General features: G+C 38.1%; 1 protein-coding gene and 1 pseudogene across 1 annotated transcript; one reads left to right on the plus strand and one right to left on the minus strand.

Moving 5' to 3' along the window:
- Positions 1 to 21,265: 21,265 nt before the first annotated feature.
- On the minus strand, positions 21,266 to 47,522 carry LOC143886371 (putative methyltransferase PMT25). The gene is made up of 8 exons (XM_077390311.1): positions 45,787 to 47,522; positions 45,546 to 45,695; positions 25,056 to 25,326; positions 24,490 to 24,600; positions 24,236 to 24,410; positions 22,180 to 22,452; positions 21,795 to 21,989; positions 21,266 to 21,702 (listed from the first exon to the last, which is right to left on the minus strand). The coding sequence occupies exons 1-8, from the start codon at positions 47,194 to 47,196 to the stop codon at positions 21,486 to 21,488; spliced, it is 2,802 nt and encodes a 933-aa protein (XP_077246426.1). The 5' UTR covers positions 47,197 to 47,522; the 3' UTR covers positions 21,266 to 21,485.
- Positions 33,385 to 34,125, plus strand: LOC143886372 (large ribosomal subunit protein eL20 pseudogene; annotated as a pseudogene).
- Positions 47,523 to 72,089: the final 24,567 nt, after the last annotated feature.

A 72,089-nucleotide genomic window follows, 5' to 3' on the forward strand; every position in this document is an offset into this window, starting at 1 on the left:
TAAGTTATAAGGGCAAAGTGAGCCAGAGAACTTATGTCACCACCTCATACCTTACTTTGTAAAGGAAATTACATTAAGCTTGTAAAAAATAAATGTAATGTTACCAGCAGAGTTTCAAGCAGCGTAACTGCGCTTGTTTGGAAGGAGGCCTCGGTTTTGCCCAGATTTTGGCAGAACAATGGCGCTATTTAGAGAAATAGGGCTTTGGGTTCTACGAAATTCTGCAGCGCAACGGCACTGTGTTGACAAAAGGGGCTCCGGAGTTGTAGTGAAGTCGGCGGAGTAATGGAGCTATGTGGCTGAAAGAACTCTGAAATTGTAGATATTTCAGCAGAACAATGGCGCTACTATTGAAAAGTAGCTCGTAGTTATGCGAAATTCGGCAGAACAACAGCGTAAAAGTAAGGATGTTGCTCCGAAACATCGGAATTTCGACAGAACGCTGACGCCCAGTGTGAGCTACCTAGAGTTTCTCTACTTTCTCTCTTCTAGAACAGGTAGACTTGGGTTTTTTCTGAATTTTGGCAGGGGTTAGGGATACCAGAAAAAAGAGGGTGAAAATATCACCATAGGGGGTGAAAACCAAAAAAAGGGGGAGAGGGGGTGAAAGTTATATCTTTTACACTTGCACCCTCCCCCCCTCATTAATAGGGTTGAGGGGTAAAAAATTTGTGTTTTCAACCCAATTTTGCCATAGGCGAAATCCAATTTCGCCCTGGACGAAATTGGGTGATGTCATCTGGTCTTATCCAGATGACATCAGCCTCGGTTGGCGTGATATTTCATCTTTTTCCCCGATTCCCGAGAAATGTGATTTTTCATCTTTTATTGGTTTAGTTTCGAATGTTCGTAACTTTCCCGATTGTATTCCGATTCGCACGAGGTCAGATATCTTGGATTCCTTCTTCTAGGGGCTTTCCAATGAACCTAATATCGTACGCTTTCGGGAGACAAAGTGTCCTTTGAGTGAAAACATAAGTTTCTGACCCAAAGTTAGCTTACCGATTGAAATGCCATGTGTGAACAGGCTTACCGGTTTATGCCATAAAAGGCGGGTGTTGTGTAAAACAGGCTTTTGGTTTGCCGAAGAAGGCGGGTGCTGTGTTAAAACAAGCTTTCCGGTTGTTAAAACGGCTTTCAGAAATCACTTTCTTCTGAAAACATCCTAAAGAAAGACTAAGAGGAACCGAACATGTGCTCTGGGACTCGTCATAAGGTTCTTGCTCGCGACACCTGTCATTAGTACCGCCTTGACAAAATTGGATGTATACAGTATGCTGGGCTTATGCATTGTGATGAAGGCTTGAAGGTTCCTGTTGCCAAAGTGATCAAACAACCCTTGCAAGGTGGTCCCCAGCGCGACGAGAAATTCAGTACATCATCGTTTTAACGTCACCACAAGGGCAACGTGCAAAGAGGTGGTGCTTTCACATCAACTGGAGGCATAATCAGTGGCAATCCAGGTGATGAAATTCCAAATTCTGCCCATCCGTTCCAAGTGCAAGTCACTTCCGAGGGTAATAGTTATGCAAAATATGGTGTGTGCATGTGCTTGCCTAAAAGTAAATAGGTCAGCCTAGGTGCCTCTAGGGGGGTTTTCGCGCAATTGGCGGTAATTTTGAGCATTGGCTTTTGCAATCCCTGCAAAACAAGCATATGGTATTGGAAAGTAAATCTAACACTTGTTTTATTTCGCACGTTTAGGAGCGTCCGCAACTTGTGAAATGTTCGCAACTTGCGGATACCCCTAAAGGCTACTGGACTTTTAAGGATAACCCTAATAAAGAGGAAAAGGCCAAGTTATTTGGTTGAATTCTTCAAAATGCCAAGTTAGGTTTGTAAGCCCAAGGGTTCCCCATGGGTTCATTCAATCACCTTGTTTTGATGATTAACAAATGCAAATTAATTAGTCATTTATGGACTGATCATTTGCCTTGAGTGTTGTGCTTTAGACAGGTCCTACACAAGTCAAATCATTCTAGCACACACCTTGTTGGCCTATGCTTGAAGATGAACCAACCAATGGACAAAGGAGCTAGAGCATACTTGGACAAACCACACCTTGAAGGATGTACCAAGGAGAAGCTCAACAATCATCTCAAAGCATTGAACAAACAAAGGAAGATCAATGAAGGCCAAAGCTTGTAGATCAAAAACTTGCAAAGGAGCTTGAACCAAATGGTGGCATCATCCTTGGAAGGTGTCAAGCAAAGAAGCTCAACTTTGAAGATCCCAAAGCAATCTATGTACTCAAAGAGAAAATCAAGCAATGGCTACCTCAAGAGTTCATTCAAGAGAGTGGTAAAAATGGTAGATTGTATCACCTATCTCTCTTGTGTTTTCTCTTATCAAGGCACATCTTAAAACCCCTAAAAATATATTTTCCAAAGAGACTAACGCAGCATTTAAGGACTTAAATGGATAAGTAAACGGCCATGGTGGTGTACCAACATGTTGGGACCCATATGGCATTCAACACAACATTATACAAAACAGAGTTCCGAAGAAACAATCTGGACCAGCAACTAAATCCTATCAAAACTTATTTAATATATTTTCAAATATTTTTAAAAATATTTTTAACAGATAGCTCTCATTTTTCTCATATCTGTTGAGTATAAGAACGTCGAAATTCGACTAGAAAGGAAGGAGATATGAATTTTTCAAGTTGGAAGCAGATTGCTGGAAATGCACCGAGAATTTTTCTCGGAGCTCTGAGAAAACAACCAGGGACAAAAATATATATAGCCGTTGTGGCCCAACGGCTAGTTGACTGTTTGACCCTGTTTTGACTGTTTTGCCCCCCAAACGATCATATTGAGTTGGGACTTCATATATACCCATTCAAAGGGTCTAAAATACTTGATGAATATGTTCCAACCTTAACAAACCTTAGAAACTTACTTGCAACCATTTTTGGGTTAATTTCTCTCACCAATCCTTTGTGCCATGATTTGTGAAAATCATCGGAGATTGGTTTAGGCTTTGAATTGTAATTATTTTTTGAGAGAACCTTGTGAGAGCTTCATTGTGCATTGTTGCCTACTTAGAGGCAAAGCTATCTTCTTCTTCGGAAAGCGCTTAGATCTCGGCGGTGTAGGAGAGACAAGAAAGGTGGAAGGGCATCCGGGGTTAATTTCCTTGGGTGAAGGGCTTAGTTATTGGCCGTGTAGGAGAGACATTGTAAAGGTGGCAAGGGCATCCTCGTTTAATACCCTTGGGTTGTAAAAGCCTTAGAGCCGGGCATCGTGGAGATCTCAATAGTGGAAATCCTCAAGTGCGACCTTGAGAAGAGTGGAGTAGGCAGTTTGTCGAACCACTATAAATCCTTGTGTCACTTGTGTTGGTATTTTCCTTTCGCTCTCACCCTCTCACTCTATTATTTGTGCTTGCATTTTTTACATATTTAGAATTGAGTGAGTAGTTAGCTTTTTTGTTTTAATTGAGAAAGTATATCTTGCTAACTAGGCTATAAATCACCCAATTAAGTTTGCTAATCAAAAGGGTTTTTGAACTTATATAAATTTATAATATTGTTTAAGTTCAACTATTTTAAACTTAATGTAACAAGGGATAAGTCTTCGGTGAAATCTTAGGAAACGTTTTTAAAAGGCAAAGGTTTTATAAACATCATATTCACCCCCCTTCTAGGTTGCCAAACCGAGTCACTCATCGGATTTCAATTGGTATCAAAGCATGGGCTCTTAATTAAGACCCTAACCGGTAAAGAGTTAAACGCTCTAATTTTTTGCAACTTTAAAAGATGAGGTCTAGATTACCTATTTTGGATAGTTCGAATTATGGCTCATGGTTGATCCATATGAAGACATATTTGAAAGGTCTAGATAGAGATATGGTAAAGATAATAAAAAATTGCTTTATTTTAAATGCAAAATCAAAAGTTTTAAATGAATATAACAAGAAATTATCTTTACTAAATACAAAAGCCCTTATCTCTATATGTTGTTTCCTTCCACCCACAATTTATGAAAAAGTATCCTCATGTACAAATGCAAAAGAGGTTTTGTCTAAAATTGAAAAAGTTAATCAAAGTGCAATCCTATGCTTAACCGGAATACTCTCAAATGAGAATAATATTGAAAAAGTTGATTTCACCTTTGAAGAACTACAAAATGTATTTCAAGAATTGGATAAGAAACTTGAGGATCAATTAGCTAAAAATGCTAACTTGAAAAATAATTTAGCTAGTATTTACAAGGAGTTTAGGTCACTATAAATAAATCATGCACATCTTAGTGAAGAAAATGAAATGTTTAAAAATGATAATATCGAATTTGGTGAAACTATTGTATCACTAAGACAAGAAAACCAACTCATTAAAGAAGAAGTAGAAAAGATAAAAATGTTCTCATCTCTTGAATCACGTAACTCGAAAACGGAAATAAATGATTTGAAAATCAAGAATGAGAAATTAGTGTTGGGAAATCATTATTTACAAGAAAGTGCAAAACATAGTTGTCATTATAAATCTTCCTGTAAATCATCTTGTTGTTCATCACATCCATCTACCTACTCTTATAATTCTTGCGATTATTGTGGTAGAATCGAACATTACAAATCTAAATGCAAGTTTAGATTTATAAAAAGTACCAAGTTTGTTTGAGTTAGGAAAGACTCATATTATAGGACAAACTTGAGTGGAACCAACTTGGTTTGGGTTCCAAGACCCCCAACATGATCCATAACTTTTTTTATCTTAGATTTAGGGGTATGTGCTTCAATGAAAATCATTTGAAAATATTTGTATGGATAACATGTGTTTATACTTGTTTGAATGATTCAAAGCCTGTATGCTTAAATGTAGTTAATATAAGACTTTGATATAATGAGCCTAATTGAATATCATTTTGAGTTTCTTAGTCTAAGTGCCTACATACACTTAAAAATTAGCATGCACTTAGAATATGTCATTCATCCACAAAAGAAATCCACGATAGAGCTTTCAATGCGAAAACCATTAGTATGCATATAGAAAAATCAACTACACAGTTTTGCCTATGTGTTCAAATTGAATCTTAAAGTATATACTTACAATTTGAACCAAAAGAGAAAAAATCATAGGGTTAAAGCTTGATCTCAAATGAAAATTATTGGCATAATTTAGTACCTGTGCAAAAAGTGAAAAATAGCCAAAATATCATTCTTTCAACTCTATTTTGGAAAAATATGGCACTTTCTAGGATATTGGATACTTAACTTGTTTAAAATATCTTGTCTAGCAAAATTAAGGTATTAAATGGCATGTCTAAGAAACCCTTCTTAGATATCTTTTTGTGCCTAGGTGAATAAACATGTTTATTACTTAGCACCTAGTTGTCCTTCATAACCCATTGATGTGCTTAATGATCAAATGTGATAAGAAATCATAAATGGGTCAAAATCTTGTGTATTTCCAAAAGAGCCTTGATTGGATATCTTTTCATGACTTTGTTGAACCTTGAAATGTATAGGTATATTATATGTATTTTGTTCAAATTATCATGAAAATTCATTTTGGAATACATGTGTCCAAGGTAGTTTGTATCACTTGATAAATATATTCTAAGTCCTTGTATCATTCCCTAGAATCATAAATATACATAATATATAGGGAAGTTAAAAATAAATCTAGGTTCAAGGTATAACTTGAGTTAAATTAAAAATATCTTTTGAATCTAGAATCATATTTGGGCATTTACTCACTTGAGTAAAATTGCTGTTCAATGTGGTGGTTGTTTACAATGGTTTGTGTTTGGGAACGTGTGTCTCCCACACATTTTAGTTTTCAATGGGCTTATTAACTTTGTGCTTAATGCATTATCATTTTAGATGTGGTTTGTGGATGTAGGTAGAGGTTTGGACTATATTTCATTTGTTATGATTATTATGTTCAAACATTGTTGACTGTCCATGAAAGCTTAGATGATCATATCTTTCTCATGAAGTATACTCTCATTCATGAGCCATGGATATCTCACTTAGACATAGTACTATATGGTCCATCCCTCTATGTCTATGTTCTATAGAATAGAGCTCAAATTGGTTTATATTTACATATTCTATAGTTATAACCCCTTGTTTTGATAGTATCTACATGTGTGAGATGTCAAACCTTAATTAAAAGCTATTCAATCGGTGCTTATACCCTCTTGAGAGAACGGTACCATCATCTAATTAAAACATTTAACTTTGTGGCCTTGTGCCAATATCTCAAAAATGAATAGATATATGTTTGTGTGATCTCCCTATTTAGTTTATATGGTAAACACTTAAGGGAAGCAAAATTTGAAATAGTAAAATCAATATCACACTTAGGGGGAGCATGTGCTCTAAATTGCAATTTTTTTGTGCTATACTTGTTTATCATGTGGAGCTAGACTATGGCTATCACACTAATCATGATAAACTGACACTTAGAGAGTAAAGTGTTATTGTAGCACAAGGGTAGAGTTTAATAGGTTATCCTTTGGAAAATGTTTCCAAAAATTCCTTGGAGTCTATGTTAGGACTTCCCTTTGGATTCATGCATTGAATGGTCATTTTTCAAAGGGGGAGCTTAATAGGTTAAGATTTTGTCCTAAATGGCTTATCATATGATATTAAATGTGTATATCATTATGCATATGATAAGTACACTCATTTGGAGCATTGTTGCTCCATATGGTTTATGACTGAGCTTGTCTTGTGTTTTCAAGTGTAGTTGAAGACAAAAAAGCCCATAGCACAGGTGTTAGTGTCATATCCTTTAGGCTTTTGACTTATCTTGGATGTTAAAATATGCTATCATATGTTCCAAGAATAATTGTTAGTGGCCAAGTATGCAAAATATCATATTCTTCGGCCTATTGTGTAATGACATGCCTTAAATCATAGGTTCATATAAGGCCAATAACAAAAACAGAGGGGGAGAGCTAAATTGTGTTATTCTTAGGTTTATATGGATCATTGTGAGATGTTCACATTATCCATTCTATTATATCCCCACTAATTGTGCTAAAATTGCATATCTTTACAAAAAAGAAGAAGCTTAAATGAACAATCTTTTTAAACAAGAGCTAAAACTTGGACATTCTTCTAGATAGTCATTCATAGGAGTAAAATAAACTTGCTAAGCTTAGTTCCTATGAATTTGAGTGCTTATCATGGTTATTTCCACATTGGCTATCCATATATCCATGATAGAACTCATTGTCATGCCAAATGTTCATCTTTTATGCATGACTTATTAAGAGAATGTTTTTAACTTGTAAATCATCTATTCTTGCTTATCGTGATAGGTTTTACACTATATTCACACATCAACTCATGATAAGATTTTAATAGAAATTTCAAAAAAAAATGAGGCTTATCATGCTAAACTTTAAACTTGCTTGTTTTTCTTTCATGATAAGTAAAATATAAGCTTTAACTTGCTAATCTATTATTGTATTACTGGTCATAGGATAGATTAATATTAGTTTTATTCATATACTATGATATACCCTAAAAATTTGTGCTAAAATTGGAATGTCTCTTTGTTCTTTTAACATTAGCTTCATTTGTATTAGTTTATTTGTTTCCCAAGTTGTTATGCTCTTATCATGCCGTATATACTTTGATTTTACTTAATAAATCATGATAAGAAGTTAGGGGGAGTATCTAGTCTCACTGAGTATCTTTGATGCTTTATGTATTGTGCTTAAATTCTTCATCATTCCTTTTTGCTAATGCCAAAAGGGGGAGAATTTGTATAATTGATTAGATTAATTATCATATGCATTCTTGTATTATAACTTGTTAAATATAACTCATGCATATGTTGAGGGGAAGTAGTAATGATTAAATTGTCTATCTAATCCTCATAAGAGGTTCCTCCCACCTATCTAATCAATTTCGTTTGTCATCATCAAAAAGGGAGAGAATGTAAGCCCAAGGATTTCCCATGGGTTCATTCAATCACCTTGTTTTGATGATTAACAAACGCAAATTGATTAGTCATTTATGGACTGATCATTTGCCTTTAGTGTTGTGCTTTAGACAGGTCCTACACAAGTCAAATCATTCTAGCACACACCTTGTTGGCCTGTGCTTGAAGATGAACCAACTAATGGACAAAGGAGCTAGAGCATACTTGGACAAACCACACCTTGAAGGATGTACCAAGAAGAAGCTCAACAATCATCTCAAAGCATTGAACAAACAAAGGAAGATCAATGAAGGCCAAAGCTTGTAGATCAAAAACTTGCAAAGGAGCTTGAACCAAATGGTGGCATCATCCTTGGAAGGTGTCAAGCAAAGAAGCTCAACTTTGAAGATCCCAAAGCAACCTATGCACTCAAAGAGAAAATCAAGCAATGGCTACCTCAAGAGTTCATTCAAGAGAGTGGTAAAAATGGTAGATTGTATCACCTATCTCTCTTGTGTTTTCTCTTATCAAGGAACATCTTAAAACTCCTAAAAAATATATTTTCCAAAAATACTAACGTACCCTTTAAGGACTTAAATGGATAAGTAAATGGCCATAGTGGTGTACCAACATGTTGGGACCCATATGGCATTCAACACAACATTATTCAAAACAGAGTTCCAAAGAAACAACCTGGACCAGCAACTAAATCCTATCAAAACTTATTTAATATATTTTTAAATATTTTTAACAGATAGCTCTCATTTTTCTCATATCTGTAGAGTATAAGAACGTCGAAATTCGACTAGAAACGAAGGAGATATGAATTTTTCAAGTTGGAAGCAGATTGCTGGAAATGCAGCCTTGGAGCTCCGAGAAAACAACCAGGGACAAAAATATATATAGCCGTTGTGGCCCAACGGCTAGTTGACTGTTTGACCCTGTTTTGACTGTTTTGCCCTCCAAACAATCATATTGAGTTGGGACTTCATATATACCCATTCAAAGGGTCTAAAATACTTGATGAACATGTTCCAACCTTAACAAACCTTAGAAACTCACTTGCAACCATTTTTGGGTTAATTTCTCTCACCAATCCGTTGTGCCATGATTTGTGAAAATCATCGGAGATTGGTTTAGGCTTTGAATTGTAATTTTTGTTTTTAGAGAACCTTGTGGGAGCTTCATTGTACATTGTAACCTACTTAGAGGCAAAGCTATCTTCTTCTTTGGAAAATGCTTAGATCTCGGCGGTGTAGGAGAGACAAGAAAGGTGGAAGGGCATCCCGTGTTAATTTCCTTAGGTGAAGGGCTTAGTTCTCGGCCGTGTAGGAGAGACATTATAAAGGTAGCAAGGGCATCCTCTTCCGTTGGGTTGTAAAAGCCTCGGAGCCGGGTGTCGTGGAGGTCTCAATAGTGGAAATCCTCAAGTGCGACATTGAGAAGAGTGGAGTAGGCCGTTTGTCGAACCACTATAAATCCTTGTGTTACTTGTGTTGGTATTTCCCTTTCTCTCTCACCCTCTCACTCTATTATTTGTGCTTGCATTCTTTACATATTTAGAATTGAGTGAGTAGTTAGCATTTTGGTTTTAATTGAAAAAGTATATCTTGCTAACTAGGCTATAAATCACCCAATTAAGTTTGCTAATCAAAAGGGTTTTTAAACTTATATAAATTTATAATATTGTTTAACTTCAACTATTTTAAACTTAATTTAAAAAGGGATAAGTCTTGGGTGAAATCTTAGGAAAAGTTTTTAAAAGGCAAAGGTTTTATAAACGTCTTATTCACCCCCCCTCTAAGTTGCCAAACCGAGTCACTCCTCGGATTTCAAGGTTAGTATAGAGTTATAACCTTTTCGATTTTGATAAAAAGTCTGCTGAAAGAGATTATCGTGTTCAGTCTTTCCCCAGCAGAGTCGCCAGTCTATGGGAGCCGGTTTTTTCCCGACTCGGGACCGAGGTCCTAACTTCGCAAGAAAGGGAAACTCAGAGTCGTCACCTAGGTTAGGGCCTAGGACCCGTGCCTGTTCTTCCAAGAAAATGAGTAGTGGTACTCGAATTTCGTTGGAAGAACAGTAACCAAAGGGATTCTTTTGCTCTAGGCCTAGAACCTTATAATTTGTTCTGTTTGTTTAAGGCATGGTCCTTACAGATATCTGGGTAAGGGTTATGGTTACAAGTGGGGAAGGTGTTAGGCACCCTTCTTGCCCGGATGAATCCAGTCTCTTAACTTAGATTGACATTTTTCGAAGGATTTTGACCAGGATAACTTATATTTTTATCCTTTATTTAGGTTATGCTTAATTCCAGGATGGAAATTAAATGAATTTACGAAAAGACCAAAAATAAGCGGTAGTTATCCTAATCATGATTGTATGCTGTAGTATAAGTCCCGAAAGATCTCGCAACTGATCACGATCAAGTTAAGTTAAATTTAACGGAAAAGACGGCACGGAAGAAAGGTAGAGAGATTTATATTATAAACCCTAGGCAATAAGAGCCGGGGATTTATAATGTCACCACCTCATACCATACTATGTAAAGGACATTACAGAAACTAAAAGAATGGTAGAGGGATTTATATTATAAAATCTGGGTAATAAGAGTCGGGATCTTATAATGTCACCACCTCGTACCATACTTTGTAAAGAAAATTACATGAAGGAGGTAAATAAATGTAAATTTACCAGAATCAGAAGAGAAATAAGCAGAGTGGCTGCACTATTCTAAAAGAGAGGGTTCCGAAGTTGCGGAGATTTTGGCGGCGTAATGCGCAATTCGAAAAAGGGTTTCCGAAGTTGCCGAGAAATCGGCCGTGTAACGGCACTAGTTGGAAAGGAGGGGGCTCTGATGTTGCAGAGAAATCGACGGCGTAACGACGCTGTTTTGGAAAGGGGCTCCGAAATTGCCGAAATTTCGGTAGAACAACGGCGTTATTATAGAGAAATAGCTCGTATTTCTACGAAATTCGACAGAACAACGGCGTTATTTGAAGGATGTCACTCTGAACCTTCAGAATTTCGGCAAAATGCCGACGCCCGGTGTGAGCTACCTAAAGTATCTCTACTTTCTCTCTTCTAAAAAGCAAATAAACTATGGTTTTTTCTAATTTCAGAGGGGTGTTTGGGCAGGGAATACCAGAAAGGGGGTGAATAATCACAAAAAGAGAAGAGTGGGGGGGAGTAAAACTTCTTCTTTTTTACACTTACCCCCCGCCCTATTTATAGGTTTTGGGGGGTGGTAAAAAATGGTCATTTCGACCAAATTTCGCTGGGGACAAAATTGAATTTTGCCCCCATCAAAATTGTGATGTCATCTGGATGATGTCATCCAGATGACATCACATCTCGAAGGGCGCGATGTTTCGTCATTTTCCTGTCTCGAAAAATATAATTTTTCGTCTTTTATCGATGAGTTTCAAATTGAAATACAAGTGTAACAACCCAAGAGGGGGGTGAATTGGTCAATTAAAAATTTTGGGCTTAATTAAATAGATTATTAAAATTAATATACTAATTAAGCACTTGTTAATCTAACCCTTGTTCACATATTCAAGATAATGAAATCTAGGGTTTAGATATTACTTTAAGCATGCATTCACTAACCCTTGTTCGATTAATACATAAACACAAGTTAGGTTAGAGATTACCAATCACCATACGTGCAAGAGAAGAAGGAGAAGAGAAGCAACCACAAGGAACACACGATTTATAGTGGTTCGGTCTATCACAAGATCTACTCCACTCTTCCAAGTTTATCTCCTTGGGATCTCCACTAAAACTTAAGATTCTTGAACGGGAAAACATCAAAGCCGTACACCAACTCCTCCAACTCCAAAGGGGACACACCCTTTCTGCACGAAGCCTTGGCGAGGGGACACACCCTCTTAGAATGTCTTCACCTTTCTTAATGGGCCGAAGAGGAATACAATGAAGAAAATAAATAAAAAACTCTCAATACCTCTTTAGATAGGCGGATTACAAACTTTAATAGCTCACCAACATTCCAAGGAAAGATAAAATATAAAGCCTATGGAGTACCTCTTGATAGAATGTGCAAATGCAAGATCAAAGAGGTTTAGCTTTTGATATAAAGGTTTTAGCTCAACAAAATGGGATTTGATCTTTTCAAAAATGTTCAAAAGCTTGTAGAGATAGGTTTTAATCATGTATATATAGTGTAATTGAAAATATGACCGTTTGGGGTAAAACTATACATAACTGGCTTAAAAAAGTCAAGCTGAAAATGCCCCAACGACTAGTTTGCTCGACCGCGGCGGTCGACCGAGCCATCGCAGTCGCCCGCCCCTATCGGGCACCCATTTTTATTTTCAAATTTCTTACCGTCGAGGTCGACCGGCCCCATGGGGGGTCGTCCAGCGAGGTCAACCTTTTTGCTCAAAAAAATTGGCTCAAAAACCTATCTCGGTCGACTGACCCACGGCGGTCGCCTGCCCAAACCCATGACAGAATGGTTCTGTTTCAACAGAACTCATTCCGCGGTCGCCCGGCTTGACCCGGTCGACTGGCCAGCTATTTTTCTGCAAGTGCTGGAATTCCAGCAAGCTTGCCGTTGTCCCTCGGGAGACCCCCGGTCGACCGGCCCTAGTTGAAATTCCATTTTTACTATAAAGCTTAGGAGCTTTTAGGCCATGGTCTTTGGGCTTAAGTCCTAGGTTTTCAAACACATTTTTGGGTTTGTTGATGATTTTCAAAGATGTAAAATGTTAAGTATAAAAACCATTTGAAAACATTTTGAAAGTGCATTTAAACAATCAAGAGAACTCCAAATACATTCTAAAACATAAGAACCTTGAGTCTTCTTGGAATGTCTTAGCTCCTTTGCACTTTCTTGGACTTCTTCGGCTTGTGAGTGAACTTCTTGACCTTGTTTGGCTCTTGTGACTTGTCCTCTAATCTTCAATGCATGTTGCATGGTATATGAGGTGTCACCAATGGCATGTTCAACTCCAAGCTTCTTCTTGACACTTGCCTAGGGAACTTGTGGGATCTTCATGATGAGCTTCTTGAACATCTTCAAATGAGGATGTCTCCAATGTAGGTACAAGCTCTTGGTTCCTTTGCTCCTTGATCCACAAGCCATGTGTCGTGAAGAGTTGTGTAATGGCGATTATGACATAAAATTTCTGTATACAACACAACACCTCAAGGCAACACATTAGTCCATAAATTCTAATCAATTTCGTTTGCTAGCATAAAAAAAAGAAGATAAGGTGAATGATTGAACCCATGGGAACCCTTGGGCTTACATTCTTCCCCTTTTTATGATGTCAAACAAATTGATTAGGGAGGTAGGAGATATTAAACAAATAGATGAATAAGCATTAAATACTATAAACCATGAAGCAATGCTTCCCCTCATTATATGCACAAGTTTAAAATGATAATGTAAAGCATGTAGTGCATATACAATGTGGAGTACCTAATCAATTCCCAAAACTCTCTCCCTTTTGGCAACAGCAAAAAGGTAGGGATATACAAGTGAAAGTGCAAGTGGGGTGTCAAGATGAATGATAGATTATATAAGCTATATATATAGTATATGATATGACATTCAAGCTCATATGATGCTTATCAAAATGGAAAACAAAGTAAAATGCATGATAACCCTTCTTTTTTTTTGTTCTAGAGATTTGCAAATTAAGGACAAGTATGGGGGCAATAGATCATGTGAGCATATTATAATTATCTATATAAACATGAATGTATAACCATTTGGCTCTCCCCCTATGTGTTTACCATTGGCCCTAGGTGAAACCTGTGTGATAGGGCATAACAGGACACAATGATGGAAAAGGTGAATGATTTGAACACTTGGGCTCTATTATCAACATTTGATCATGTAAGTATCTACCTAAGCAAGGATATGTCAGATCTATGACACAACCATTTAGGTTCACAAGTTGCTTCAAGAAGGGGTTCTCTAGACACTGAGCAGAAAAGTCTCTTCCAAAGCATGGATATGCTCTGAAGTGTGATATAACTTTTGGAGATCACTTGTTGCTTGCCCTTAGAGATTTACTCATATGAAAATGTAAGCTCCCCCTGACTATGTGCATCAAAATATAAATTTGAATATCAAGCACATAAGCCCTTGATTTGAAATCACCTTACCCATTTTGCTCCATTCAAATGAGAATTATAATTTGAATAGGAATGGATGATTAATAGACTCAAGATATGACAATGAAGAGAGCATAGTCTAATAAGCACATGGATAAGGGAATGAAACCAATGAGGTACATATCCATGGCAACCAAAAGATCATGTATACATAGATAAGAACCATAAAGCTCAATATACATGATCAAATGAAGGAAGATTGATACCACATTTCAATTTAATACATCTTGAAATGATAAAAGTGGTATTTGAAAATATCTCGAAATAAGCAAAATTGAACTTTGCATTCTTCTATCCGGAACTCTTCTACTGATGAATATTTAAAAGAGCTTAGATCAATGCTTTACCTTTTCTTCCATGTAAGGGAGCATCATTTGACAAATCTTCCAGGATTGAGAGATTGGGTACTTGTTTTTAAATCCTTCTCCTTTATCAAAGGGTCATCCTTGAGAGGATGAGCATGAAGTGCACATGTCAGCCTTTAGATATGAATCTTCAATTTCTTTAGTCTCTGTTCATCCTTCACTGTGGAAGAATATAGAGATGGACAGAGAAAAGTTGAGTACATCTACCATCTTATTACATCAGGCACAATGGAAAGAGACAAGTACCATAGACAAGCTGCGAAGGACATGATTTGAGTGGAGTCCTCCGAAGCTAAAATCTTGGAAGGGATGATGGGACATGATAAGCTCAAAAGAAATTGTCATTAGCCTTTGGTAAAACATATAAGGCAAAGCATGACAATACACAATGGCTATAGATGTATGACTGTAAATCTATAGCCATTGGATCTTATCATGATGAAAGATGTTCTTAGCTTTAAGAGCACATGATAAGAGACTACTTCATAGGTTTTAAAAATGTTAAAAATCTTGTAGAGATAGGTTTTAATCATGTACATATAGTGTATTTGAAAATATGACCGTTTGGGGTAAAACTGTTAATAACTAGCTTGAAAAAGTCAAGCTGAAAATGCCCCAACGGCTAGTTTGCTCGACCGCGGCGGTCAACCGAACTATCGCGGTCGCCCGCCCCCATCGGGCCCCCATTTTTATTTTCAAATTTCTTACTGTCACGGTCGACCGACCCCATGGCGGTCGTCCGGCAAGGTCAACCTGTTTGCTCAAAAAATTTGGCTCAAAAACCTATCTCGGTCGACCGACCCACGGCGGTCGCCCACCCAAACCTATGATAGAATGACTCTGTTTCAACAGATCCCATTCCATGGTCGCCCGGCCTGACCTGGTCAACCGGCCCGCTATTTTTCCGCAAGTGCTGGAATTCTAACAAGCTTGTCGCGGTCGCCCGGGAGACCCCGGTCAACCGGCCCTACTTGAAATTCCATTTTTACTTTAAAGCTTAGGGGCTTTTGGGCCATGGTATTTGGGCTTAAGTCCTAGATTTTCAAACACATTTTTGGGTGTGTTGATGGTTTTCAAAGATGTAAAATGTTAAGTATAAAAATCATTTGAAAACCTTTTGAAAGTGCATTTAAACATAAAATCAAGATGACTCCAAATACATTCTAAAAAATAAGAACCTTGAGTCTTCTTGGAATGTCTTTGCTCCTTTGCACTTTCTTGGACTTCTTTGGCTTGTGAGTGAACTTCTTGACCTTGTTTGGCTCTTGTGACTTGTCCTCCAATCTTCAATGCATGTCGCATGGTACATGAGGTGTCACCAATGGAACTTGTAGGATCTTCTTGATAAGCTTCTTTACTTTAACATCTTCAAATGAGGATGTCTCCAATGTAGGTTCAAGCTCTTGGTTTCTTTGCTCCTTGATCCACAAGCCATATGTTGTGAAGAGTTGTGTAATAGCGATTATGATATGAAATTCGTGTATACAACACAAAACCTCAAGGCAACACATTAGTCCATAAATACTAATAAATTTGGTTTGCTAGCATCAAAACAAGAAGGTAAGGTGAATGATTGAACCCATGGCAACCCTTGGGCTTACACGAATGTCCGTAACTCCTCCGATGGAATTATGAATCACAAGCGGTCAGATTCATTGGATTTCTCATTCTGGAAAGTTTCTAATTAACCTAATATCGCTTGCTTTTCGGAAAATGAAGTGTCCTTTGGGTAAAAACGAAATTTTCTTACCCAAAGTTTAACTTACCAATTGGAGTGTCATGTGAAAACGGGTTTACCGATTTATGCCGTAAAAGGCAGGTGATGTGTGAAAACCTGCTTTCGGTTGTCGAAAAGGCAAGTGCTGTGTAAAAATAGGCTTTTCTGTTGTAAAAACGGCTTTCAAAAATTATTTCTTCAGTAAATACCCTAAAGAGAGATTGAGAGAAACTGAACTAGTGCTCTGAGACTCGTCATAAGGTTCTTCCTCGCGACACCTATCATTAGTACCGCCTTGACAAAATTGGGTGTCTACAAGGGCCTACCTGCATTAGCCCAAGGTTAAACTTGCATTTAGTTAGGAGCATATATGAAGTCTTAAAATCTACAATCAACTTCAACTTAACTAATCATTCTCAATAAACCTTAATCACTAGTCCAGTCTAGTTGATCGAGTCTAGTTTAATGGTTCTAGGCACAATAGGCATCGTAGCTTAGAATAGTGTCACCGAACTACGTTGATCTTGATTTCAAAAGAGGCTTGGATACGTAAGCAGCTTGGATAGCCATCCAGGTCCAAATCAGCCCTATGCACATTTTTTAGAGTTCTTTTAGAGTTTTAAGGTTTGTGGTCTATTGCTTATTATTATCTCTTGTATAAGTAAGTGATAGTGTGTTTTCTTCTTTATTTTGATTGCTTACTTCCTAGTTACATCTCTTTATAGTTTTGATCACATGCTTAGTTGTAGCATATTTGTCATTACTGCTTTGATCACATGTTTAACTGTAGCACATTATCTCTTTATTGCTTTGGTTACATGTCATTTATATGCTTAGCTGTAGCTCTTTACTGTTTACTTGCTCATCTCATCTTCATTATCTGCGTAGTTGTAGCTCTTTATTGCTTACCTACTTATTATCTCTTTCTTATCTGTTTAGTTGTAGCTTTTTATTCCCATCACATGATTTTTGCTTAAAATTCTTCAAAAATAATAAAAATGGCTAGTGGGGTGCCTAACACCTTGCCCACTCATAACCAGGCACAGATCTTTTCTTCTCTGGTTATCCGTTGCACAGAGCACTTTATGGGTTCCATGCCTTAATCCTAGATGGCGACTTCTTTATATTTAGGTATGTCTTGGTTTCGAGTTCTACTCCGAATGAAGAGGTATATCGCACACACCATAAACTCATGCCGTGAGAGCACTATTTGAGAGAGCCGCAGTGAAGCTCTCCAACTCATGTGGAGCTCGAGAGGCCCGCGGGGTCTCATCCCGACGTCTTGCCTTGAGATCGTGGTCCCACACATACAAGGAGCTTTATGTCTTGCAAAATTCAGTGAGTTTCCATCTATCCCCATCGTTGGAGATGGCTTGCTGAATTTCACCTACATCGCTGTATTTTGATAAACCTAGTGCATATTCATCAATGAAAATCACAACCAATTGGAACTTGCTGTAAAATTCTCTTCGTATTCAGTTTCTTTCATACTAAGGTTTCTGAATTTTTGCTTTGCCTTAATTTGGAACCCTAATTCAATAGCTCATGTAAATTGTTCCAAATCTGGATTGGAGTGGACGCATAAGCATTCCCGATCAGAGAGGGTTCATCTCAATTTTATTTCTTGAAGGCACACTAGATGAATAAGGCTCAGGCCTACTTACCAAAAGTCACATCTATAGCAGATCTAGTAGGATTTACTTTTCTGGAGTAGAACTGAGGTGTTAGGCCTGGAATCTTCCAATATCTATTTGAGTCATAAATATGGTCTTCGATGGAGTTACACCTCCCTGGTCAGCTATAGTGACTTGATTGAAAAGAACAAAAGCCAATGTGTTATAGGTTCTATGGCAGCATCACCTGGTGACGATAATTGGGTTTCACTAACTGGCATACCATACAATCTGTTTGCATCAGAGCCAGGTTTTCCCTCATATTATTTTAAATTAAAGGCAAGAGAGGAAAGAAACAACAGGGTGCATTATTCAATAGCGCTTTGTTATAAAAGTCGCTTACGTCGATTGTGCCATTTAAAAAATCCCTTCCGTTGAATGCGCTCTAAGTCACCAAGGAGGCTTTCCAATAAAATCTGGAAGACTTCAAAAATCCCTAACTTATCTAATAAGAAATACTAGCCAAAGGTCCCCTTATGATTTTTGGCTACTTACAAGGCAATACAAAACGATTTCTCATGAAATCTCCTAATATTGCTCTTTATGCTTCCATCCTATCCAATAATTTTATAATGAAATCCTATATTCTCTCTCTTTTTCATAACGTCCCTACCAAAATTGTAACCTTTCTAAAGAAGTCTCTTGAACTGAAAGTCCATAGTTTCTTAACTTCCTCCCCAAAAGTCTTTATAAAATTCAATTGAAATTCAATTGAAGTTCCCTATAGCAAAACCGTCCAACACTACAATATTTTCTACCAATGGTATCTCTCTTTTCAAATTTCTTCTCTCATTGACCAAACATAAGAGGCTCTAAAATAAATTTGGAAATCTAGATGCCATTTTGATAACAACACCCCCCTTACAACCTCAAAAAAAATTTAAGTTTTGTTTTGATAAAGACTCCCCAAAATCTTCCATCTTAGGGCTAGGTATTACAAAGTGTGTGTGTGTGAGAGAGAGAGAGAGAGAGAGAGAGAGAGAGAGAGAGTGAGTGAAATACCCCAAATTACCGTTAATGAATTTCGTGCCCCTTTTTCGAAAGGAGGGTGTTTTTGTCTATGTGGTTAAGCATGGATTAGGGATTCATATAGCTTATATATATACTGTCTTATGCCTTATGTGGAGATTTAAAAAACCCCTAACCGTGTTTCTCTAGAATGTGATTTGCGAGTGGAGGGAGTAAGAGAAACGAATTTGGAAGTTGGAGATCACAACCCAAGGTTTTATTCCAATCCTTGAGACTCTTGAACCATTAGGACCCCTTAAAACATGATCTCATCGTTGGAAAAGATGTATTCTCTTATATTATCTTGATTTTGGAGAATCCTAAACTTAGATCTGGAGTTCTTTGGTGTTTTTCGTGACCTAAGACATCCATCGAACCCTAGATCGTCATGCTTTAACCTTAAATGGGAAAATATGTAAGCTTTGTGCCCTAGATCTCATTTTCCCCACCGATCGTCATCTGGCAAGTTTCCGGTCGCCGGATCGGACTTGATGGAACCTTCTCATCATGAGTTCATCGGATCCACCCTTGCCCAATGTGAACCTAAATGTGGAAGATTTTTACACTCAAAGTTGTTGAAACTCGGGAGGAAACGGAAGAAATTGAAGAAAATCCAGATCAGTACGCTGGATGGTCGACTAAGCAGGGTCGGTAGACTATCCAGTGCACTGAGTTTTGCAAGAAAGATAGTCGACCGAGCACCCCTCAGTCGACTCTGATAGTCGACCGAGCTGTGCCTCGTCGACCGACCAGCACCCTCTTGTGTTGGTTCTCCCCGTTTGGTTCCTTCCGGGATTTGGATTTTAGTGTTCTGATTCATGTCCTTAAGCACCATATTGATAATAATGGACTAATTTTGTTATTAGGTGACCAATTTTGAGCCTAGAAAACTTCGGGGATTCACTTCGACTTACGTAATGATTCGTTATCCTTGATCGATTGTGTGCTGTCGTTTATAAGATCTATGTACTTGTGCTCCTACGCCTATAAGATGTCGTCGTTTATAAGATCTATGTACTTATGCTCCTGCACCTATAAGATGTCGTCGTTTATAATCTATGTACTCTATGTACTAATGCTCCTGCACCTATGAGACTCTCAGTAACCCTTGGGTCTAGCATGCTTGTCTTATTGTTTCTATAACCATTTTAACTTCATTACTCACTTTGACATTATCTATGGTACTCATATTACACCCTGCTGTGTTGGTTCTCCCCGTTTGGTTCCAGGATTCGGATTTTCGTGTTCTGATTCATGTCCTTAGGCCCCGTATTGATGATGATGGACTAATTTTGTTATTAGCTGACCAATTTTGAGCCTGAAAAACTTGAGGGATTCACTTCGAGGTACATAATGGTGCACTACTTTAGTGATTCGTTATCCTTGATCGATTGTGTGTCGCCGTTTATAAGATCTATGTACATATGTTCCTGCACCTATAAGAATGTAGTCGTTTATAAGATCTATCTACTTATGCTCCTGCACCTATTGTCTTACTGTTTCTATAACCATTTTAACTTCATTACTCACTTTAACATTATCTATTGTACTCACAATGTGAGCCTTTGATCCTTGGAAATTCTTATGCAATCTTCACCTAAGTATTGTTTCCTTTCCCTTTGGTGGACTATTTGATATGATTCGATGTGGACACTTCTTGTGGAGGCTTAGGTTATATGGACCCGACCAATTGGGGGTAGTGCATTGGTTATATGGACCCTACCATTTTGGGGGTAGTACACTAGTTACATGGATCCTTTAGTAGGAAGGAACGATGGCCCTGTCGACAGCTATATGATATGTATGGAATATATGTAAGGAACTAGTTCTGACACCGTGCGCGGTCGGTGCTGGTATTGATCTTCATTTGATTTTTCTCATTAGACAAACTTGATGGATGTTCTCTTTGCATTGATATCTATATTCTGATTTTGTTTTGATCACTCTACTCTTGCACTTGGTCTATTTTGTGATTCCAATCCTTTGGCATTACGAAATCCACCATTTATGAAACTTTGTACTTTATATTGATTCCTTTGCTTAACCCTTTGTTCTTGGCATGTTAGACCCCAAACTAAAGTAACATACTATTATGTACTAGGCTTTAGCTGACTGTGGCATTTAATATTTTCAGATTATCCTATTGCTGCGAACTAGGAAGCAGAGGTTTAGCTGTTGGAGACTTTTTTAGCTTCATTGGACTTGTTAGATACTGAATATGATGCGGACCATTATACAAGTCTTTTAAATGTTTAATTTGGGCAGAGAGAGAACATGAGATTTGATTATTTTCATTCTTGTATGACCTTTATTATTCTTAGAATTGATTTGCTACAAATGGATCCAATATTATTTTGCTAGCCCTGTTTACTTGTAGAGCTCTCTTTGTAGTGTGCAATCTAGTGTGCAGTCTGGGGGCATGAGAGAGAGAGAGAGAGAGAGAGAGAGAGAGAGAGGGGCACTGCTGATATATCTAGGTTAAGAAACTGCTATGACACAATCATTCTCAAATATACACTTCCAAAATTACATGCCACCCGTAAAACAAAGAAAAAAAAATAGTCGGAAAGTGAATTCAACAAATGATTCCATAAATGCAAAAGAAAATACGACAAAAACGAATTGCAGGAACTACACCTAAGCAAACATCTGGAAGGCTGCTCATAATAGAAAGGAATATGAACCTTTCATTAGGATGAACCTGAAAGCGCTTCGGGCCGCCAGTCGGATTTCTGTGCGCTGAGTATTCCTAATTGGTCTTTTGAAAAAGTCAAACGAACATCCCAGTGCAGGGATTTCAATAAGCTCACAATTTCGTCCACGACACTAGACTCATCACGAACTATTAGCTTACCTCCCGGTCTTACTATCCGATCAATCTCTGCCATCACGGGCACGATATTGCACCTGCAAGTGTAAATCGACTCCCATTTATCACATGAACTTTGAATTACAAATGGAAGAGAAACGAATAATTAAAAGAAAGTGATCCCATTTACCTTTTCTTGAGGTTTGAGAAGAGGTGATCAGCGTGCAAGAGGTCATAGGATCTTGGGTATGTACTGAAGGATTCACACCAATCATGGTAAATACCGAAAAGACCACGCTCGTAAATGATGGGAAGCGTATCCGGAGAATCAACGTTTACCACATTCATAACCCACACTTTGAGGTCATTCAACGCCGCTGCAAACCTGTAACCTCTTGGTGAGTGGAAGTAGCATAATACCTAAAAGCTCCGTTCCTTTCAACGTAAAATGTAAAACAAATTTTATGCCAGTATAAAAGTGGGCGTACAATATGTTTTACACCCATGTCACATTGAAAGAAACAGAGCCAAACAGAATTCCGACATTAAAGGAGCAGCTAAATCAGATTTCTTACCCCCCATAAACAGCCCTCATGTCCATAACGTTTCTCACGTTCGCCCAACTAATACCAAGTCCACTGAGATATGATTTGCTCACGACTCGCTTCCAGTGCTCGTAATCTGCTATAAAATCAGCAGGAGCTGGTTTTCCATAGACTCCAGTCTGGGTGTTGTTTAGCCAGTATGGAGGCGACTGCAGCCTCTGTGGCCATTCCTTAGGCCATTGCGAGCCCCGTTCAGTAGGATCAACTGGTACCTTGTGCATACAAGTCTGCAGAGGGACATACCTGAAAATGGAAACCCGATTGAGTTGCATAACCTTGACAGCACTAAACTGCCTGCAAGACTGTAGATTAAAATAGGACAATGATAAATTTGCACCACCTGTAAGATAAGAGCGAAAGTGCTTGTGAGAGAGAATAAGTTAGTCTTTTTTTTGTTCCTGATGTTCTCGTGGGAATTACACCTACCTCTCCTTGCCCCTTGTAGGGCTACCATCCCTGGCAGAGAGAAGGGGATCACGCTGGCCCCCTCTGGCGTACTGGGACTTTCCGGCCATCCTCCGGTGCCAGAAAGAAAATAAAGGAGCGAGGCGGAAATCGGCACGTGCGTGGAGGCTAGCGCAGGTAAGCTCACACACGGGTCTGAATTCATATGTCGTACTCTATCATTGGCATGGGCGGCATCGATTCATTCGATTACGTTAGTAGTAGAGTATACGCCTTTGTTCCTTTAATAAACACCCTAATGACAAACTCAACTTTGATAAACACTCACCACCCGTTTAAAGGATGATATGTGGCAGACTTTAACGCTTTTTAACGTGAAAAGGATGCGAGTTATCCTACAGTGGGTGCGAATTTATCTTTGCCCTTAAAATATAGGGAAAAATACACTTAGACCCCCTGTGGTTTCTGACACATTCAACTTAACCCCAAAAGTTTAAAAAGTTATAAGTAGACCCCCTTGTGGTTTCAAAACGTAATAAGTACACCCCCACGCTGGACCCCTCTGGCGTACCGGGACTTTCCGGCCATCCTCCAGTGCCAGAAAGAAAATAAAGGAGCGAGGCGGAAATCGGCACGTGCGTGGAGGCTAGCGCAGGTAAGCTCACACATGGGTCTGAATTCATATGTCGTACTCTATCATTGGCATGGGCGGCATCGATTCATTCGATTACGTTGGTAGTAGAGTATAGACCTTTGTTCCTTTGATAAACACCCTAATGACAAACTCAACTTTGATAAACACTCACCACCCGTTTAAAGGATGATATGTGGCAGACTTTTAACGCTTTTTAACGTGAAAAGGATGCGAATTATCCTACAGTGGGTGCGAATTTATCTTTGCCCTTAAAATATAGGGAAAAATACACTTAGACCCCCTGTGATTTCTGACACATTCAACTTAACCCCAAAAGTTTAAAAAGTTATAAGTAGACCCCCTGTGGTTTCAAAACGTGACTAGTACACCCCCTCCATCAACTGTCTGTCAGTTTAACCTGACGGAAAGACTAAAACTAACCATGGTTAATATTTTGAGGACAGAAATACCCTCATTTGCAGAGGGATTAGGGTTACACCATTTCCCACCGCCGTCGTTGCCCCTCCGGCCACCGCCTTCATCGCCACCTTCGGCCACCTCCGCCGTCGCCATCTCCGGCAACCGCCGTCACCTCCACTACAGACAATCGAACCCCACCCCACGGCTACATCAAACCCACATTTCAAGAAAAAAAAACTTTGATAAAAACAAAAAAAATAAAGCCCTAAAACATTAGGGTTTTTGTGCAAATCATTATAATGATGTGAATGAAGACAAATAAAACTCCTAAATGGAGAGTTTATGTTGATAAATCAACAAGGGTTTGAACCAAATCCCAATTTTTAGTTTTCACTTTTCAAGTATGAAAACTCCGTCCAGTTAAAAAAACCCCAATGAAACCACAGGAGGTCTACTTGTAACTTTTTAAACTTTTGGGGTTAAGTTGAATGTCTCAGAAACCACAGGGGGTCTAAGTGTATTTTTCCCTAAAATATAATGAAAAAAAGGAATAAGCAATCAACATACCAAGCCGCACTGGGATCATCATTCTCCTCGCAAATAGGGGGGTTGTTACGCTTTCTGTTATTGAAACATTCATTGGAGACAGGTTTGCGATAAATTGCAGCACCAACAGAATTCAATCTGTCTTTCTTGATTGTGATAAGATCCCAACACATCGATCTCGTAAGAGATGTCATTTCTGAAATGATGAAAGATTCGTCTTTTTCAGTTCTATAAAATCCAATGCGTATGAAAGAGAATAAATGCTGAAATCCTACCTTTCCATATTTCAACATCTTCTTTCAGTTTCTGATAGACAGGAGTAGCTGACCAGACAAAATAACCACCAGGTCGTAAAACACGGTTCAGCTCCAGAAGAAGAGTACCACCTGCAAAAAAAGTTACAATCTATGTCACAATTATCGTTCTCGGGAATTTCTCGTTAAGGGAAAATATCAGGATACAATAAAAAAAATTATTTTTTTGGGTTTATATCGGAAAAAAAAAAGATAAAAATAAAATTGTTTAAAAAATATATAAATAAATAAAATTTAAGAAAAAATATAAAATAAAAATATCGTAAAAATATCAGGATAATATCATGATATACACGATCTATTATGATAAAAATGAAAATATCTATATATTTTTAAAATCTCAAGATTATTTTGGAATTTTGCTGTTCTATCAAAATGTTGTGATAAAAACGCGATATTTTGAAAAAATCAGAGATATTTGTGACAAAGGTTACAATGTCCTATCTGTCATAAAAAAACGTGAGCAGGATGGAAGAATTATCGTAGAAATTGATGAAATATTGATGAGTTGAAGCCAGAAATAAAACCTTCGGCATGCCAGGGAACCCTACAACGAGCACAGTGTACAATATCAAAGACCCTGCCTGGAAATGGGAGACGCTGGGAACCCATAACAGCAGATATTGCTGGAATTCCCCGCTCGAGGGCAAACTGAACTTGAGCCTCATGCTCATCTTTGGGTGCAAAAGACATAGCAATGACGTCTTTCTCAAAAAGAAAACCACCAAAGCTTGCAACACCACAGCCAACATCGAGAATAACACGAGTGTGTTTTCCCCATGCAATCCGAGGAACAGCCTGCAGCCAAAGGCCAAGACTTTCAGTTAGTAAACAATAGAATCACACCTGAGCCATTGTATTGAAAGGGTACTAAATTCCCACTTTTAGAAGAGATCACATTGGCTGGGTCAAATGATACAGTGAACAGATTTCTACCAAGAAAGGTTGAATAAACAGAAAACATGGGGAAGTCATGGGTGAAGGTAATAAGTCTGACGTTACTGGTAAATATACAAATGAATCAACAATGTGAACCCCACAACTGGCATGTATTTATCATGTTCTCCGAAAGCCTCTCTTTTATGGACCCGCTGAAGAAATATTAAGATATATACAAAGAATTTTCCGTTACAAAACCATTCTTATGTCAAAACCCAAAAAGTGATAGATTTACAACATATCCAGAGTGCATAGTCAAGGCTTCCTCCGCCGTAGGGTCGCATTTATTTAACAAGCCAAATGGACTTGAATCTCACCAAATCAGAGGCCTATTTCTATTGCAAATACAGTTCTGTTCTCTTGAAGCATATTCCAAGATGAGATTTTTGTTTACCATTTTCTTCTTTTTAATGATTAGAAACAAATGTTTTTATTGAGAAGATAAAGAAAATACAAATGACGCCATGTTGGTATTAAGAAGAAACTGAAAAGCACACTTTTATCTTTTGACAGAATCCTAATCAACGTCAAAGTTAAGTCCATCAATAAGAATGAGAATATCATAATTTTACCCTTTAAGAAGATCAAGGATCCAGCCTCACTGAAAGCCTTGAAAACTCATTAATCACAACAGTCGGAAACTAAAAAACAAAAAAAAAAAAACAACCTTGCATCATCGCTGAATATAAAAGTTTGGGCCTGCACTTTTGAGAACGCAACCATTAAAATACAACTTAAGACACCTCTATAGTGGAGCTTTCTACCTTTCAACTTGTGCAATAAACAATCAAGGTTTTAAATTTCGGTTTCGGATTCAGGCTTCAGAGAAACGGAAATATTTCACTTTCGAAATGAAATTTTGGCCGAAATCTTGTAATATCACGGAAACATTTCGGTACAAAATCATAGCCGAAATCTAGGAAAGATTCTTCACCATTGATTTTTATTTTTATCTTTGTTATTTTTTTCAGAAATATCATTAAGAAATCTTGTTCATGAAAAATTTCTAAAGGATTCATTAGCCGACCCCAACTAGTTTGGGACCTGTGTTGCATGGATTCAGATTTCTGTGTCAGGATCCGACACGGATTCGAGGTGTCCGATTCGGCAGACCCTAGAAAGTAAGATTCGGATTCGGTAACTTCTAAATAATTTAAAATTAAAAATAATAAATTTATATGAGTAAAGTGTTCTGAGCTCGAGCTGAGAAACACTTTCCTCTCTCTCTCTCTCTCTCTCTCTCTCTATATATATATATATATATATATATATATATATATATATATATATAGAGAGAGAGAGAGAGAGAGAGAGAAAAGTGTTGGTGAGCTTAAGCGCACCATTTTTTTGGTGCGCTTAAGTTGTTATAACGCCTCCCATTGGTGCGCTTAAGCGAGACCCAAACATTTAAACGAATGGGAGGCGTTATAACAACTTAAGCGCACCAAAAAAATGGTGAGCTTAACGCACCAACAGTTTTCTCATATATATATATGAGGAAAGTGTTTCTACTCGGTCCCCTAGATAAGCTTATCTACTCCTCCCTTTAAAAAAATACAGTGGGCCCACGCTGTTTGGATGATCCAAAGCATTCATTTGATAGGTCTTAACATAGATAGGGTGTGCCCAAAAAATCAGCACCAAAGGGTCATCCTAGCCCTTCGTTTTGTAGTGCCTTGTGGTGCCCAGAATGGACACATATAAACGTCCACGTTTATATGCGTCCATTTTGGACACGGTGTGCCCAACAAAACGAAGGGCTAGGATGACCCTTTGGTGCTGATTTTTTGGGCACACCCTATCTATGTTAAGACCTATCAAATGAATGCTTTGGATCATCCAAACAGCGTGGGCCCACTGTATTTTTTTAAAGGGAGGAGTAGATAAGCTTATCTAGGGGACCGAGTAGAAACACTTTCCTCTATATATATATATATATATATATATATATATATATATATATATATAGAGAGAGAGAGAGAGAGAGAGAGAGAGGGGAAAAGGATTGTAAGCTCGAGCGTACCAACCTTATGGTACGCTCGAGTGCCCAATCACATGGGTCCCACATTTTTTGTGGTGATCCAAAGCATTCATTTGCAAGGCCCTATCATAGATACGGTGTGTACCAAAAATCAGCTCCAATGAATCATCCTAACCCCTCCAAAGTGGAGGGCAAAAATGGGCAGATTTGTGGACAAACAGTGTCTGTCCATTTTGACCTCCACAAATGAATGGGTTAGGATGATCCTATGGAGCTGATTTTTGGTACACACCCCATCTATATAAGGGCCTTTCAAATGAATGCTTTGGATCATCCTAAAAATGTAGGCCCACATGTGATTGGGCACTCGAACGTACCATAAGGTTGGTACACTCGAGTGTACAATTCCTTTCCTCATATATATATATATATATATATATATATATATATATATATATATATTCACGAAAATTTTGAGCGTCGAGGGTCGAGTTTTATTAAGAGAGTCGAAGGAGGAGGAAGCGGGTAGAGGCGCTAGGGTTTTTATTAAAAAGTGTTTTTATTAAAAGAGTATGGCTTGTGCTTTCATATAAATAAAGTTAAGAAGAAAACACACTTAAAAGGAAAATATATAGGATTCGCATTTTAAAAGGGCAACAATGAGTCGGATTCGCCTGAAAAAAGAGGATTCGTGTGGGACACAGCTACGACAAGAAACTGGGTGTGTCCCAAGCAAATCCAAGTCCAATTCGGGTGCAGAGACGTGTCGACGCGGATTCGGAATAGGGGGGCAAAGAATCCATGCAACACAGTTTGGGACAAATGCTTAGTTCAGTTGAGTTGAGTATCTTTAAGTAATCTTGTTACTCTTCTCTTTTCTTCGAGTGGAGTTGATATTTGTTAGGTTTTCTGTTGAAATTTCGACATTTCGATAGAAACTTCACTTTTTTTAAATGAACAGTTTCATGTTTCACATATTTTTTTTGTAGGTAAGCTGGGATAGAACCCTCGACCTCTAGGTCAAATAACAAAGCCTTGACCATTGAGCTAGAGGCTCAATCCCTATGTTTCGCGTTTTCATCCAAAACATTAAAGAAATACACAAATTTCGGGCGCAATCAGGTATTTTTCTAAATGGGAAATGATATCACAACTACCGTATTTTGATGATCGCACTCCTCACTTTATTAAGAAGTACAGTATGGCACACACCATATGATGATCCAAACCGTCCGTTAGATGGGCCACAGCCTAAGTAGGATGTGCCTCAAAAATCATTTCCATAGATTGATCCTAACCCTCCGATCTATAGAGGGTTAGGATCAACCCTCTAACATTCAGTCCCTCTATAGATCGGAGGGTTAGGATCAACCAATGGAAATAATTTTTGGGGCACAACCTACTTAGGCTGTGGCCCATCTAATTGACGGTTTGGATCATTTTATGGTGCGGGCCATACCGTACTTTTTAATAAAGTGAGAAGTGTGATCATCAAAATACGGTAGTGGTGATATCATTTCCCATTTCTGAATCCATGTAGATTTCGTTTCGATAGCAGCCAAAATCGAAATATTTTGGCCGAAAACGAAATGGTTCAGCCGAAATCTAAATCATTGCAAACAATGACATGACCGCTTTGTAATGTCATTAAACTTCTTGAAAACCACCACCCGTTAAATGATAATGCTTGAAATCATTTTCTGACCCTAAATGACATCCACTAGCTTCCATCCTACCAGAAATATCAAAGAGTCACTGATTCAAGACCAATGAGGAAAGGAACTAATGCTTGGCTCTTCAAAGACAAAACCAAATATGATCAAAATATAGGGTTTAGGTAACTTTCCAAAACTAGATCAGATCTAGACCTTCTAAACGCTTCAAAATTCACACTTAGGCTTAATCTCATCCAACAAAGTAGAAATCAATCCCATCCGCTAGTTGGATCCTGAGACCATCTGATGTTGAGCACTAGAGGAAGCAATGCTCAGTATTGGTATGACAGGACTTGAGATCGGAAACCAGTTCTTCTATGGTGCTCTGTTCTTCTATGGTATGCTCAGATACTAGCTATTCAAAACAGAATAGAAGAGAACTTGTCTTCAGTTCACATATTGGCAGTTTCTTCAGGTCGTGGTTCAGTTCATAACAACATTGAACTGGACTGAAGCAACAGTCCACATCTCCACGGTTTAAATGTAACAGCAGGTTTCAGTTTCGGTTCTGGTCGCAAATTCAGTCCAGTCTACTTTAGGTGCTACTCAGAGCCTCAGCTCAAAACAAAACTGAACAAAATTTTGAAGTAAGCAGCCAACAGTTCCGGACAGATATAATGACAGCTGTGCTGGAAACTATTCAGTCGGTTTAAATTAGCTTGCACTCAGAGATCCACAAAATAAAAACTGAACTGATTTGGTGACAAATTTCACTGTAGGCAGAGGATTGTTCCCAGCTTCATCCATGTTTTGTTCAGCTCATAACAAAGTAAAGTGGTTACAGTCCATATCGTTATCTTTGGAATCATTCAGATCTGAATCTTTCGTATTTGCAAGAGGTGTTTACTTCAACGAGAGAGTTGAGAAACGGAGATGAAATGCCTGCAGTCCTATCCCACAGTTTGAAGCAGTTCCAATCCAAACTAGCCAAACCAGTTCCACCGCACAAATCAGTTCAGAATAAAACTGAAATGTAGATTCACGGCTGGTCATGGGCTTGTAGGAACAGATTAAGCTTATAACATAACTGACATTTACAACTAAGGGATCTAAACTGATTCAGATCAGTTCTGAGTTGTGGTAGAACTCGAAAGTAGCATGTCTTCAAAAAAAGTAAAATTTCAGGTAGGGCAGCAGTTGCAATAGAGATTCAAGGAATTCAGTTATTCTACTCAGGGGCGATGCCAGAAATTTTGCACAAGGGGGGCAAAAATTGTAGTAATTTTTTATCTATCTTAAAATTAAGATAGAAAAAATTTCTATCTGAAATTTTGCACAAGGGGGCAAAAATTATAGTAAATTTTGCACAAAAAAGGGAGATAAAAATGGTAAAATTAAAATTTTAAACTTATTTTCTATCTTAGGGATGATTGGAAAGAGGGGCATATTTTTTAAAAAAGGGGGTAAGTATAAAAAAAATTAAAAAATAAAGGTATATTTTTTTTTTCTAAAAAATAAGGGGGGCAATTGTCCCCCTTTCCTCTCATGTGGCATCGCCCCTGATTCTACTGATTTACGGAATTGAGATCAGATTGCAAGATACAAAATATGGTTTAAAAACACCAAACCACAGTCATTTTCCTGAACTGATTTGAAAACCTTCTTAGTTTTCTGATGAACGGCAAGTAGGAGAGAATTTGAACAATTGCAAGAAATTCAGTTCAATTCTGAATGAGATTTATCAGATATAATCCTGTAACCGTCTTGAAATCTGGTGGAAAATCAAAATGAGCACGAAGATCTGAAATACGCTATGATTTGGCCGACACTTCGAATTTATTGCTGACTCACGTGTCCTGCCGTGTCCGACACGATACGCGTGTCGACACTCCTTTGGACACTTTTACTTGTATTGCTGGAAGTGTTAGACTTAATGTGGGTGTGTGGACATGTTTTTGTACCGTTTCGATTGTGACATTTTGTTTTTTTATTGAATATTGTGTTTACCTCATTTAAACAACTCGTATCCATGTCGAAACTGGACAAACAAATCCATATCCACAAATCATGATTACATATACTTTCTATTTTAGCCGTGTCCCCGTTTCGAAAGTTTAGGGGTTTGCCGTGTCCGACACTCCGTGTCTGCATCGACACGCGACTTTGTGTCCGTGTCCACAAATCATAGGAAATATGATAATCTCCAAAACTAGTGTTGCTAAGAAATTCTTAATGTAGCGTATGGAGAATTAGACCTCAGTTCAGAACATAGCTGATCTTTGTTCAAATCAGGACCAGCAATAGCTAAGATCTGATTTAGTTTGTGGCTTCAAGAAAATTTTCAAAAGCGGAGCAGCTCAAAATTTCTAGATCTGGAAACTTGCCTTAACAGTCAACATTGAATTCCAGAACAAGTAAACCTTGAAGAAAAGAATTCTGCAGAAAAAATAAAGGATCTTGAATTCAAAGGATAGATCTAAGAATTATGGAAGATATATCACATTGCAACTCAAATTCAGCAAAGAGAACTTCTAGAAATGAGAGGAAATAGAAATAAATGGATAGAACATGTTTGGAACAGAAATTACAGAACTGTAATTCAGGAAGATAGAATGATTACATTCTAAATGACAAGATAAAATCTTGCACTGGACAAGATGGAATACTAGAAAAATATGATAATTGAAGATCTCTTATTCCAAGGATCTCTCAACTCTTCATCCATGGAGGGAAAACTCTACCCCAAGAGTTCCAAACTCTCCAAAAATCCCAAAGCTTTTACAAATTCAAACCTAACTATCCTCCCCAAGGATCTCTCAACTCTTCATCCGTGGAAGGAAAACTCTACTCCACGAGTTCCAAACACTCCAAAACTCCAAAGCTTTTACAAATCCAAAACTAACTAAATGTTACCGTATGTGGTCAATTTCTAGTTGAGTTTCATGGATTTCAATGGATGACAACTCATGGCCAGCTGTCATGTCAGCTAAGGGAGAAATCATCCGTTCATGAGGTAGAAAGAGTGGCCAGCTAAGGAGACAGCTGATGTAGGAGCATCCCCTGGAATCTCTACATTGGCCCTTTTCATGCTCATTAGCATAGTTTCCTACTTTATTCATAAGTGAGAAACTAATGAGCTTAGTCATTTTCCTTTCTGTCATGCACTCAAGTGTCAGTTTAGGCAATTTGTATTGTTTTTGTCCTTTTAGTCATTTTGTCAATTAGTAGGGGTATATGTGTCATTTCCATTATAGGGAAGCCTATAAAAATGTCATTTCCTACCATTTTGCATTAGAGTTTAAATTTTGAAATAGAATTTTAATTTTGAGTCTGGTAGCCAGATTAGATCTAGCAAATTACATTTTGGAGGGAAATTTTCCACGTGAAAATTCAGCCATTGAAGGACGATTTCTTGAGCTTGGAGATCAAGCCCCATCTCTTCTTCATCAATCCATGAATTGCAAGGAATTCCACCAGATCTGATCCTTGGTGTCTCCACGCCAAGACCTAGCAAGAGTTTTTGTTCGGATTCAACAAGGAAGAAGCTGCATCAAAGGATCAAATGGAAGATTGTCATAGCTGCTGGACAACACAAGAATTTCATGAATGTTGTCTTAAAAAACCTTTCCAAGTTCAGAACCTCCTCAGAAATTGTTTCGTACAGATCATCTGATTGACCTATGTCATTGTGCTTGGGAATGTCGCTGAATTCGATTGTTCTCTGCTACACGACCTGTGTTCTTCAAGATCTCTATAAGTAAGAATGCCTTCGTCTTATTTTACATTTCTTTACCGGTTTGAGCTCCAAAGGTCTGCTACTGTTGAAAAATCATTTTTAAATTTGATAAGAGCTGTGAATTTTCATATTTCTCATTGTGCTTAAGAGACAAGCACGGATTCATCATTCCTATATGACTAGGGATCTGTTCATGCTAAGGCTCCTTGAGAATTCTAGAATTTTGGCATTAACTCCTCATCAAAGAGAACTGGTAAAAACTGTCAGTAGTTGCAAGAACTTTTAACCCCTATGATTGTCGCCTAAAGGTGTCTGTGTTTGTGAAAATGAGATACAGCTAAGGATTCACAAAGGTTTGCTAAGTATAGATTCCTAAGTTGTACACCACTCTTGGACTGAAATTCATTTACTACAGAATTAAATTTTGCCAGAAAACATCACATTTGAACAAGAGTTGAACAAGTCGGTAACTAAATAGTCACCGACTAAATAGTTTAGCCACCAACTAAATAGTTTCCCAGGCATGCCCCTCCCTTCTTGCAAAAATGGTGGCCTTTAGGTTCCATCAGTACCAGTTTGTTGGAGGAGCTCTTCCCACATCAACCGATGAACACCCAAAGATCTATAGGATGAAGCTCTGGGCGACGAACGAGGTTCGAGCCAAATCCAAATTCTGGTATTTTCTTAGGAAGCTCAAGAAGGTTAAGAAGAGTAATGGCCAAGTTCTTGCAATCAGTGGGATTTTTTAGAGGAAGCCTACCAAGATTAAGAATTATGGAATTTGGCTGCGTTATCAAAGTCGAACTGGTTACCAAAACATGTACAAAGAATACCGGGACACTACTCTCAATGGTGCAGTTGAGCAGATGTATAATGAGATGAGTTCTCACCACAGGGTAAGGAATCCATGCATACAGATCATTAAGACAGCAACCATACCCGCAAAACTCTGCAAGAGAGAGAATACCAAGCAGTTCCATGATTCCAAAATTAAGTTTCCCTAGGTCTTCAAGAAGGTTAGGCCACCAAGTAGGAAGCTTAAAACCACATATAAGGCATCAAGGCCCAATTTGTTCATGTAAGTTTGATTAGGGATCTTTGTGATTTTGCATTGCCGGATCAAAATAGATGAGGAGCTACAAAGTTTAGTTGAAACAAATTATCTGGAATCTTGTTTTTCCTGTTATGAACTAATGTTATTTGCTTGTTATTATGTTTTGATGACGTTTTGTTTGAGACTCTTGTGGACAGGATGATGGGGGCATAACTTGGGTTTTTGTGCCTAAAAAAAAGATTAGTTCCAGGCATGAATTGCTGCCTTACTGATTGAAGGACTAATTCAGCCTATTTTCTCGGTCCAGATCGTAGTTACTCATTCCATTTCTTGCTCTAGTACATAGGTTTTTCTTTTCTAAGCCTCAGAGATTGCAAACAATATGATCTCATTGGAAATTGCCAATTGGTTCGCAAATTAAATCCACTGAGATACTTGCATTGTTAAATGGGTTTGTGGACAGCTTTTGTAATTCAAATTGACAAAACTCTTGCCGGCTGATTAGGTATAAGAACTTGCCTTATGCTCATCTGAAATTAGCTATACGTTCTGACTTCAGTTCGCATTACATAATTACTTGTTTAAAAGTTTTGCACATCTGTTAAATGTGGAATGTTCCCTAAAAAGCTGACTTCATTTAAAGTCCTAAGCTAACGAGTATAACATATCTGGGAATCGATCCTCCTCTGTATTCTGTGACACAATTTTCCAGATTTGATGCTCTTTCGTTTGCTTAAAGATTGTGATTTGAGTAAGGAAGTTATAAGGTGAATTGACTGGAGTTGCAAGATTGCCTTGAGATGAACAGAACCTTTTCCTTCTACCTGAGAGCAACCTAACAATTGACACTATTCTCTATTATTGACGCTTATAACCGAAAGTATTTGTTGTCCAGAGAATTAAACCAAAATTTAGCGATTAGAATTACTATAGAACCCTACTCCATTGGTGTAATTCTGCTGTCATCTAAGCTTCCTTTGTGCCCAACGGACCATTGGGTAACATAGCTCCACCCCCACACTAGAGCTTCGCTTCCGCAACCTTACCATGCAAATTTATAATGCACCGAAAGTGGTATCAGAGCTTCCCTGTGGCTTCACGTGCATCACCGTCTCATGAACGGCTCATCAATTGATGATGTGGCAAGTCCTTGCAAGCAATCCTTCTTCATATGTTGAATGTGACGTGGCTACTACCTTTCCCTTTAGCTTTTTGTTATGCACATACCCAATACTCCAACCTTTCTTGAGAGTTTTTGGAGTGCCTTAAAGCAGTTTATTTCTTCCACCCTTTTATTTAACAACTACTCTAATCTTTGCCCTCAAAGTCCTCAGTCAACAATCTCCCCCTTGATTGGAGCTTGTCCTCAAACTCACTTCCTTCTCAATATAAGGGGTTAGACACAGACATTAGGGATATTAGGAATGTAGTCCCATCAGGTCCTCAGCATACCTGGGTCAAACACAAAGTTCTCAAGTCATGTAAGGCCACTGCCTAGTACATCCTCTAACTGCCTGGAAGTCCCGACGTCTGATCTGGTACGTCTTTCAGGCTCAATGTTCAAAAAAGACATTCCTTTCATCCTCAGCATTGAAAGAACTACGCATTGTTGCCCTTTCTAAAGTCCCATGTTGTTTCTCATCTATTGTCTCTCAGTCTGCACTTTAATCTCCATTAGTTCTTCATCAGAATCTTCTTGTTCTCTTGTTGTAAGCACCACAATGGCAATTGAGATTTCTGCCTTATCTTCCTCACTATTGAACTCTTCAAAAGGCTCGTGATGGGGGAGGGCGTATAAGTCTCTGAGCCTGTAGTCTATCAACCTGCTCGATGACAGAATCAAGATCAACTTTTCATCTTTCATTCTGAGCCTTCCATTCATTGCGGGCCTATTCACTCATTAAATAACCTTTGTATGTTCAGGTATCACTATCATGGATGACAGTATAGAAAAGTCGTCTATGAACCGAAGAATCTCTCGATGGGATTTGATTGAAAAAGATCTCATCAAATTCAAATATTTAGAAAGACGCTCGCTACATTCAGAGTTGGGAAAACCACTCATTCTACCTCAAAAAGTTTGGATTCTTTTGATGAAGACTGAAGGTTCAACATAAAACTTCTACGTGTTTGGACAAGACATAAAAGAAACACATCTGAAAATTCTGGAATCAAAGCAACTGATCTTAGAAGTAAACTGGTTATTGTTGTCCAATCTGAGCCGATATCATGTATTTCAATCAATTAGATGCATCCGGATCCTTACAGGAGTGAATTAGCACCGGTTGGCAGGATGTTCGTGAGATTTATTTTTGCTCTCAGACCTGAAGGAGCAGAACTGTATTAGAATTGAATTTGAATGATTTTTTTATGTGAATATTGGTCTGAGATATACAAATCAGATTCAAGAATTCAATCTTAGGACTGAATTAAGTTTTAGAAGTACTAAGTTGTTGCGCATCAGTCCCAATCTAGTTTTACTTGGTTCACAATCCTCCACATCAGATTTGGTCAGAGGAAGGCTTAAAGGAGGGAACTGGCAGCTGCAGATAGAATTTTTCCTTCCTGATACAAATCTTATCTGATATACAGTCATTGACAGATTTGTAGCATTTCAGGAATAGTCAACATGCTCTCGAAGAGATATCAGACTTCTGAAAACGATGAGAGAACTCCGGCTCCATGTGAAGCCACATGGGCAGAGATCTTGGCTTTACAACAAAAGGATTGACAAGGGGAAGGTAGAAATCAGCGAGGAACTGAAAGAGCAGAAAGCTCGAAGTGACAGTTAGAAAGCTCAGACCACATGGGCAGAGATTTCGGCTCTACTCAAGAGGCTTGAACAGGGGATGATAGAAATTTGCGATGAATCAGACTAATGGACAGAAAGTTGAGCTTGATTCCATCATCAAAAATATTGACTGGTCGCAAACTCGAAGATTTTTCCCCCACCCAGTGGACCCAATTGTTCCATCAACATGATTACTCTTCTACGATGAGCCACTTCCACAGTCTTTGACAGAATTTGCTACTAAGGGTTCACAAACCATCAAACTGAGACCAGCTAAGAACACCTGGAAGGTCAACTTTTTCTGGTAAAGAATACATCTGATTAAACAAAGGGACTTCCAATTAGTGGGAAGAGGTACTTGATAATGACATTACATGATCATGAGGCTGAAAATGGTGGTAAGACACCACAGAGGCTGAAATGGATGCATAAAATAAGACTGAGAAAAGAAAATGGGGAAATTGATGGATATACCACAGGTTGCTGGAGTTTCAAACTTTCAACTGCTGAATTTGTTTTTGAGCCGAGCATAGACGACAATGTGTACCTAGTTGAGCGACCTGAAGGGACGAGCGCCACCAATAATTCTAATGTTCAGCATCTTACACCGTATGTTGCAGAGGATGCGAACTTAAGGATAAGCTCCAAATGAGAGGAACTTGACATTGATGATGAAGAAGAGAGAGAGAGAGAGAGAGAGAGATGAGGACTAGACCTCTACAGAGGAACTTGACATTGATGATGAAGAAGATTTGGCAGTTTATAATGAAATAATGAGTCCTAGAAGCACCCTAAGGCCCTCGAGATCTGATAGATTGAGGTTGAAGTTGAAAGCTTGAGCACCACATGTGCCAAATGAGCAAAGGGATTCAAGTGGATGTCACAGTTGCCATACCGGCCATAATATGTGCCGGAATTTCAGCCATATCATCCTTGTATGATGAGCTAACTACAAGTTGGCATAACAGCTAGACCTTCTTGCCACATCAGACAATTAGTGAGCTGGATGTGAGTTGTACACGAGCTGTCATAACAGCTGGCTTTGAGTTGGTAGCCACATATGGATGAGAATTCCTCTATAAATAGAGGTGTGTTATAATTTTTCAATCTATTTCATAGTTTTCTAAGTGGAGAGTATTCTTGGAGAAGTTTCAGGTTGAAGAGAGTTCCTCAATGGGAAGTTGAAGTTCTCTTCAATAACTTGCTAGCATTCCTTGATCTGTTGTTTTTTAATATCGTCATGGTGCAAGATCATATGTTTTACAGTTTACTTATAACCGATCTTTCATTTTGGAGTTTCAGATTGCTGAACTGAGAGTGTTATTCATTCTCAGCAACAAGCTCTGGATATTGAACACAAAGTTCAGATAATATTGCTGTTTATCTTCTAGACCACAGAGTCAATCAAAGTGTTTACTTGTCTCATAGATCATGAAGTTCAGTTCAAACTGTTACCAAACAGTCGTCTAACTCACAGAGTTCCGATCAGTCTGTTTGTTGTTTGCTCAAATGATTTGGTTCAGTTGCTGAACTGTTTATATTCAATTAGTGTCTGTGTTCCCGGACACAAAATACAGATCTATCTGTTTACTGTTTTGAACATAGAGATCTGTTCTGTTTTCTATGTCTGTCCAGGGGTTCTTCTCCAAACAGTCAAGTGCTGCTTTGTTTTGACCTGAAACATGAGCTCTTGTCGTCGAGACTCGCAAGTTACTGTGAACCTGCAAGAACTTTTGCTATTTATGATCTGAAAACTCAGAACAGAACTACTGTGATCTGAATTGTCCTGACATCAAATTTCAGATCAGTATTTCTTTTCACAAACCTGAAATTCTACTACCTGCAAACAAAATAGCAACCTGCAACCCAAGTTGCCTTGCTGTTTGTATTTGAATCATGAGCCTCATTTGCTGACTGATTGGGGTTTCTGTTTGACATGGTTAATCTCAAAGCAGAAGGCCTGGTTTTGAATGGACTCTATTACTTCTGGTTTCACGAAAATCAGAAATTTCACATGAGATCTGCTATCTTCTGGTAAAAAACTCAGACGTGGTAAAATTTAGATCTGCCCAACAACCCTTTTCACTTGGTGTGCCTCATCTGCTATAGGGGAAACTCAGTACCTCTTAATATTCCAAAATAAAACGATCCATAAAGTCCTAGGCCAAGCTTGTTTGATGCACTACAGTTTGAAGTTGCAACTTCAGAGTTGGAAAAAAAAACACTCGTTTTACCTTGAAAACTTTAGATTCTTTGCATGAAGGATGAAGGATCAACATAAAAAAAGCTTCTACTAGTTCGGACAAGACATAAAAGAAACACAGATCGGAAAATTCTGGAATCAAAGCTAGTGATCTTGGAAAGAAACCAGGTGTTGCTGCCCTTTTCTGTGATTTGGTCTAATCTGAGCTGAGATCTCTATGCCTGAATTCAGTTTTGGAAGGGCTAAGTTGTTGCACATCAGTCGCAAAGCAAGTTCTATTTGGTTCACAAAACCTCCACATCAGTATCCGACCCTTTTGAAATCACAGGCAAAGAGCTATGACAATTTGTTCCTTATTATGCCTCAATTTATGACATTTGGAATGAGCGACACTTACGAATCGTCAAAGACAAGAGTAAATCCATTGCCAAGATTATAACGGAAATTAAGTTCAATCTACTATCATGGGCCAAAGTTAAGTATTCCATGAAATCATCAGCATATAGTATCACTTTTGGTAATTGGAACTCGATTATTTGAAAAGAATTCCAAGCAAATTACCAAAGTCAAATCTTCCATGAAATCATCAGCATCTAGAATCACTTTTGCTAATTGAAATTCAATCAATTGGGAAAGAAGTCCAAGGAAATTAATTACACCCTGGCGCGCTCTAACGATGAGATCAGTCTGAATTTTGATGGATGTCCTAAATGAAAAAACTCGGCCCAGGAAATATTGGGGGAATTTATGTTTGTCTGCAAAAAAGCCTGGATAGCTTACGGGTTTTGCTTGGCATTTGGGCCTCATGTCAGCAAAACCCCTTGTTTGGTTGCCAACATAGCATTGACATCCCTGGAGTCTACCAAGGATCTCTTGGTTAATCATTGCATGTCTGCTGATGTCTCACCCTTGTCCCGTGCCTATGAGATCCAAGGTAAAATCTACAAAAAGGTGAAATTTTGCCCGGATTTCTTGGGAATGATGCTCTCTCTCTCTGTATATATATATATATGTTGGTAAAGATGCCCCATACCACTGCTCTACAAGGTTGACAACCAAACACTACTTACTACTATTCTACAAGGTAAGTTCCATGTAAATCCAATGCTTGTCTCCTCCCTGTTGACTACTTACACCACTAATCTACGACCAAACAACCATGCCGAGGTGCTCAAATGCTACTCCGACCCTAATGGGGAAATTGATTCTAGCAAGGAGGAGGCTAGAACTCTACTATTGAGCCTGCACATTTTTATGGAATCTTTTTCTGATACACTAATAACTAAAAACGACTCAAGTAATGTCATTTCATGTACTTTCAAAAATCAATTGGCTCGTGGCGACTCGCACCAATCATCTTGGAGATAATTTTAAAATGTCTTCTGATAAATTCATAGTTAGTGAACTGCCCAGGATCATCAAATGAAGAAGCCAATCGTTAACCACAGTTGATAGAAGCACTGTGGTGATTAGTTATTTTTTCCTACTGGTTAACCGCAGTTGTAGCCATTTTCCCCTCTATGTGGACATCCAATCACCTCATGTCTTTAGGTTAAACTAAAGTTTCTGTTCTCAAAAAAATAAAAAATAACAAAAAAAAAGGTAGGGAATTGTGTCATAGTGAACGATTTTCAAATACCGTGGAGTAGTAAAAAGCAACACGCAGTTGCAAGGCTTAATGATGAAGAAAAATAGAGAGCTATGGCTTCTACTTACTGTGGAGATGATTTGGTTATGAGAGTTGTTTCAAGAAATATGTACGCTTTCACAGGGACATGCAAAGGTATATTGTTATAATCACAATGGAATTAAATTGTCAGAAAATCCAATGTTTCATGCCAGAATGAAGCCTAGAGAGATTGATTTACATCTTTTTAAAGAAAGAGTGGAGAGCAATGAAAAAGCTCCTCCTTTTGTCGAAACCAAAAATAATTTAGCAGACATCTTCACCAAAGCGCTTATAAGTTATCGACAATCAGGTTTGACTGACAAGCTTTACATGTTTAGAGGAATAGTTCAGCTTGACATGAGATTCTTATAACAACACATACATATACATGTCACTATTGTGTATATGTCATTAATTGTAGACTGTAATTTAGTGTGTTTGATGCTATATATAATTGCGTGACTACGGTTATGAACACCATCATAATACATTCTAAACTCCACAACCAGTTTGGTCTCTCCCCTCACTTATCTTTATCTTACCTGACCACTCACTTATCTTTATCTTACCTCTCTCTCTCTCTCATTATTAATGCAGTTTTAACACTAGATCCTTAAGAATTATTGTTGGTAGAACATCATCCATTCTTATTATCCAATGCATACTCCATTCGGCCAAAAACCTCATCTATGAAACCATGCTATGAATTTTGCAGTGAACAACTAATCTGAACAATGAATCGTGAGAACCACGAGATGAAATCATTGGTTCTCAACAGTGAGCATTAGGAAGGGAATGAAAAGTTGGTAAATAGTACAGGCTAAAATGTTCTTGGTAGATATAACTGGCCTAAATGTTCTACGTTATACCTGCTTGGTCCATCATACATATGCTCTGGATGATATGATACCAATCTAGAAGTGAGGACTTCTAAACTATTAATTGATGATTCATCTACCCATGTGAGTCAAACTGACGACGAAAAGAGGGAATACGGGAAAAGAAAACTGAGGTGTAGAAAAGATCCATACATCATATTCTGGCAGCTCCTTTCATAGTTTTATCAATGACAATTAGAAATTAAAGCAAACCACAAAACAGCAAATGCAAACGCATTTACTGTCCTACCAAATGTTTTTCAACCTGCATGATATAAAAGAAAACCTTTCAAATCTGCAACAATACCAGGCAAGACTCAGAGTAAGCTATTTTTATTCATTAAAATTGAATCCAAATAGAAACTAACGTTTTAGTCAGGTTTCTAAGAGTCAATCTGGTTCAAATGGATCTCGGCACAAAAAAAAACTACTAATTGAAACAAGTCCTAAGCTATGATTTGTGGACACAGACACGAGTGTCGGGTGTCGACACGGACACGGAGTGTTGGACATGGCAAACTCCCAAAATTTAGAAACGGGGACACGGCTAAAATAGAAAGTACATATAGTCATTATTTGTGGACACAGATTCGTGTGCTAAGTTTTGACACGGATACAAGGTATCTGACATGGGAATCCCTAAATATCTAGAAATAGTGGCACAATCATACACGTACACACATATAAAGTTACTGACACTTCTAGCAGTACACTTAAAAATTTCTAAAGGAGTGTCGATATAGGTGGACACGACACGACACGACACGTGTGCCAACAATAAATTCGAAGTGTCAGCCAAATCATAGGTCCTAAGTAGGAGAGCAGAAAAGGTTCTCATTCTAACTATAGTCCATTTATGCAATTGCACTTGATGTCAAAAGAAGAATAACAAGGAAGCATGAGATGTATATTCTGGCAGGTCCTTTCATAGTTTTATCAACGACAATTAGAAATTAAAATCAAACCACCAAACAGCAAATGCAAACACATTTACTGTCCTACCAAATGTTTTTCAACCTGCATGATATAAAAGAAAACCTTTCAAATCCGCAACAATACCAGGCAGGACTCAGAGTAAAGCAATTTTCATTCATTAAAATTAAATCCAAATAGAAACTAACGTTTTAGTCAGGTTTCTAAGAGTCAATCTGGTTCAAATGGATCTTGGCACAAAAAAAAACTACTAATTGAAAGAAGTCCTAAGCTATGATTTGTGGACACGGACACGAGTGTCGCGTATCGACACGGACACGGAGTGTCGGACATGGGAAACTCCTAAAATTTAGAAACGGGGACACGGCTAAAATAGAAAGTACATATAGTCATGATTTGTGGACACAGATTCGTGTGCTAAGTTTCAACACGGATACAAGGTATCTGACATGGAAATCCCTAGAAATAGTGGCACAATCATACACTTACACACATATAAAGTTACTGACACTTCTAGCAATACACTTAAAAATTTCTAAAGGAGTGTCGACACAGGTGGACACGACACGACACGTGTGTCAACAATAAATTCGAAGTGTCGGCCAAATCATAGGTCCTAAGTAGGAGAGCAGAAAAGGTTTCTCATTCTAACTATAGGCCAGTTATGCAATTGCACTTGATGTCAAAAGAAGAATAACAAGGAAGAATGAGATGTATATTCTGGCAGGTCCTTTCATAGTTTTATCAATGACAATTAGAAATTAAAATCAAACCACCAAACAGCAAATGCAAACACATTTACTGTCCTACCAAATGTTTTTCAACCTGCATGATATACAAGAAAACCTTTCAAATCCGCAACAATACCAGGCCGGACTCAGAGTAAAGCAATTTTCATTCATTAAAATTAAATCCAAATAGAAGCTAACGTTTTAGTCAGGTTTCTAAGAGTCAATCTGGTTCAAATGGATCTCGGCACAAAAAAAAAACTACTAATTGAAACAAGTCCTGAGCTATGATTTGTGGACACGGACACGAGTGTCGCGTATCGACACGGACACGGAGTGTCGGACATGGGAAACTCCCAAAATTTAGAAACGGGGACACGGCTAAAATAGAAAGTACATATAGTCATGATTTGTGGACACAGATTCGTGTGCTAAGTTTCAACACGGATACAATGTATCTGACATGGAAATCCCTAGAAATAGTGGCACAATCATACACTTACATACATATAAAGTTACTGACACTTCTAGCAGTACACTTAAAAATTTCTAAAGGAGTGTCGACACAGGTGGACACGGGTGTCGTGTAGGACACGACATGACACGTGTGTCAACAATAAATTCGAAGTGTCGGCCAAATCATAGGTCCTAAGTAGGAGAGCAGAAAAGGTTTCTCATTCTAACTATAGTCCATTTATGCAATTGCACTTGATGTCAAAAGAAGAATAACAAGGAAGCATGAGATGTATATTCTGGCAGGTCCTTTCATAGTTTTATCAATGACAATTAGAAATTAAATCAAACCACCAAACAGCAAATGCAAACACATTTACTGTCCTACCAAATGTTTTTCAACCTCCATTATATAAAAGAAAACCTTTCAAATCCGCAGCAATACCAGGCACGACTCAGAGTAAAGCTATTTTCATTCATTAAAATTAAATCCAAATAGAAACTAACGTTTTAGTCAGGTTTCTAAGAGTCAATCTAGTTCAAATGGATCTCGGCACAAAAAAAAACTACTAATTGAAACAAGTCCTAAGCTATGATTTGTGGACACGGACACGAGTGTCGCGTGTCGAGACGGACACGGACACGAGTGTCGCGTGTCGGACACGGCAAACTCCCAAAATTTAGAAACGGGGACACGGCTAAAATAGAAAGTACATATAGTCATGATTTGTGGACACGGATTCGTGTGCTAAGTTTCGACACGGATACAAGGTATCTGACATGGAAACCCCTAAATATCTAGAAATAGTGGCACAATCATGCACGTACACATATATAAAGTTACTGACACTTCTAGCAGTACACTTATGCTCTGTTTGGTTGCCAGGTTTTTTTTGTTCCTGGGAGTTTCATGGGAGAGTAAGTTAAATTTTGGTCCCATCCCATGTTTGGTTGCCTTTTAACACTAGGTTTATTTTAATCCCACTCTTGTAATGATTACTTGTGGGGTGAATTTTTTAATCCCACTTTTGTAATGATTGCCTTTTCATCCCATCCCAAGATATCCCCAGGAACAAAAATAAACTCAGGAACCAAAAATAAGCTTGAGAAGAATTTTTTTCTACCCAACAGTTCAAGCAACCAAACAAAGGTTGTTTTTTTTTCCCACCATATCTCCCAGGGTATTTTTTTCTCCCACATAACCAAACATGGGATTTTTATTTTACCAGGATACTTCTAGGACTTTTTTTTTCCCACCTATCTCCCAGGGTATTTTTTTTCTCCCACATAACTCCCAGGAACAAAAAAAACCCGGCAACCATACAGAGCATTAAAAATTTCTAAAGGAGTGTCGACACAGGTGGACACGGGTGTCGTGTCGGACACGACACGTGTCAGCAATAAATTCGAAGTGCCGGCCAAATCATAGGTCCTAAGTAGGAGAGTAGAAAAGGTTCTCATTCTAACTATAGTCCATTTATGCAATTGCACTTGATGTCAAAAGAAGAATAACAAGGAAGCAAAGAGATGTATATTCTGGCAGGTCCTTTCATAGTTTTATCAACGACAATTAGAAATTAAAATCAAACCACCAAACAGCAAATCCAAACACATTTACTATCCTACCACATGTTTTCAACCTGCATGATATAAAAGAAAACCTTTCAAATCTGCAACAATACCAGGCAAGACTCAGGGTAAGCTATTTATATTCATTAAAAGTAAATCCAAATAGAAACTAACGATTTAGTCAGGGTTCAAAGAGTCAATCTGGTTCAAATGGATCTCGACACAAAAAAAACTACTAATTGAAACAAGTCCGAAGTAGGAGAGCAGAAAAGGGTCCCATTCTAACTATAGTCCATTTATGCAATTGCACTGGATGTCAAAAGAAGAATAACAAGGAAGCAATGATATTCACAATTCCAATTCCAATTCCAATTAATTAAAAGTAGCAGGTACTATAATCAACAGTCCGAAATGTGAGAAAGTTTCACCTGCTGAATGAAATTAATGTAATGAAGTGCGCCATGTATGAATTGGGTCCCACCACCAGGGAAGGTGAGGTATTCTCCCATGACTTTCACCCAATTCTGATGCCCCTTCACAACTGCGAGCTTAGTATGCGGAACATTTTGATACCATATCTGCAATACATGCACAAGAGAGAAAAATCGTCAATCAACGATCTCAAAGAAGCCGATTGATCAACAATTGAGTGCATTCTCATTTCTTTACCCTATCTCTGCTTTTAGGCCACTCAATGGATTGCCTATAACCCTTGGGAAGGGGAACGAGGCACGATGGTCCCTCTTCAGGACAATGTCTCTCTCGATGCTCAAAGTGTTTCGTGCTGTGAAGGTGTTTGAGGGCCTTCACATTATCAAGACAAGGAATGTAGTCTGCTCCTGCAGTGACATTACAAAGCTCCCAAGTGTGCTCGTGATATATATGAGCGCCTTTGCCACCGCCATTTCTACTATGTGAGGCCTTCTCCTGGTGCCTCTCCTTTTCATTTTCAGATTGGTCGGCCTGTGTCGACCAAGACCCTTTTTGCTTTTCGCTTTCATTCGAGATCTCTGACTGAGCCCCATCTGGAAATGAGTCGCTCGCATTCAGATCGGTGAGCTTATCGGACTGTTGTCCTTCCTGGTTATTATCTGTCTCATCTTCCTTCTGTTGGGATTCATGATTCTCGCCGTCCTTCTGTTGGGATTCATGACTATTGACTGTGTCATTCTCTTCATCTATTAATTGGGACTGACTCTGGATCTCAGTGCTGCTATCCTCTATCCGTTGTTGGGATTCATGATCATTTTCACCTTCATTCCCCTGTTGGGATTCCTGTTGATCCCCATTGCTCTCACCCTCCAAGCCTTTATCAAATTGCTCTCGATTCTCATCCTCAATCTGTTGCTGTGGTTTTTCTTGGTTTTCGCCATTGCTTTTGACCTCTCTCTCTTGCTCCGACTGCCCTTGCTCTTCTTGGTTGCTTATACCATCTCCCTCATTTTGCGATTGGTGTTGTCTATCATCCCTATCATCCAATCTTACAGATTTTTCCTCGGTCTCCTCATTTGTTTGCTGCAGATTTTCATCACCTGCTTCAGATTGCTGCTGTTTTTCGACATTTTCTTCAGTTTGATGTTCGTGTTGGCTTTCTTCACTTCTTTCCTTAGTTTCTTCCTCTACAATTTCTTCTGTATTCTGCGTCTGCGAATTCTCATCAGAAAATGAAGATTCAGATTCCTTCCCTTGATCTTCCTCTGCAGTAGTCGTCGTCGTCGTCCTAGACTCTTGATCTTTCTCTGTTTCATCTCTCTCATTTTCTTGTCCTCCCAATTCTTTGACAAGATCTGAAACTTGTCCAAGAAGGTTGTTCCCATTGTTAATCTCATCACTGGGAGTATCATCAAAAGTGGTAGAATCATCATCCTTAGAAGTGGTGGATACTCTAGAGGCGGTAAACAGAGAGGAGGTTGTAGGTTTGCGGCCAGGGATAAGGGAGGAAGTAGAGGAGGAGGTAAGCATCCACACGCCGAGAATACAGAAAGCCACAAAAACAACAGTTGTAACAGTGGAGATATATGAAGAAGATGAAGAAGAAGAACGCTTACCCGCTCGAGGATTCTTCCCCAAACCCGCCATCTTGTTCTTGTTCGAAAATCCCTCTTTCTTGAACAATTTGAAGAATTTGAAAAGTGTGAATCGGACCAAAACCTACTTTGAAATGGAGATGTGTCAGTTGAAGAGATATATTCAACTGAGAAAGAGAAGGAGATCAGGGTGATGAGATCCTGTATACTCGGAGCAGAGAGAGGATCAGAGCGCGAGGTGAAAAAGTAAGAGAGGAGAAACAAGGGGACGGGCAAGAAGGATGTAGAATCGGACCAAAACCCACTTTGCAAGTGGCCGTTGATTGTCACCTCGTATTTTTCTCTTTCGTCTCCATTTATTAGTTATTGATGTGGTGTCTAAGTCTATTTATTATTGCCAGTGCGTAGATATAGACATTTTATTTCCGGGACACATGGCCACTATTTGATGATTTAGAATATACGAAGAGCTGATTGCGAAACGGATAACCTTTATTTCCCATGGGCAACCCATTTGTATCGTATAAACTACAACACTTGAGTGGGTGTCCCAAGGAAGTAAAGGGGTGAATCTTCAAATTTGATATCTAATAAGCTCAGCGGTGGGATGTCACTGACACGGACTACAGCTGTTAAGCCAAGCCCATAAAGCATTGGAGGAAAGTCGTTGAAAAAAAGGTTGTATGTCGGCCACCGTAAAATAGATCTAAAATCTAATATATGATCGGAACAGTTTTTGGACTGCCGACTGTCCACTTCTCTTTGAATGAACTTTCCTCTGATGCCCTAATTGCGAGTCAGAGAGGCCATGTTTATCTTTGTCCCAGGCGAATGCCCATAATAAGTAATAACATTAGTGGAGATGACATTTATTTAAAACATGATATTTTGGTCATCATCCAAGATCATTTTTATTTCTAACAAGGTCTCTTATTAAAGTTCTGTCCTTTCTTCTATATTGAAAAATGCCAAGGGCCGAAAGAAAGCAACTTTTACACTCCTCAAAAGATACTTATTAGGTCCTACTTATGCCTCTTTTAGGTCATAAGATCTGTGGATCCGAACGGCAAGAACGAGTCCAACCAAGCATTGTTAAGAAAACCTTGATCAGTTGATCACAAGGCATTGATCCATCAAGACTCCCATAGGTTTTGCTAAGAAAAATAAACTTTTGATTTTCTTAGGCTTTATCTTATGTATCTGAATGTTACTTTGGGATTGAACCAAGACCGTTTTGGTTGCTTCATGATGTTCTACGAAGGCAATTTTGGATTCTACGAAGAAGCAAAATTTGCCATCTACCATTGATCATGAGCTTTGATCTTATAAAACATCATTAGGTAACCCAGACCCACATGGTACTATAAGATTAAGGCCATGTCTGGCAATCAAGAATTTGCTTTCATGATATATCAGTATCTCCAACTGGTGAGAGAGTAGGGAAGTGGGAGGATAGAGATTTGAGAGGGCACCATCAGTGATGCAGAACGCATGGCGTTAATCAAATCTTTTATTTTTTATTTCTTATTTTTGTCATTTTATTTGTGGTATTTTTATTTTTTTTTAGCGTCAAAACTTGTCTGTTTAGCTTGATTTTGAAATTTTTAGAAAGGATCCTATTTAAAGAGCCCAAGATTACGTGATTTGGACTTTATTTGGCTAAGTTATAGGCATTTTTAGGATATTGTAAGTGTCTATTATGAGATTACTATTTTAGGATTATCTTAGTCTTATTTCTTATTTTTATTTTGTTGCTTTAGATAGAAGATGGAGAATAATTGTTAGGCAAGTACTTAAGGTTGCTATTCTTAGATTTTGACTCTCTATATTATGTAATGGCATGAGGAAAGAAAGATAGATTGAATAAAGTTTATTTTTGAGACATCAATTTTGAAGAGAGCATTGGCTCTTTCACGTGGGTGAAATAGCTTCGCTCCTTTCACGTGTTATGTTTGAGTTTTTCTCCAAACCGTGCCATGGGTCTTCCAACCCCCACGAGATTATTTTAGTTGCTTCTTGTGTTGATCTCCATCTTGGTGTTGCTGCTCCACTCTCCCTGCGTCAGTTGGTATAAGAGCACAAGATCTTCCTTGGGTCGAAGAAGAAATTTGGTAGTGACGTTTGCGTGGATTCGCGATGGCTACAAAGTATCTTTGGTCACTTCAAAGGAGAGTTTCTTAATGCCAAGATTTGGAGGTAACACCACACTTAAAATCATTTTATTATTACCTAGAGGAAGAAATCATAAATTGGGACTCACCACCAATTTATGATGAATATTCAAAGGATGAATATTTGATTATTACTAAAAGTTCAGATCTTGATTCATTATCTTTTAATGGTGACGAAGTGATCGCAAAATCACTTGAAGTGATGATTGTTGTGCCCCTTGAAATCGCAGACGAAGAACCAAGAGAAATTAGATCTGACAACATATTAGGTGAACTATTCGAGATTGAAGAGATGGACGAACAGAAAAATATTATATCAATTTTTTCATCAAATTATATTGATCCATTTTTATTGGATGTTGTGCCAAAACCTACACTGAATATTTATGAATTCAAGCCGATTCAAGTTCAAGATGGATTATATTTTCCTCTTCGGGATTATGAAGAAAGATTTGATGTTCGACACTTTCAATTGATGAATGTTCTTCAGCACTTTAAAACTTGAGGATGAGTTTTTTTTTAAACAGAGGAGTATGATGCGGACAGAAATCACGAAGAATAGTTCGGTTCATTGGCGTGGAACAAGTTTCTTATTTTTTAATTTGTATTTTCGTCATTTTATTTGTAGCATTTTTTTAAGGCATCAAATCTTGTTCTTTTGGCTTAATTTTGGTGTTTTTAAAAAGGTTATTCGATTACCTATCTAAAGAGCCCAAGATTATGCGATTTGGACTTGATTTGACAAAGTTATATGCGTTTTACGAATATGGTATAGGTATATTGTGGGATTACTATTTTAGGTAAGTTTTAATCAAGTTTTAAGTTTTAGTTATATTATTTTAGATGGACGGTTACGATTAGTTGCTTGGGTATTAAGTTAGCTTTTATGGTTTCTTTTATTATAGATATATGTTATATAAGCATTGTAATGGACTTTGATTATTGAATGAAATTTGCCTTTAGGCTTGTGAGTTCTTTTGAGAAATTTTTGTTGCTTAGATTAGCACCTACAGGAGTATTTTCTAGTTTCGCTCTTAGAAACTCGACTTCGACGAGATCGAAGTAAATCACATCCCCTTCGACGGTGATCAAAGTATTGTATTCCCCACGACGGTGTTCGAATGGCCCATTTTTCATTTATTTTATCAATCTTTGCATCTGCTGCTGCGCTACGAAGAGCGTCCAGATTTTTGGATTGCATCAGTTGGTATCAGAGCTCAAGGGATCTCCGACAAATGCACGACGAGATGAAGAAGTAGCTACACCTAATGTCGGCCAGCCTGATCTAGCCGCGGAGAACGAAGAACTCCAACAATGGGTGAAGACTTTCACACAGTTAGCCCTACTCGAAGCCCGCATCCATGAGAAGACGGCCGTGGATCTGAGAGTGCCTTCGAGAGTTCTTTTCATGGCGCTATGCTTCATGTAAGGGATCATTATCCGAAAAAGCTTCATTTGAGGTATCAAGAGAAGATGAAAAAAAAGAAAGAATTGAAGAATGGAAGGTTGGTGCAATGCCGAAAATCTTATTTGGAGGACAATGGCCTAAACTCGAGGTCGAGTTGTTTTCAGCGGGGGTGAATGATGCAGAACGCATGGCATTAATCAAATCTTTTATTTTTTATTTCTTATTTTCGTCATTTTATTTGTGGTATTTTTTTTTGTGTCAAAACATGTCTATTTAGCTTGGTTTTGGTGTTTTTAGAAAGGTTTTTCTATTACCTATCTAAAGAGCCAAAGATTACGCGATTTGGACTTGATTTGACTAAGTTATAGGCATTTTTAGGATATGGTAAGTGTCTATTACGGGATTACAATTTTAGGATTATCTTAGTCATATTTCTTGCTTTTATTTTGTTGCTTTAAATAGAAGATGGAGAATAATTTGTTAGAGTATATGTCCTGAAAAGCCAGTAGAATGACATTTATTAATTAATAATTGTTTATGTAAGCCCAAGGGTCTACTCTCCTATCTTATTTTGATGATTCTAAACATAATTGATTGTGTTCTTGAATACTAATCAATTTGCTTTGAAGTGTTGTGTTTGAGATATGATTGATCATTGAAGAAACCAACACACAACATGGTCATGCTTGGAGATATCTCATACAAGAGTCAAAGGAGCTAAGTGAAGCTCACCTCATCTCTCAAGCAAGCATACACAAGATGGAAGATCAATTGAAGACCAAGACTAAAGAGAAGTTGAAAGCTACATAAGTATCATTGTACATCCTTTCTCTTTAGATTTCCAAGTCAAGGCAAAGTGTTTTCAAAATGTTTTTTCAAAGAACACTTAAGAACTTAAAATGGATTAGTGAATGGTGGTGGACCAACATGTTGGGACCCTCATAAACATTCCAAAATAATCATAGGAGTTGAGTTCCAAAAGCTAAAAATCAAATAAGCAATAAAAATCAAAATCTGTGGATTTTTAGGCTTCTCGGAACTCCGAGAATTTTTCTCGGAGCTCCGAGCTCGGAACTCCGAGAAAAGGTCCAGTAGCATCTGGACATTTTCTCGGAACTCCGAGAAATTTTCTCGGAACTCCGAGAAATGGTCCAGTAGAAAAATTCCATTTTCTGGCCGTTGTCTCGGAACTCCGAGAATATTTCTCGGAACTCCGAGAATTCTCGGAACTCCGAGAATGGTTCTCGGAACTCCGAGAACCTCGCGACAGACTAAAAAATAGCCGTTGGGATTCAAATTAATTTTTGGTTTTTGATATTTCCACCCCCAAACGGTCATATTCTTTGGTGTGGCTATATATACAACATGTAGAGAAGTTTTTCACTCTCTCTTGATCTTTGAAAAATATCCTTAAGCATCAAAAACATTTGCAATCCATTTTAGCTTGAGTTTTTGTTTTTCATCCCAAACTTGCCTTTCACTTGTGAATCTTTTGAGTTTGGATATAGTAGTGCTTTCACTTGCAAATCACCATCTTTGAAGAGCAATCAAGGGTCTACAAAGAGCATCAAGCTTTCAAGAAGAAGCCAAGCTATTCTCTTTCAAATCTTGTATAGGTGGCTAGGGCATTCCTTTTTTAATTCCCTAGAGAGCAACCGCTTAGAACTCGGCGGAGAAGGAGAGTCTTTGTAAAGGTGTAAGGGCATCCTTGTTTAATATCCCTTGGAATTGTAACCGCCTCGGAGCCGGGCATCGTGGAGGTCTCCAATAGTGGAATCCCTCAAGTGCGACCTTGAGTAGAGTGGAGTAGGCCGTTGGCCGAACCACTATATATCGGTGTGTCATTTCTCACTCTTGCATTTCCATTATTGTTTTTTTTTGGCATTTCACTTTGTTCTTTCAATTATATTTGCACTAACCAAATATTTAATTAAGTGAAGAAAAATTCCAATTAGGGTTTATAGATAATTTTCAAAAGGCCTAATATTGAGTTAAATTCAATTCACCCCCCCTCTTGAGTATTTCATTTGGTATCAGAGCCTCGTCTCTATTTTTTTTGAAAACCCTAACCGGTTTAGAGTAAAGATTCAAAAATGGCAAACTACCCTCAACATCATGAAGGTTATTCAAACACTAGGCCACCCTATTTTGATGGTACAAATTATGGTTTTTGGAAAACTAAAATGAAAATCTTTTTAACTCAAGACTATCAAATGTGGAGAGCAATTAATAATGAATATATCCTACCCACAAGAAATTTAAATGATTGGACCGAAGCCGAACAACAAGCTTCGAATTATAATGCCAAAGCCATGAATTCTCTCATTTGTGCTCTATCTCCCGGAGAATTCAATAGAGTATCAAATTTGAATTCGGCTAAGGAAATTTGGGATACTCTAGAAGTCACCCATGAAGGAACCAATCAAGTTAAAGAATCTAAAATGAACCATCTTTTTCGGCAATACGAACTTTTTCAAATGACACCCGATGAAACAATTGCCGACATGTACACTAGATTCACCAATCTTGTAAATGGATTAAGGGGACTTGGAAAACAATTTTCCAATAGAGATTTAGTAACTAAAATTCTTAGATCCCTACCTTTGTCTTGGGAATCCAAAACCTCCGCAATCACCGAAGCCAAGGACATGAACACTTTGAACCTAGATGAACTTATAGGGTCCTTGATCACACATGAAATGATTTTCAAAACAAAAGCACCCGAAATCGAAACTAAAATCGAAAAAGGAAAATGAATTGCTTTTGCTTGTAATGTAGGTGAAAGTGAAGATGCAAAGGAAGACATCGAGGATGAAGTAGCTCTCCTAACAAGAAGGATCAAATTCTTGCAAAGAAACATGGGAGGCATGAGAAATAGAAGGACCAATCCTCCATTCAAGAAGAAAGAAGAAGTTGGTGATGGATCTTCTCAACCCCGATGTTACGGTTGCAAGAAGCTTGGACACATTCGCCCGGATTGTCCACTCAACAATGAACCTACTTCAAACAACCGCTTCAAGAGAAGAGAAGGCAAGAAAGGAATGTCCGCCACATGGGATGAGGAGATTGAAAGCGAAGGCGAACAAAATGATGGGGAAGATTGCCTATTAGCAAGAAATGTGTGCTTCATGGCCTCAACAAACGACAACAATGAGGTAAACACTTTAAATGATGTCATTATCTTACAAGAAGTTTTAGATTCCTTACAAAGTGCAAATGATGAACTTGAAATTCAATTTGATAAAATTGCATCACTTGAAAATTCTCTTGCTAACATGACAAAAGAATTTGGTTGGTTAAAAAAGGATCATGAATTCTTAGATGATGAAAATGAAAAATGCAAAGTAGAGATTCATGAGCTAAATGCTACCATTAAGACTTTGAATGAAAATCGACAAAATCTTTCTATTGAAAATAACAAACTAAAGCATGAAAACGGTAAACTATCTTTTGAATATGATGAACTCAAGAAACTCTTTGGAAAATTTGAAAATAGTTCATTAAAATTGGATAAACTTGTAAATCTTCAAAGAATGTCAAGTGACAAAAGTGGACTTGGACATAGATGGAATACCACAATATCTAACTATAAAAACAAACTTGAAAAGACTTCCTCTAGTAGTACCAAAATTTGCTTTTATTGTGGATTGTTAGGTCATTATAAAGTTGCTTGCTTACATGCTAAACAAGATAAGATCAAATTGAACTCTAAAGTGAAAACAAATGAACATAGCAAGATTAGGAAGATTTGGGTACCTAAGGGATCTCACTTGCCTATTCCTATGTAGGTATGCCTTAAAAGCCACAACAAGAGGAACACATGGTACCTTGATAGTGGATGCTCTAGACACATGACTGGAGACCTCACTCAATTCGCATCACTATCACTCAAGGATGGTGGAGAAGTTACCTTTGGAGATGACAAGAAAAGAAAAGTCAAAGGTGAAGGCACCATAGGTAACTCTACCTCTCCCATACATGATGTACTCTTTGTTGATGGCTTGTCCCATAATCTTATTAGCATTAGTCAATTATGTGATAATGGTTTTGAAGTTGTCTTCAATCCCGACAAATGCATTGTTAAAAATAAGATAAATGGAGAAGTAAAATTCATAGGGTCTAGAGACAATAACATTTATACAATTGGACTAGATGATCTTAGATTCCAAAAAGTGACTTGTCTAAATGCCATTAGTGAGGATTCTTGGCTATGGCATAGGAGGTTGGGTCATGCCGGAATGGATCTCATTTCGACCCTCTCCTCAAAAGAAAGTGTTAGAGGATTGCCTAAGTTCAAATTCATCAAGGATCACATTTGTAGAACTTGTCAATTAGGAAAACAATTGAAAAGCTCTTTTGCACCTAAAAATATGATTTCAACTTCCTACCCCTTGGAGCTACTTCATATGGATCTTTTTGGACCAATGAAGACTAGTAGCCTAGGTGGAAAGAGGTACGTGTTTGTAGTTGTTGATGACTACTCACGATTCACATGGGTCATATTTCTAGGACATAAAGATGAAACTTATGAAAACTTCCTAACATTATGCAATCAAATTCAAAATGAAAAAGGTGTTGCCATCTCCCACATTAGAAGTGATCATGGAACGGAATTTGAAAATGTACACTTTGACACTTACTGTAATGAACATGGCATTAAACATAATTTTTCCGCACCTAGAACACCTCAACAAAATGGAGTAGTAGAAAGAAAGAATCGAACTCTCCAAGAAATGGCTAGAACAATGTTGCATGAAAATGATCTCCCTAGATATTTTTGGGCGGAAGCGGTTAGCACCGCTTGCTATATCATAAACAGGGTATACTTAAGGCCAATCTCTAAGAAAACACCTTATGAGCTTTGGAAAAACTTGAAACCAAATATAAGCTATTTTAGAGTGTTTGGATGTAAATGCTTCATTTTGAACATTAGAGATAATTTACATAAATTTGATAAGAAGTCGGATGATGGAATATTCTTAGGGTATTCTTCTCATAGCAAAGCATATAGAGTATTTAATAGGAGAACCCTAGTAGTAGAAGAATCCATGCATGTGACATTTGATGAAAGAGAGCCAACACCTCAAGAAATGCCACATGATGAGGATGAACCCGTTGAACATCTTTTTCCAAAATTGAGTGCTCCTCCTCATGCATCTACTAGTCATACACCACCTAGTGAGGAAGTAGAAAATGAAAATGATGCCTCATTACCTAGGGATAGGAGAACATTGGTTGATCATCCTGAATCCCAAATCTTAGGTGATGCCACATTGCCAGTAAGAACTAGATCATACTATCGTAGTGTGAGCAATAATTTGGCATTCCTATCCGAATTGGAACCAAAATCCATCAAGGAAGCAGAAAAGGATGAATATTGGTTGATGGCCATGCAAGAAGAGTTGAGTCAATTCGAAAGGAACAAGGTATGGAGGCTAGTACCTAGACCTAGTGATCATCCAGTCATTGGCACGAGATGGGTGTATAGAAATAAATTGGATGAAAATGGAATTATCACTAGGAATAAAGCTAGGCTTGTAGCCCAAGGGTACAATCAGGAGGAAGGGATAGATTATGATGAGACATTTGCTCCTGTTGCCCGTATGGAGGCTATTAGGATACTTTTGGCATATGCATCTCATAAAGGATTTAAACTATATCAAATGGATGTCAAAAGTGCCTTCCTAAATGGCTATATCCAAGAGGAAGTGTATGTTGAGCAACCTCCAGGTTTTGAAGACTTCAAACATCCAAATCATGTCTTCAGGCTTGATAAAGCTTTATATGGATTAAAGCAAGCTCCTAGAGCTTGGTATGAGAGGCTTTGCACTTTCTTAGTTGAAAAGGGATTCGAGATGGGAAAGGTGGATAAAACCTTATTTATCAAAAGAGAAAATCATGATATCCTCCTTGTCCAAATCTATGTGGATGATACCATCTGTGGCTCAACTAATCAAAAATTGTGTGATGAATTTGCAACCTTAATGAAAAATGAATTTGAAATGAGCATGATGGGAGAGTTAACCTACTTCTTAGGACTCCAAATTAAACAATACAAAAATGGAATATTTTTAAATCAAGAAAAATATACAAAGGAGTTATTAAAGAAGTATGGCATGAATAGCAGTAAGACATCAAGAATTCCCATGAGTACTACTGCTAAGCTAGAAAAAGATGAATTTGGCAAATCTGTGGATCAGAAATTGTATAGGGGTATGATAGGTAGTTTGCTCTATTTGACAGCCAGCAGACCAGACATTATGTTTACTGTCTGTCTCTGTGCTCGATTTCAATCGGATCCTAAAGAATCTCACCTATCGGCAGTTAAGAAGATCTTCAAGTACTTAAAAGGAACCCAAAGTCTAGGACTGTGGTATGAAAGATCATCTTCCTTCACTCTCATCGGATATTCAGATGCAGACTTTGCTGGATGTAGAGTAGATAGGAAAAGCACTAGTGGGACTTGCCAATTCTTGGGTAAATCACTTGTTTCATGGTTTAGCAAAAAGCAAAATTCAGTAGCTTTGTCCACAACAGAAGCAGAATATGTGGCAGCTGGAGCTTGCTGTGCTCAAGTCCTATGGATGAAAAGCACATTGATGGACTATGCAATCAAAATGGAAAATATTCTCATCCAATGTGACAATACTAGTGCTATAAGCTTAACAAAGAACCCCATACAACACTCAAGAACAAAACACATTGAGATTAGGCACCACTTCATCAGAGATCACTCACAAAAAGGGGATATTTGCTTAAAATATATCAACACTGAAGAACAATTAGCGGATATCTTTACAAAACCCCTTAGTGATGATAGAATTTGCTATATCCGAAGTGCCTTAAACATATGGAGTGCGGATCAAATCAAAGAAATTGCCAAATAAATACTTTGTGTCTTTAACCAGCTTATCTATATAGTATTTATATATATAATCTTTGTTTGGTAGTATCTGCATGAATGAGATGTCAAATTTTTAATCTTAAAAATCACTCAATTGATATTCTTAGCCTTCTTAGTTTTTCTAAGTTGGAGAGGTATCTTCACTTTAATTAAAATACCTAACATCTTGACATATGTCAACATCTCGATCATGAACAGGTATATGTGCATTACTTGGTTATATAATTTTATACCATAAGCATTGATTCAGGGGGAGTTATCCACTCCTATTTTTTTTACACCCTTTCTGTCGATGACAAAAGGGGGAGAAGTTTGAAATTGATTATCTATTCAATTGACTATATGCACCACTTGCTTATAACTTGTATCATTTATATGTGTGCATATATTGAGGGGGAGTTCTAGTATTCACTTGCCTACTATGTCACTCCACACACACCTCATAATCAATTTTGTTTGTCATCATCAAAAAGGGGGAGATTGTAAGCCCAAGGGTCTACTCTCCTATCTTGTTTTGATGATTCTAAACATAATTGATTGTGTTCTTGAATACTAATCAATTTGCTTTGAAGTGTTGTGTTTGAGATAGGATTGATCATTGAAGAAACCAACACACAACATGGTCATGCTTGGAGATATCTCATACAAGAGTCAAAGGAGCTAAGTGAAGCTCACCTCATCTCTCAAGCAAGCATACACAAGATGGAAGATCAATTGAAGACCAAGACTAAAGAGAAGTTGAAAGCTACATAGGTATCATTGTACATCCTTTCTCTTTAGATTTCCAAGTCAAGGCAAAGTGTTTTCAAAATGTTTTTTCAAAGAACACTTAAGAACTTAAAATGGATTAGTGAATGGTTATGTGGTGGACCAACATGTTGGGACCCTCATAAACATTCCAAAATAATCATAGGAGTTGAGTTCCAAAAGCTAAAAATCAAATAAGCAATAAAAATCAAAATCTGTGGATTTTTAGGCTTCTCGGAACTCCGAGAATTTTTCTCGGAACTCCGAGAGTTCCCTCGGAACTCCGAGAAAAGGTCCAGTAGCATCTGGACATTTTCTCGGAACTCCGAGAAATTTTCTCGGAACTCCGAGAAATGGTCCAGTAGAAAAATTCCATTTTCTGGCCGTTGTCTCGGAACTCCGAGAATATTTCTCGGAACTCCGAGAATTCTCGGAACTCCGAGAATGGTTCTCGGAACTCCGAGAACCTCGCGACAGACTAAAAAATAGCCGTTGGGATTCAAATTAATTTTTGGTTTTTGATATTTCCACCCCCAAACGGTCATATTCTTTGGTGTGGCTATATATACAACATGTAGAGAAGTTTTTCACTCTCTCTTGATCTTTGAAAAACATCCTTAAGCATCAAAAACATTTGCAATCCATTTTAGCTTGAGTTTTTGTTTTTCATCCCAAACTTGCCTTTCACTTGTGAATCTTTTGAGTTTGGATATAGTAGTGCTTTCACTTGCAAATCACCATCTTTGAAGAGCAATCAAGGGTCTACAAAGAGCATCAAGCTTTCAAGAAGAAGCCAAGCTATTCTCTTTCAAATCTTGTATAGGTGGCTAGGGCATTCCTTTTTTAATTCCCTAGAGAGCAACCGCTTAGAACTCGGCGAAGAAGGAGAGTCTTTGTAAAGGTGTAAGGGCATCCTTGTTTAATATCCCTTGGAATTGTAACCGCCTCGGAGCCGGGCATCGTGGAGGTCTCCAATAGTGGAATCCCTCAAGTGCGACCTTGAGTAGAGTGGAGTAGGCCGTTGGCCGAACCACTATATATCGGTGTGTCATTTCTCACTCTTGCATTTCCATTATTGTTTTGGTTTGGCATTTCACTTTGTTCTTTCAATTATATTTGCACTAACCAAATATTTAATTAAGTGAAGAAAAATTCCAATTAGGGTTTATAGATAATTTTCAAAAGGCCTAATATTGAGTTAAATTCAATTCACCCCCCCTCTTGAGTATTTCAGTTTATTACATGACATGAATGGGTAATTATATTAATGAATATGTGTGATGTGTTTGTTTATTGACACATGTTCGTCCTTAGGTAGCATAGTAGAAATGTCATGCTCAAAGGATTCACAGATCCAAGGGAGCAAGGAGATATGGCATCTCGGTTCTATGCAAGCCTTAGTTCCTAGTTGGGAAAGAGACTAGACATCTCTTTGTGTATACACCTAGCGCCAATCTTGCCTACATTCATGTGTCATGAGGTGGCTTATCTCAGTCATCTTGGTAGTGGACCCTAAGCAAGAAGAGTGGGTGCGACAATTGGATCGCGCAACCAAACCAAATCAAATAAAGAACAACTTGTGGACATTGTTCTTCTAGATAGGACTATTCACATGTTCTTAGACCTGAGGGATCTTATTAGTTTGTCGGCCCGTTCTAAGGTGTTAGTCTATCTCATAGTGATTCTAGTTTAGAGTCACATTCGGATAGAGTTATATGCTAGAGCAAACCCACGAGACCAATAGTGATACTCAACAAGGGATTCTTTGCCCTAAATTCTAGGGATTGACATCTACAATTTTATCAAAGCGGTAGGCCTATTAAATAGCCTGGCCAGGTGGATTTGATAAAATATTTATCAAAAAGTTTTATAAAACATTTAATTGTTTACAAAGGATTTTACAAATGCATTTGGAGGCCGAACACCGCTTGACCAAAATGGTATACCAAGAGTGGGCAAAGGGAGTAAATGGTGTCCACCTCCCGTATGACTCAACTCAGTAGATGTAGTTACGAAGAAAGGACGTGCACATACATGATGTGATTAGGGGTAAGAAGATATGACGATCATCTTCAGGGTTACGTCTCGATGGATGCCACTAACCTAATGCGAGTGTAGTTTAACTACAGAGCGAGATCGCAGTGGGGCCCACCATAGGGTTCTGCAGGAACGACTGTCGGATCCCTACGACGATCCCACTCATAACTCGAATGACCCGGTAACATCCAAACAGCTCAGGATTCCGCATTTTATGTAATTGCACGGACGTATATGATCCGTTAGATTAATGTGGATATTATTAAGTATATATATATATATATGTTGATATATGTATATATACATGTCTTTGTTAAGTAACTAACAAGAGACAGTAAGAGAATTTTTTGAAGACAAATTAGAGCCAAAATAACTCCCATTAGATGTGAGTTGTTTATTAATTAATTAATTAATTATTATACATTATTATGTATTATTAATTTAATTAATAATAAGTATAATAATGTGTAATCCAAATGCCCAAACCGGTTTTGCAAAAGTTGAAGAATTGGAACGAAATTGGGAATATGGATATGACTACATATTTGGATAAGGTTTTTGGGGCCCATAACACTCTTAAATCAGTTGGAGAGCTGGGGAAAAGAGTCACAATTGCTCAAGGACTTTGAGTTGCACTCAAACTCCTTATTGGATAAGAATTGCTAAATTGTAGGATCTACAAAGCAAGCAATTTGTTTCCAACACCAACTCTTATGAGATAAGGTCACAAGGGCTAGAGAGAGGCATCCATACACGTTTTTCCATGTATCTTGAGTGTCCCCGCACAGCCTTGGAGGTTTGGGAGAGTCTCATTCACCCGAGGAGTCTCAATTCAAGTTGGTTTCTAATTTGGATAGGAATTGAGAGAGCAAAATAAGGATTTACGAAAGCAAAACGCTATTTTCTATAAATGAGAGAGGGATGAATGAAATTTAGCGTGTACAATACTCAAAAAATCGTTCTCCCTTGCTTCTCCCTTTGGAAAAATCATTTTCCATCTTTCTCTATCTCTCTTCCAATTGAAATAGTTTCAAAGAGAAAGGTTTCCAATCAATTTCTTTGACTTGGATTCTATTGGCCTACAATGGAAGCTGATTGCTTTGCCTTTGTGAAAAAATGTCACAAGTGCCAAGTTTATGCGAATCTTATTCATGTGCCTTCATCAGAGTTACACTCTTTGACCTTGCCCTGACCATTCTCAGTATGGGGGATTGATATCATTGGCAAGGTTTATCCAAAGTCGTCAAGTGGACATGAGTACATTCTAGTAGCCATTGACTACTTTACGAATCTGACTGATTATGACCTTGATATTCTTGTTCGCTGCCTCTACAGCCCCGTTTGTCTGAGGTCTATAAGGAGATGACTTGTGATGCTTGATCTTGAACTCTTCGCACAGGTGCACTACCTCTTTCTTGAAGTGAGAACCATTATCAGAAATCAATTCATGAGGTACTCCGTATCTGCAAATAATATTTACACGGATGAACTTCGCAACTGTATTCGAACTTCACAACTGTATTAGGAGTCAGTCCTTCAGCTTCAGGAGTCTATCCTATTATCATAGGGGTTAGGATCCTGTCCAACCTATCCAACCTCTTATCAAGTCATGTGATTTTATCCACTCCTGCAAGGTATAGGATGTTGTCCAACCCTTGCAAAGATGTGATTCCATCCAGCCCTCCCCGCAAAGCATAGGATTCTGTCCAACCTTTGCGGGATATCAGAAGTTTGTCTTACCCTTATGATGATAGGATTCTGTCCTCTTGTATCAAAAACTCAAAAACATTCAGAAATTTCAAAACATAAAAAAAACATCTGAAAAGCCAAAAATCTCAAAAATCTTGAGTCATTAGGAGTGAAGTTAGGAGAATCTGTTCCGAACTACGTTGGCCTGATCCCTTTCCACAGGGTACGTAGTGCAGCTTGGGATTCACATCCCAAGTCCAGCCAAACCTTTCAAAATAAATATTTTTAAAATTCCAAGGGTAGGCCCAAGTACTATTCTAATGACAACTTATGAGGAGGAAAAATTAGGTTGCTAACAAGTTTTAAGCTTTTGAAAACTCTAACCCAATTTTGAAGATTTAAGAGATCAAAAAGGCAATTAAGCATACAAGTTAAATCCTAAGTGCAATGCAAATATAAAGCAAGAGATAAGAGAGAATGCACCAGAGATTTAAAGTGGTTCGGTCCTCAAAACGCGAGGCCTACTCCACTCCACCAACCAAACCCGTTGATGCCTTCACTATGTTGATCTTCTTAATTTCGGTGAAGATCGGTGCCAATTACAATTCCAATTGCCTTTAACCTTAGTGGCAATTCTCACCACGGAGAGAGGGCTTCGCTTCTCCGAACACTTCCCCGAAAATAATTATTTGAACAAGAGAGAAAGAACAAAAAATCCCTCATAAGGGTTTATAAAGTTTGAAGAAGATGTACAAATTGAAGCCTATGATCCAAATCCTAATTCTAGAGGATGAGAGGCATAAACAAGCTTAATACACTCTTAGGATATTCCAATAGGTTTTTAGAGTGTTAGGATTGATCGTTGGGAAGTTTTGAACCCACATATATATAGGAAAACCAAATATGACCGTTTGAGGGGCATAGTGGTAATTCTGGCAACAACCCTAACGGCTATATTTTTGTTCCCGACATAGTGGTCTCGGAGTTCCGAGAGATTTTCTCGGAGTTCCGAGAAATTCTCGGAGTTCCGAGAATTTCTCTCGGAGTTCCGGGAATACAAACAGAAGTTGGAAAAATGTTACTGGACATTTCTCGGAGCTCCGAGAACTTTCTCGGAGTTCCAAGAAGCCAAATTCCAGCTGGTTTTCAAATATGGTTTGCTGTTTTGTTTTGGGCTTCAAGACTTCCACATTTTATACAAGGTTGAGGGTTCCAAAGGCTTGGAACACCACAAAGACAATCACTTAAACATGTTAGTCCATTAGGGGTGTGTGATTACTTCATTCATGCCTCTTAACACTTAAACTAGGATTAGATCTTATACATTCTAAAACGACTTCGATCTTCAATTGCGATGCTTCTAGTCTTCATGCGTCTTGGATCTCTGATGTCTTTGGCCTTCCGAATGCGGTCCAATGAGAGCTTCTTGGCCTCAATCCAAGCACTCTTGTCTTAACACAATCATGATCTACAACTTAGACAATCAAACACATTAGTGATATAAAATCACTTGTGTATTGGAATCATCAAAAGAAGATGGGAATGCCAATGTGGGAACCATTGGGCTTACAATCTCCCCCTTTTTTATGATGACAAGCACAAGAGATTTCCAATAAAAATATACATATATTTCTTTACACTAGAGTTTTCTCCCCCTTTGGCATCAATCAAAAAGATGGGGTAAAAGAAAATCAACGGGATAAAATTTCAATTTTAAGCTCCCCCTTTTTCAAAGAAAAGGACAAACATAGAACTCCCCTTATTTAGAGTTTTTATTCAACACAAGAGGGGATATTTAAACAACCATAAAAAGATATTCAATTTTAAGTGCAAGCCCCTAATCTAAAAACACATATGAAGAAAATCATATGGGGGCTTTGGGAACCCAAGCTTTCTTGGTTCCACCACAATCCTTAATCTTAGATGCACATTGAAATTGGTAGTGACCATGTATTCCACAATAATGGCATCTAACATGAGGGTTAGATAGACTAGTCCTATCATAAAATACATGATTAGGTCTATGACTAGCCTTCTTCAAGATTATGTCAATAATTTTATCACCATTTAAGAATCCATGGAGACATAATCTTAACCTTTCATTTTCATTATGAAGATGAGTTATTTGATTTAGAAAATTAGTAGTGTCATCTTCATAAGATTTGGAAGAGCTTGCCACATTATGAAATTGTACTAATTGGCAAGATTTCTCATCCAAAATACCCTTAAGGGTTTCAATCTCAAGTTTAAAATTTTCAATTTGTGCTTGAGATTTAGATATGGAAGAAGATGACTCATTTTTCAAAACATCAAGTTCATTTTCTAATTTTGAAATAGAGTTTTTAAGAACTTTATTTTTTAAAATTTGAGAATGCAAAGTAATGCACAATTCATCATAAGATATGTTTCCACTATCACTACTTGATGAATTACAAGAGGGGTTAGAATTTACCTCATCTTCATTGGTGAGTGCCATGAAGCAAAGTCATCCTTATTAGCTTCCCCTTCGCTTGAACTTTTACCCGACGTGCTTGACGCATCCCAAGCGGCGACGAGACCCTTATTCTTCTTCCAATCTTTCTTCTTACCCTTGAACTTTGAGGATGATAAGTTGAGAAGAGGGCACTCCGGTCTTTTGTGTCCCGTCTTCTTACAATTATAGCATCTTATACCACCCTTTACTTCACTTGCTTCTTTCTCTATAAGCTTTTGAATTTTCTCAAAGCTTCTTCTTCATCACTATCCGCTTCACTTGAGGAAGGTGAGTCCGCTTTTACCTTGAGTGCTAAGGATCTACTCTTTTTTTCTTTCTCTTTTGGCTTCTTCTCCTCTTGTCGGCTCGTAAGGAGCATCTCATGAGTGATAAGAGATCCTACAAGCTCCTCCATAGTTAGCTTCTTGAGATCATTTGATTCTTATATGGCAGTGACCTTTGGATCCCAATGTGGAGGAAGTGACCTAAGCAACTTACCCACAAGCTCATCGGTAGGATAAGATTTACCAAGATTAGCTAATTCATTTGTTATTTTAGAAAATCGGGTATATATTTCGGAAATACTTTCATTTTGACCAATTCTAAACATTTCATATTTGCTCTTTAACAAGTTTATTTTGGTATCCTTGACTTGTGATGTTCCCTCATGGGTAACGGCAAGAGTATCCCAAATAACCTTGGCGGAATAAAAAAGAGCTACTTTATTAAACTCCTCCGTAGATAAGGCGCAAAACAAAGAATTTATAGCTTTGTAATTTAAATTTGCTTGCCTTTTCTCTACTACATTCCATTCTTCAAATGGTTTGGAAGGCAAAGTGTCTCTATTTTCAACAATATGCCAAAGCTCCACATCCATCGAAAGAAGATAGATGTGCATCCTTGTCTTCCAATGTCCATAGTTGGACCCATCAAAGAAATGAGGTCTATTTGTGGAATGTCCTTCCGGAAATCTGGTTCCAATCATGTTTGCCATTTCACAAATAGAAAGTTGCCAATGATCTTACGATCTTTCCCATGTTTAATTTAATTTTTTTTTACCAAAGATAAAAAAAAGAAAATCTTTTAAGAGCCAAGGCTCTGATACCAAGTGAAATTCCAAGGGTAGGCTCAAGTACTATTCTAATGACAACTTATGAGGAGGAAAAATTAGGTTACTAACAAGTTTTAAGCTTTTGAAAACTCTAACTCAATTTTGAAGATTTAAGAGATTAAAAAGGCAATTAAGCATACAAGTTAAATCCTAAGTGCAATGCAAATATAAAGCAAAAGATAAGAGAGAATGCACTCGAGATTTAAAGTGGTTCGGTCCTCAAAACGCGAGGCCTACTCCACTCCACCAACTAAACCCGTTGATGGCTTCACTATGTTGATCTTCTTAATTTCAGCGAAGATCGATGCCAATTACAATTCCAATTGCCTTTAACCTTGGTGGCAATCCTCACCACAGAGAGAGGGCTTCGCTTCTCTGAACACTTGCCCGAATACAATTGTTTGAACAAGAAAGAAAGAACAAAAAATTCCTCACAAGGGTTTACAAAGTTTGAAGAAGATGTACAAATTGAAGCCTATAATCCAAATCCTAATTCTAGAGGATGAGAGGCATAAACAAGCTTAATACACTCTTAGGATATTCCAATAGGTTTTTAGAGTGTTAGGATTGATCGTTGGGAAATTTTGAACCCACATATATATAGAAAAACCAAATATGACCGTTTGAGGGGCATAGTGGTAATTCTGGCAAAAACCCCAACGGCTATATTTTTGTTCCCGACATAGTGGTCTCGGAACTCCGAGAATTTCTCTCGGAGTTTCAGGAATACAAACAGAAGTTGGGAAAATGTTACTAGACCATTTCTCGGAGCTCCGAGAAGCCTAATTCCAGCTGGTTTTCAAATATGTTTTGCTGTTTTGTTTTGGGCTTCAAGACTTCCACATTTTATACAAGGTTGAGGGTTCCAAAGGCTTGGAACACCACAAAGACAATCACTTAAACATGTTAGTCCATTAGGGGTGTGTGATTACTTCATTCATGCCTCTTAACACTTAAACTAGGATTGGATCTTATACATTCTAAAACGACTTCGATCTTCAATTGCGATGCTTCAAGTCTTCATGCGTCTTGGATCTCCGATGTCTTTGGCCTTCCGAATGCGGTCCAATGAGAGCTTCTTGGCCTCAATCCAAGCACTCTTATCTTAAAACAATCATGATCTACAACTTAGATAATCAAACACATTAGTGATATAAAATCACTTGTGTATTGGAATCATCAAAAGAAGATGGGAATGCCAAGGTGGGAACTATTGGGCTTACAATTTTAAACTTTCAAAAAATACAAAAATTCTTCAAAATAATTTCAAAAAGATCTTCCCCTGGAGTTAGGAGTATGTCCTAGATATTTGGGGTGTTTTAGAGTTAGGAGTCTGTCCTAATTGTGTTGATATGATGTGTCTTGTCGTGTGAGTGTCCCTAGAGTTAGGAGGCCTCGAGTCGTGGTCGGTTAGACATTTAGTCGAATCGATGGCTAGACTAGGAAATATTTAGTTAGCCCATGGTTTTCCTTATAACACACAACCTAGTTACACATAGGATATAGGAACCACCGGCATTAGCTTAAGGCTAATCAACTTGCATTAGTTAGGGCATATAGGGAGTCCTAAGAATTACAATTCACTTGAACTCAAGTAATTGGACAAGATGCTTTAAAAACTAGTCAGATCTAGTTGATCGAGTCTAGGATAGTGGTCTTAGATGGTTAGGCATCATAGTTTAGAATACGTCATCGAACTACGTTGATTCTGATTTTTTCCGAGGCCGGGATATGTAGAGCAGCCAGGATGGATGGCCATCCTGGTCCGAGTCAAGTATCACATTAGAGTCTTAGGGTTAGTTGTGTCGAGTCGTGTGTGGAGTCAAGTTGTGATGTGTGTTTTGTTGTGTTTTCTTACTTTCTTGTGCAGACCTTATACCTTTAGCTGTAGTATGCATGTGTTTGCACATCAGAATTTAGACATCATTTAGGTATGACACTCATAACCTAGCTATTCTTAGGTGACATTTCTTTTATTTCTTTTGCGTGTGTGTAAGCCCAAGGTTTTCCCATGAGGTTATTCAATCACCTTGTTTTGATGATTAACAAACACAAATTGATTAGTCTTTTATGGACTAATTGTTTGCCTTGAGTGTTGTGCTATACACAGGGAATTCACATGTCAATCCATGCTAGCACACACCATTGATGGCCTATGCTTGAAGATGAACCAAACAAAGGACAAAGGAGTTAGAGCATATTTGGACAAACCATACCTTGGAGGATCAACCAAGGAGAAGTTCCACAAAACCATCTCAAAGCATTGAACAAACAAAGAAAGATCAATGAAGGCCAAAACTTGTGGATCAACAACTTGCAAAGGAGCTTGAACCAAATGGTGGCATCATCCTTTGAAGGTGTCAAGCAAAGAAGCTCAACCTTGAAGATCCCAAAGCAAGCCAAGCACTCCATTGAAGATCAAATGAAGATTGGCTCAAGAGAACAAGAAAGTACTTAGAATGGTAGTATGTATCACCTTTCTCTCTTGTGTTTTCTCTTATCAAGGCACATCTTAAAACCCCTAAAAATATGTTTTTCAAAGAGATTAAAACACCCTTTAAGGACTTAAATGGATAAGTGAATGGCCATGGTGGTGTAACAACATGTTGAGACCCATATGGCATTCAACACAACATTGAACAAAACAGAGTTCCGAAGCAACAACCTGGACCAGCAACTAAAACCTATCAAAACTTGTTTAAGACATTTTCAAATATTTTTTAAAATATTTTTAACAGATAGCTCTCATTTTTCTCATATCCGTAGAGTATAAGAACATCGAATTCCAATAAGAAACGAAGGAGATATAAATTTTTCAAATGAGACACTATTTGTTGGAAATCCAGTCTCAGAGCTCCGAGCTCGGAACTCCGAGAAATTCTCGGAGCTCCGAGAAATGATCCAGGTTCTAAAATTAAAAGCTCTGTTTGAATTCTCGGAACTCCGAGAAATGTTTTTCTTCAAAAAAAATATAGCCGTTGTGGTGCAACGGCTAGTTGAATTTTTGACCCAGTTTTGACTGTTTTAGCCCCTAAACGCTCACATGGAGTTGGGACTTTATATATACCCATTCAAGGGTCCAAAATATTTGATGAACATTGTCCAACTTCAAAAACCTTTAGAAAATTATTTGTGAAATATTTTTGGGTAATTTCTCTCACCAACCTCTTGTGCCTTGATTTGAGAAAATCATTTGAGATTGGTTTAGGCTTAAACTTGTTTATTCTTGAGAGCATCCTTGGAGCTACAACTTTTAATCAAGCCTAGTAAGAGGCTAATACTTCTTCTTCTTTATTCGATCGGTGGCAAGGGCATCCGTTGTTTTTAATTCCCTTGAGTGAAGCGCTTAGAACTCGGCGGAGAAGGAAAGTCATTGTAAAGATGGAAGGGCATCCTCATTTAATTCCCTTGGAGTGTAAAAGCCTTGGAGCCGGGCGTCGTGGAGGTCTGAATAGTGGAAATCCTCAAGTGCGACCTTGAGTAGAGTGGAGTAGGCCGTTGACCGAACCACTATAAATCCTTGTGTCGCTTTCGTTGGTATTTCTCGATTCTCACTCCCTCTTTCACTCTCTTATTTGTGCTTGTCTTATTATTTAGAATTGATTGAGTTAGCATCGCAATCTGTGGACCCCGATCCGAGGACGGTGCCGAGGGACGCAAGATCCCTCCTACAATCCTCAAAGATCTCCATAATGGAAGAGAGCTCCACCAAGGAACTCTCAAAACTGTTGCCACCCTCACAGCATAGCATGAGTGGCGATATATAAAAAGAAAGAGACACATCCTGATCCGGAGCCAGGGCTCGAAACCAAGATATATCTAGAAATAACTCAGAGTCGCAATCCATGGATGCGCCATGGAACCAAAACAAATGCTCTGTTTACAATGGATAACCAGAGATACAAAAGGTCCGTGCCTGATGATGAATGGAGAAGGTCTGAAGAGCGCCCCCAATTCGTCCGAGTGCGAACACTTGGTCTCTTATGCCATTTATTATTAACCTCGAAGAGTTTTGGGCAAAAATCATGTGAAATGGGAACAATCCTCAGGAGTCGTCTACCTAAGCATGCATTTCCTGAGGATAAAGATAATAAGCACCCATAAAATAAAATGAAAGATGTGCCACCTAAATATTGCTAGGTTATGAGTGACATGCCTAAAGGGTGTCTAAGTTCACATGCAAGCTATAGCTAAAGGTATAGGATCAGTACAAGAAAGTAAGAAAACATATCAAAAGAAATACAATAATTACACAACAAATCCTAAGACTCTAAATGATTAGCCCGAGTCCTCGGATGGTCTGGTATTCATCCAAAGAAGTCTACATATCCCCGCCTCCACGAGAATCAAGGCAACGTAGTTCTTCGCGCCTATTCTAAACTAGGATGCCTAAGACACCTAGACCTCTATCCTATACTCGATCTAAAAGACCGGACTAGTTATTAAAAGCTTCTTGTACAATTATTTAAATTCTAGTAAATTGTGGATTTTAGGACACCCTATATGCCCTAACTAAATGCAGATTAGCCCCAAGCTAATGCAGGTGGTTCCTACAACCTATGTGTAACTAGGCTGTATTTCCTAAGGAAAACAAAGGGTTGACTAACACATCATATTCTAGTCATCAGTCGGCGATGTGAATCGCCCACTGATCGGACGGAGGCGCTCCTATAACCCTAGGACAAACCCCTAACTCTAAAACAAACACAAACAATCACACAACAAATCAAAGACGAACTCCTAACTCTAAAACTCTCTATCTAGGACAAACTCCTAACTCTAGAGGAAGATCTTGTTGAAAACAAGGTTTTGAAGAAAAAAGGTTAAAGCATTTATTTACAAAGTTTGGCTGGATTTGGGATGAAGATCCTAAACTGCACTACGTACCTCGTGGAAGAGGATCAAGCCAACGTAGTTCGAAAATCGAACTCTCCTAACTAAAACCTAACACTCCAAAAGATTTAAGGGTTTTAATGTTTTTCTAATGTTTTTGATATTTTTAAAGTTTTCAAATGTTTTTGAGTTTCAAATTTCTAATGTTTTTAGATTTTAAAGCTTTTCCAATGCTCTGAACCTTTAAATGTTTTTAATCTTAAAGGGAACACACAAGTAACACCACAAACCAGGGCAAAGCCCTAAATCCAAAAGGGGAAACCCCGAACAAGCAGCTAACGCCTCAAAGAGACGATCCACAACAAGTAACTGGTGCCCCAAGAAAAATGAAAACGATCTAAGATCCCTAGCACTGAAGGCTCTAATAAGACTGAGTTAGTCTCAAACGAGGATGAATGACAACAACTCTAAAGGCGGACTCGCTCTAAAAGAGGAGGCCACTCTAACATGAGGCTAGGTAAGCCTCCTAAAGGGGGAACTCTCTATATGAGACAAGGCTTGTCTCCGAGAAACAAATGATGTAAACATCTGATGAGACTGGGCAAGTCTCCTATATACAAAGGAGGGGTATGCTACTTGGACTGAGCAAGTCCCCTAAGGATGGGCTTGGGCTAGCGCCTTCATCGCCCTTGCAATGAGAAGGGCTCTAAATGAAGATCTCAAGTTACCCAATTAAAGGAAAAAAATAAAATAAACTAGAACCCATAGCAATTTCGAAATGAATATGGGAACCACCCAACTAGAAGAAGCATGCCAAAATCAATACCTGTACTAATACACCTTGTCAATGGTATTAACACGGATATTATATTCTAACAACACAATCCCTACTCTTTTCCAGTTGTAAAGAAAAGCAAGGTCATCCAAATTATCATAATTTTCAAATGACTACCATAGCTATTTGACTAATATGGAAAAAAATATGAACCGAGTCAAATAGTAACTATGGTTCGGACAAGGACAGTGAAGTAATGCCATTACCTAAATGCTGTAGAACATTTATCAATCTCCTTCAATTACTTCAAGGTAATGATACCACCACAACCATATTCAAGCTTGTGCATCAGATAGACATGATTATAATGACATCCCTCCCCAAATTGTTTCAACTATTTCCAATTAGAATTGAAAATTTTGGATTGAGAACATGATCCAATTCCCTGGTCTTATGGAATTAGCTACAAATTTAATAAAATGGGAAACCCTTGGCAGCTAACTAACAAAAAGATACCACCTTAAACATGCTCAATCAAATGACTTAGCTTTTCTCCAAAAAAATTGAACAACAGAGGGGAAAGATATTACCTGAAATTGGAACGGAAAGGAATCGGATCGCGAATTTTGAACTGCTCAATGGTCAGAACTTGGATCTTGTGCTGATGATGATCGGATTCCGACAATCTTGCCGGAAAAGGCAATTGGAGTCTTCTTCTCACACTCTCTGATTTTTCTTCCTTTAAGAAAATCCTAAAATCAGCTCTATTCTCCCTCTTTATCTCAACACTCTCTCTA

This window comes from Tasmannia lanceolata, unplaced genomic scaffold (assembly GCF_043159265.1).
Source record: "Tasmannia lanceolata isolate RefF3 unplaced genomic scaffold, GAP_Taslan_0.1 ptg000011l, whole genome shotgun sequence".
NCBI classification, from domain to species: domain Eukaryota; kingdom Viridiplantae; phylum Streptophyta; class Magnoliopsida; order Canellales; family Winteraceae; genus Tasmannia; species Tasmannia lanceolata.

Bases quoted from the DNA above. Each gene is read 5' to 3' on its own strand.
- LOC143886371 (XM_077390311.1), bottom strand. From the start codon at position 47,196: ATGGCGGGTTTGGGGAAGAATCCTCGAGCGGGTAAGCGTTCTTCTTCT. The intron at 25,327-45,545 runs GTGAAACTTTCT...CTTTGGCTGCAG, and splicing joins ACATTAATTTCATTCAGCAG to GCTGTTCCTCGGATTGCATG. The intron at 21,703-21,794 runs GTAAATGGGATC...TTACACTTGCAG, and splicing joins TTCTCAAACCTCAAGAAAAG to GTGCAATATCGTGCCCGTGA.